At 38.5% G+C, this 72,089-nt stretch overlaps 1 long non-coding RNA gene and 1 pseudogene across 2 annotated transcripts; both read left to right on the forward strand.

Moving 5' to 3' along the window:
* The first annotated feature begins 29,899 nt into the window (after nt 1-29,899).
* LOC311606410 lies at nt 29,900-56,953 on the forward strand. Its single transcript, XR_014782341.1, has 5 exons — nt 29,900-29,997; nt 32,343-32,534; nt 35,476-35,679; nt 55,124-55,223; nt 55,631-56,953. It is a non-coding gene; the product is annotated as an uncharacterized lncRNA (long non-coding RNA).
* Nucleotides 56,954-62,541: 5,588 nt separating this feature from the next.
* Nucleotides 62,542-64,257, forward strand: LOC311608011 (ATP synthase subunit beta, mitochondrial-like; annotated as a pseudogene). The gene has a single exon. The product of its transcript is annotated as an ATP synthase subunit beta, mitochondrial-like (transcript).
* Nucleotides 64,258-72,089: the final 7,832 nt, after the last annotated feature.

Here is a 72,089-nt window from a genome sequence, read left to right on the forward strand (position 1 = left end):
CCAAATCCACCTTCCCACCATTGTGATTCCCCCAACCCCCCAAAAAAACCTCATGAGGTACAATTTGTGTTGAGGGAAAAGTTTAAACCTCTAACTGTTTAAGGAGACTTAGAAAAAAAAACGTTTAAAGGCATAATTCTGCAATTTGATCTTGAACAATTTTTATTTGATTAGTGGTTAGATTTTAAGATCGTAAGCTTCCATTGGCCTTAGCTTCACTGTGGTTGCCTGGCCAGCTCTCCAGTAAACTCTGCCCACAAGCACTCGCTGTCAGTAGCTGTAGGATAATATGTAGAATACTGACTTTGTTGAAATGTCAGACAATAAATTATCAGAACATTAAGTGGGAAGACAAGGAACAGCTGAAGTAGAACAAATGTTCCCGGGACCCCACCATCACCACAAAACTGAACTCACAGTCACCGAAAGCAACAGTGCTGTGGCAAGGTACATATGGCAGCTGAGATTAGTTATTATGAAGCAATACAGTCTTGGAATGACTATTATTTACAAGAGACACCAAAGGAAGGCAGACAGTTTTTGCCAGTTCTATCTGAAAATACCTATAGGTGTGCACAAATGGGCTTTATGCAGGAAATCTGGGTAACTGATTTTAACATGGCTAATGTCCCATGTTCCACCAAGAATGACAAACTGACAGAACACGTTTGGGGTCAGCAGCAGTAAACTATCACTAGCCCAGTCCTTCCTGTCTCTCTCTCCCCCTCTGTGCCTCACTCTTTCTATCCTCCACATAGAACATTATGTAGGCAGTGTGCTGGAACTTAGGAAATCCAGTTAACAGGCTGAAACCAACTTACAGGTAAACAAGTTTGGAACTGTTTTTATGAAAAAACACCAATAAAAGTTTGTGATTTAAAAAAAATATTTACTTTCCACTAATTTCATTTTCTCCCTACCTCATGAAGTTTTTATGCTTTCATATTTGTAAAAGACTAAATATTACATTAATTATAATGATAACATTTAGAAAGAAAATGTGTCGATTTAAATAAATAGTGACTCTGAACTCTTCTGGTACAAATAGTCACGCTGGAAAGGGAAAGGGCCAGATTCCTTTCCTTCTCTCTTATACTATTATGTTACGTTCAATTTGTGATTGCTTTTATGATACAATTATAAGTATCCTACTTAAACCATATTTTGTAATATCTTCCTCCCGTAGAATTTTCTCGAATGCTTGGAGTGTGTATAATTCTTCAGTCAGTAGCAATACCAAATGCATGGTGCTGAGCAATATTCACCCTGTTTATACCTAGCACAAAATTGTATTCGCAGTCGGTGCTTGATGAGTATTTAATAACAAATGAATGTCAAAGAGGATGAGAAACTAACGTTCGAGCAGAAAGAGATGGAGGCTTTGTGTCAGACAAGAATCAAATCTGATCAATTCTCAATTGATTTTTCCATAATAACTGTGAAGCCACTTTTGTATAACGCTCCATGCTATGCCAACAGCATGGTGACTGAGTCATAGTTTATTACAAATCTGACACATGTCATTCCTCCTCTTTTTACAGACTAAAAATGTCTTCACCTCCAACAAATCAGAATTAGAAAAGAAAACTCCCTGGAGATGGAATAAAATAATTCCTTACTATCATGTGTCTATAAATCTATTGTTTCTTCAGAAAATGTCAGCTTTAGGTATAATAGAAGCTTTTAATTATATATTAGAAGACTGCTTCTTGCTAGTATTTCAGTCAATAAGCATTTTCATATTTCTTATATTTTATAAATGATGTTTTAAGCAAATTATGATTGTTAGTATCAAAAATGTCAACTTCCTGATATTATAGTCTCAACTTCACAAACTAAGAAACTTTCATAAAATGTAAATGATATTGTAAAAAATTCCCTAAGTATCATGTTTAGTGATTTTTGGTTGGGAAAGCACAGGAAGATCAATACATTCAAAGGGCAACATAACCAAAACAAGCAGACATATTTATTTAAAAATCAAAATAATATTTAATATACACAATATATCATCTAAAATTGAATGTCAAAAAGAGCAATTTTGCAGACTCATTATGTCATCTTCTGATAGAAGAAAGTTAAAAGACATCTGGTTTTTTTTTATTTAAATAATTTTTTCAGATTACATCTCCTTTGTTTGTTATCCTCTCACTTGTATCTTCCCGTTTCCCCTCCTTCCATCGTATTCCCCTCCCCTAGGTCTATGACAGAAAGGGACCTCCTCCCCCACCATATGATCACAGCCTATCAGGTCTTATCCTGGTAGTCTGCTTACCCTTCCTCTGAGTGCCACTAGGCCTCCCCACCAAGGGGAAGTCGTCAAACAGGGAGCACCAGAGTTCACGTCAGTGTCAGTTCCCACTCTCCACACAACTATGGAGAATGCTGTTGGGGAACGATAAGCCATATGACCAATGTTCAGCCATCTTGTCCAAGACTGCACCTTTAAGTCTCTGTCTTTCCCAGAGCTTACCTTTCACCAGAAACTAGTTGACCCTGTTGTGAGTCAGCAGCTAAAGACAGATAGGGATGGAGCAACCCTGTTTTGAGTCAACAGTTAGACTAAAGACAGATAGGGATGGAGCGACCCTGTTGTGAGTCAACAGTTAGACTAAAGCTAGATGAAGGCAAAGCAAGATGCCCTGTGTGGCAGGACATTATGACCCTGCCTGGAATTCCCTATGTTTTGAGAAAAGACTGCAGCTGGGTTGCTATAGCAATATGCTTCCCTGCATTCTGAATTATAAAAGCTGCTACCTGACTGATAAAGTTGAGAGTTTGATCAATCAGACTTGCTCTCCTTCCTTGTGTCTTGCATTTCTCAACAGGGGACCTCCCTCCCGAGTTTTAGTTGAACCCCGCAGGTTGGGGCAGAATGCATTTTCCATTGGCTAGATACGAATGGGGGTTCTAGGTTTACCATACGCATTGCCCTTGGTGGGTTTGGACAGACCCCCCCCCCCGGGTCCAGATTCACCAATCTTGATGTTCCCCTTGTAGTCTTCTAGGACCCTCTCGGTCCTTCTATTTCCCCACTCTCCAATACCTCTCTCACCTAGAGTCCCAATAGGAGTTCCCAACATCTAAACCAATTTCCTGCTAAGTGAAGACTTTCAAGGGACATCCCTGTTGGGCTAGTGTCCAATTATAAGTGATTATATATCATGTGTATCTTTCTGGGTCTGTGTTAACTCACTCAGGATGATCATTTCTACTTCCATCCATTTGCCAGCAAATTTGAAGATTTCCTTGTTTTCAATAGCTGAGCAGTACTCCATAGTGTAAATATAGCAGAGTTTCCTTATCTATTCTTCAACTGCAGAACATCTAACTTGTTTCCAGGTTCTGGCTATTACAAATAAGTCTACAATGAACATGGCTGAGCATACTGAACCACACAACAAGGGAAATATATTTTTAACACAAGAGTTAATGTTAGCATGACCAAAACCAAGTTCACCAGATGCTTTTATATGTTGACACCAGCCAGAAGCTTTCTTTGCATTTTGGATGTTTACTCTCCAAAACAAAGTCAGACCTGGTTTTGCTCTGTATTATTCTTCCTCGCCTCTGTATGTTTTAGTTTTTAGTACCTAGAAACACTGAAACATTTAGTGTCAAAGGAACTTCTAGATCTAATTTGATTTTTGATTTGAAGTAAAACATAAAGATGTTATTCTATCCCTTCCACATGTTCATGCCATGAATAAAGTAATAAGAAACCAAATACAAAAACCTAAATTCTTGGTGAAAGTTAGAAATTAAAATATGGCCGTAGATTTATTTCTCTAGATAGAAATAACTACTGTGTTGAAAGTAGTAATTCAAATGAGCTCACCACTCAAATAGAAAAGTATCAAAACACAAAAACTGAAAATTACCTACTGAGAAAGTCTAAATACCCTTGAACTTGAAGACTGGCAGATTACAAAGGGCTTCTCTCAACAAAACACGGTTCTTAACTTCATCAACTGCAAGTGACCAAGCGCAGTGCTTTCTTTCTCCTTTGTTCTGACAAGATACCTGAGAAGAAGCAACTAAGTGAAGGAAATGCTTGTTTTGGTTCTATTTGATGGAGAAGGCATGGTGGCAGGAGAAGGTAACAGATGGTCACATTGTAGAAGCAGTCAGGAAGCAGAGAGAAATGAATAATGGAGCTTAGCTTGCTTTAATTTTTTTTCTTCTCAATTCAGAAGGCTCACTCATAGAACGGTGCTGGTGCTGCCCACTCTGTCTCCTAAGTGCCTCTAGATACTATCCAGTTGGAAATTAATAATAACCATCATACTGAGCCTTAAGCAATAAATCATGGTGGTAATATAAGATTCTAAGAACTTAAAAATATTTAACATCCATGATCATTTCAGATAGAGTCTGGCAAATAGCCTAGGAGTTTGAATAACATTGTGAGTCAGTTTCTAAATGCAACTTCCTAAAAGGGCTCAAACCCATAGGCCTAGTCAAGTGATCAGAGAACAGAGGCAAATGTTATATTAAAGGGCATGCCCTTATCTTTAAATCCAGGGATAGGTTTTGGCACAGAAACAGGCACACATTTACTGTACATTATAAAGTTGTACCATTGTGCAATGCAATAGACCAAGATAGATGACAATTTTTAAGCTCAATCTTAACCTGCTTAACTAATTAACAATTATATTTCTCTTAGAGTTATCAGGAGAGTACTTTTTGTTTATCATTGTTTATCATCCAGGTATTCTGTTTTGTTTTCTTTCTGTGTCCTATCCCACCCCACTCACACAAGTACATAAGTGTGCAAGAACTTGTACGGAAGTTCCCACGGGGAACTGGACTAGAGTTACAGGCAGCTATGAGTTGAACTACATCGGTGCTAGGAACTGAACTGAAGTAATCTACAGCAGAAATGAGATTTCAGTTAATCACTGAAGCATCTCTCCACCCCATGTTTATCTATTTTTGAATGATAGAAATGCTATATATACATATACATGTGTGTGCATGAGTGTGTGTGTATACACTAAGAAAAATAGTATTTCAGGGAAAAAGAAGTGAAAATATGAAATCACTCTTTACAATAAACCGATCTGACATATTACTCTTCTTGGTGAGAATGCTATGAATACTATTATCTTTTATTCATTAAACACTTTTATATTTTACATACAGATTTCTATTGTATACACATCTATACAATAAACTACCTATAGAATGAAGAACCATGACACAATCAGGAATTATATAAAAGTTACATTCTTAGTGTTTTGGCTATTTGTACTTGACCGCCTTGAAGAAAACATCTTTCCTATATTTATGTGTCTAAAATTCTGAATGTAAATCAATATCTATCATATCTCATCATTATCAACATAAAACGCCTCTTTCATTTAGCTTCTTGTCAACGGTCTAAAGAATGTCAAAGACTATTTAGGAATTTGCCTAATCCACAGAAATCAGAATACAATACAATCAAAGAAAAACATTTTTCTGCAGAAAAAAAAACAATATAAAGCCTTATACTAGACATTTAAACTGTCATAACTATAGAACAAACAAAACAAATAACAGCAACAGAAACAAACCACTGTACATTCAAGTGAAATGTCTATCAGCTATTGCTGTGCATGCCTGATAGTGTTTTCAATCAACATGAAAATAACATCTGATATTATATCTTTAGAAATGAAGATGAAGAGAAGATCTGATGGCACAGACAGAACTCAAAGGAGAAGCTTTGTTCTTATAATTATCTGTAGTTGGTGAGATGCTTTGGTTGCTAAAATCAACCTTACCTGGTATGTTAGGCCAAATAATGTCATGGCAAAAGGTCTTTGCAGATATTATAGAATTAAGGTTATTGTAAGATTAATATGTTATGTAAATGTTGTTTTTATTTCCTCAGATGATGGGTTAAGGTGAAACCCATACACAAGCTTTACTAATCAAGTGGGCTCAGCTCAGAGTGTTTCTATCTACATATATTAAGGCCTAGGCCTGGAAGCTTAGAGCCTCCATACAATATAATGATCTGTAAGCCAGGACCCTGAAAACTTCAGCTTCCAGGCTCTGTCAGCTAACCCAGGTCTATCTTGTTTTCAGCCTCCAAGACTGACTGCTGAATAAACCTACCCTTTTTAGTTTTTTCTGAACTCTGGCTCACTGGTTCAACTCAGATATTGTGGCTCAAAACTCCTCTCCAAATTGACTGATTCAAACTGGCTTTTCTCTGCTTCTAAACTTGCTTTGCTTGGAAAAACTGCCTCTGAACAGAACTGCCCTGAACTGCCTGCACCAGACTCAACTGAACTGCACCAAACTGTACTCTACGGACTGCAAAGACTCTGCTGTATTTCTGCACTGTACTCTACACTACTCTTTCTACTCTTAAGTAGCTTCTGTTTCCTGTCTGTTCTCTTGAGGGTTCTGCATACCTTACCTCTGGCACATTTGGTCAAATCTTTCTCTGATTTCTGTCCCTCAATTAGACATCATTGTTTGGGATTAAAGGTGTAACTAAAGTTGTGTGTGTATTCTAGTTAGAGGGATTAAAGGTGTATATTCAAGCCAATGAAATTGAAGGTGTATACTAAAGGCAAATCCCTATTCCAGTTGGACCACACAGATCTTGGTCTTTTGATGGAATGTGACTCCTTGCCATGGAGCCATGTTGCTGGTTTAAAATTTTTCTACAATATTGGACTATTCAAATGGGCCAAATATAATCACAAAGGTCTTTACACTTGAAAGAGAGAAAGAGGAGAAAAGGAAATCAGAGACAGAAATAGATTTGAAGATGCCACAGAGCTGGTTCTGAATATAGAAGAAGCAGCCACCATTTTAAAAAGCAGACAGCCTGGAAAGACAGGAAAACGAGAGATCGTATGATATTTCCCACAATCTCCAAGACAACACTTGTTTCCACTCATGCAGTTCTATTTCCAGAACTCTAAGATAATATGAAATCATGGGGTTTGCTGCAAATTTTCATAGCATCAATATGAAAGTCATACAATTGGGAACTTTTTAGAAGTATTAGATCTCATGAACTAACCAAAACTTACTCTATCTAAATCTTAAAGACGGGGAGCAGCAAGTAGCTTTAATAAGCCTGATATTTACTTAAAATGTAATGTAGATATTACATATTTGTCGGCGCCACACCATCCAGCGGAAATAAGACACCAACAACCAGACTTCTTCTCGAGATCTTTACTCAGGATTAAACTCAGTGGGAATGGCCCCGAAGAAAGGAAGGGCCAAGCTTAAGTACAACTCAAGGGCCAATCAGCTCATGCCAGGTGTCACCTCCTCATAGGTCCGCGTCAGAGCAGGACTGCTCATCATCAGATCACCTGTTACCCTTGCACAGCCTTTTGCCATATAAGGACTTGTTTATCTTAGAGAGCGCTCGCCGTCGGGATGGCGGAAGGCGGAAGCCTGTGCCATGTTAAGGCATGGCGCGGCACCTCGCAGCTCTCCACACATATTTTATCCATGTCACACTTAAGAGATTGAACATCAAACTGACAACAGTACTAATAAATCTATAACATTTATCTATTGTTCTACAACAAAGAGCCACAACTTAGCAGCATAAAAATGTTTTTCCAAATTTCTGTGGGAGTTCGAGTACATCTTGGCTTGATCTTCTCCTTTGAGGTTTTTCACAAGGCAGCACACAAGTTATCAGCTCTACATGGGCATCTGTCTGAGTATTAAGCATGGAAAGAGTGTATTTCAAAGCTCACTTGCATGAAGTTGGAGGATCTTTCAGTTTCTCGCTGGCTCTAGCAGACAGAACCAAAGTTCTTAGTAGACAGTGTACCAGAAATTCATCTTGACATGTAGCCTCCCCAAAGACAAGTTGTTTCATCAACACTGGTGAGAAGAATTTTTCATTTGTCCTGAAATTTTTTTCATATTACCCTTAGTATTAGACCTTTGAATCAGGACACCATATTTTAACAATCAGGGCTGACACTATGTCTTTGACATATATTTAATCACTTTTTCTCCTGGTATAAAGCTTCATGATGAAAAGCACATTGGAGAGGAAAGAATTTATTTCTTTATAGTTTATATGTTTATAGTCTGTCATCCTGGAAAGCCACTATAGAAACTCAAACAGGGAAAGAACCTTGAGTGTGCTACCTTCTTCAGAAGCCAGGGAGAAGTGCTTCTCACTGATTTGCTCTTTGTGGTTTATTCAGGTGCTTTCATATAGCACCCAGTACCATTAGCCCACGGATGGCACCCTTCCCAGTGAGATGAGCCCTCTGACATCAATCATCACCACAGGCTTTGCCACAGGCAAGTAGGGCTGCTACATTTTCTTGTGTTTTCTGTTTCATGTAGCTTGTGTAAAGTTGACATAAAACAAGTCAGCACAATATAAAATCTAGCAATTGTGAAAAAACACTACAAATATTCTATTGCAATCATTATAAATGAAGCAATTCTCATGTAAGAAGACCATATCAATATGAATATGAAATTATTTATCATGAAGACAAACTCCAAAAATCTCCAGGGAAATCACATTCACAAGTGCATTAAATGTTGCAAATATCAGAGCCAGTTTGATTTGCATTTCTTTAATGACTAAGGATATTGAGCGTTTCCTTAAGTGCTTCTCAGCCATTTGATATTCCTCTGTTGAGAATTCTCTCTTTAACTCTGAACTCCTTTTCTTAACAGAGTTATTTGATTTGGTGGTGTTTAATTTCTTGAGTTCTTTATACATTTTGGATATTACCCTTTTGACAGATGTAGGGTTGGTGAAGATCTTTTCCCAGTTTCTGTCACTTTGTTCTTTTGACAGTGTCCTTTGTCTTACAGAAGCTTTTTAGTTCTATGAGGTTGCATGTATTAATTGTTGACCTTAGCCATTAGTCATCAGATGAATGCATATCAAAACAACTCTGAGATTCCATCTTATACCCATCGGAATGGCTAAGATAAAAAATTCAAGTGACAGCACATACTAGAAAGGATGGGGAGAAAGGAGAACACTCCTTCATTGCTGGTGGAAGTGCAAACTTGTACAACCACTGTGGAAATCAATCTAGTGCTTTCCCAGAAAATTGTTTATAGGGCTACCTCAAGACCTAACTATTCCACTCCTTGGCATATACTCAAAGCATGCTCCACCACACAACAAAGACATTAGCTCAACTATGTTCGTAGGAGCCTTGTTAGTAATAGCCACAATCTGGAAACAACCTAGATGTCCTCAGTCAAAGAATGAATAAAGACACTTTGTTACATTACATTTACACTATAGAATACTACTCAGCTATTAAAAACAAGAAATCTTTGAAATTTGTAGTCAAATAGATGGAACTAGAAATGATCATCCTGAGTGAGATAACCCAGACCCAGAAAGACACACATGGTATATACTCATCTATAATTGGATATTTGGTCAACATGGATGTCCTTTGAGAGTCTTTACTCAGTGGGGGAATGGGTCAGATGCAGGGACTCACTATTGGACTCCAGGTGAGAGTAGTATGGAAAAAATGGAAGATAGAAGGACCCAGAAGGTCCAGAAACCCTACAAGAAGACCACCAAGGGTGGTGGATCTGGACCCAGGGGTGCCTGCGCAAACTCCTGTACCAACCAAGGATAATGCATGCAGTAAACCTATTCCCCCTCTTCAGGTTGTGTGGCAAGCAGGGACTGCCTCTGACATGAACTCTGATGGCCCCTATTTGACCACTTCCTTTTGGTGGGGAGGCCTGGTTGCACTGAGAGGAAGAGGAAACAGGCTATCCAGTTGAAAAGGGATAGACTTTTGTCATATGGTGGGGAGGAAGTTCCCTTCTCTCACAGGTCTAGGGAAAGGGAATAGGGTGAAAGAGAGAGGAAGGGGGGACAGGAAGATACAAGTGAGGGAATAATAATCTGGATGTAATCTGAATAAGTTATTTTTAAATTAAATTAAAATTTTAAAAAAGTTGCAGATATCATTCCTGATTGAATAATCCTTTCCTTAAAGCATAAATATTCCATTAAGTCATCAAAGCTAAAATGTGTTAAATCAATACATTCGATCTTAAGAACTTAATGTTCTCATGTTTATATCATAAAAATGATTTTCAAGGCCTTGGTGGCCCTTGCACTTAACCAAACACTGGAGAGACAGAGGCAGGCAAATTTCTGTGAGTTCAATATCAGCTTGTTCTCCATATAATCTTCAGCTAACCAAGGCTACATTGTGTGACCATACCTCAAAAACAAATTATAAAATTTCAAAAATATAAGGTCTGGAGAGAAGGCTAAGCTGTTAAGGGCTGGGCTAACAATAAAAAAAGTTCTAAAATAAGCATCGTAGAACAAATAATTTTTTAGATTAAAAATATAGAGATCTAAATTGTCCTCTTTTGTGATTTAGGGAATAAATAAAATATACACAGTTCACACAAGTAATTGTGTTTTAAATTCAGAGAATAGAGGAGAAGAGGGAGAAAGGAAGAAGAAAATTAAGAGTTACCTCTCTGGGGAGAAGTGGCCAGTGTGCCTTATAAACTACGGTTTCATATGTAGGATGCTTAAAGTCGAGGAGAACCCATCAAATATCTTTTATTCTTATTATACCTATTATCTTATTATAGCTCTCTAACTCCTATTATAACTCCAGAAATACATAACCAAAAGTATGCAAACATGTGAACATTCCTGTTTAGAAAAATGGTTAATGACATTAGAGTCTTGGAACAGAGATATAAAATGGATTATTATCTATATACATATTAGATCAAAATAACCAATCTAACTACAACAATAAATGATAACACTACATAAATAAAGTCTGTATAGAGAACTCTTGGGATCTATTTGAAAATTATCAGGAAAATTAATTTTAGGAAAATCTTTTAATGGTAGCAGGCAATTTAGCTACTACAGGACAATACATGTCAAGAATAACTCACATAATTAGAACTTCTGACTTGCATTGAATATTTCATGTTAAATGAAATGCATACCTAGAGGCAAAACTTTGTTAGTTTACCTCCTGTTGGTTTAATTTAGATAGGAGAGGAAAAAAAAAACCGAAGAGATAGTTAAAATGATTCCAAAAGTTTGCAATTAAGCAAGAAAGTTAGAAAAATGAGGTACTGGAAAGGAAGTACATCTATTCTATTTATATTTTCTGTAATATTGCCACTCTTCTCAATGACAAGAAGTGTAGAGCAAGCCAGTCTTCTACAAACAGAAATAAAAATAAACCGTATAAGATATTCATTCCAACCTGCCAATATGAAAGCCATGGGCAATGCATGCTATTCTTCCAGGAAAACAGGCCATCAAACACCGCCAGGTGTAGTGCACAACAAAAAGACTAGAAAATCAAAAGACCGATGGCTCAAGATTTCTCATCCCAGAGGACAATTAGAAGGAAGACTTTTTCTGTCCCTGCTTGCTAGTCTTCTGAAGCCCTTTACGGTTATCCATAGGTTTAGACCTCCTTTGCTAATGTGAGTCTTGGTACTCACTATGTGGAAAGGCCATTTCTAATTTCTGACACCCGACACCCGTCATGTATAGCAACAGTTGTATTATGTGTTATCTCCCTGATCCAGATTGAAGAAACCCCTGCGTGAATATTGTCTTTCTGTTAGCAACAGAGGAGACAAAACATAGCTTATCACAGCAAGCTTGCACACTACCTTTAGAAAGCAGGATCGATCACCTCCAAAGCTCCTCAGGCAGCCAAATCTGGTGCGAATAGGAGAGGACTGTGGAATCTTCCAACATAGCCAAGATGTGGGACAATGTGAAAACTGAGATGCATCACAGAACACAAATTGACACAAACAGTGACAGTCTTGGACTTCGTTTAGAGGAACACAGGGAAGTCTGGGATTCCTATGATTTCTGTCTCTCCAGAAAGTCTTCCCTTCTGTCAAAGTGCAAGGTATTCTCCGGCAGCATTGATCAGCTCCCCTGGCCTCTTTGACATTATGTCTCTGATGGTTAATGCTAGTTACAGACCCAGCAGGATCTTGAATTGCCTATGAGAAAAGCTTACAGATATTCATGTGGGGATTGACATGACTAGGTTAGTCTCTGGCCGTGATTGTAAGACATATTCTTGGTTATGTTAATTGAGGTTGGAAAACAAACTCTAACTGATGGGAAGCACCATTCTATGTCTTGAGTCATGGAAAGCACAAAAAGGAGAAAAAGAGCTGCTTGCAAGTGTTCATCCTTCTCTTCCTCCTGACTACAGAAGCACGATGTACTCTCCAATTCTGAGACTGAATCTGCCTTCCATCCTTTAAGTTTGTCTCTTGTTGGATAACAACATAGGAGCAAGTAGCAGGAAACGTAGTAACAACAGCATGTGTGGCTACCAACACAGCTTTGTCAAGAAAGTAATACGGTTGTCACAGAAATATTATTTAAAAAATAGAAAACAACACAATAAATAATAAAATTGTTCCATTCTACCACCAATCTTATATCCCAAGGATAATCATGGTGGGAGATTTTTAAATATTTCTGGGTGTACAACAGACATCACAAAGGAGTATGCTCATTCCAGGATATGAACTTGTGAACAACTCAACCAAACTAAGCAGATGAATTTACATTGCACTTTTAGTAGTATTGTTTTAAGAGGTTTATTATGCTTGTTATGTTTGTATTTTCATTTAGTTTCAGGCATTTAAAATTTTTCTTACATCAGTTATTCATTGATTTGTTCATCATTCAGTTTTAAATTGTGCACAAAGCACTACCTGGAGCAAAACTGAAGGGGAAGGAAACTTAAGGAATAGTGAAAGAAGTCAGAATATTTCTTCTCTGAGGTTGATGTGGTATTATACATTAGAGATCACAAATAATCTACCTATGTCCTTCCAAAATGATAAATAAATTCAGCAATGTGACCAAATACATAATCTTGCACAATTCAATAGTTTTTCTGTACATTACTAACAAGGATAGCATACATAAATTTATATAAAAATTGACATTTAATAACATGTATTAAATATTAACAATTAAATAAAATAATACTCATTAAATAAAATGCATGGTAAAATCAAATGGGAACAATAGTCTATGTTTCAAATATATTTCTGTTTGTGCATATACCCACCCTAGGAGGAAAAGGTATAATTATTCTCAGCAGCACATGGAAGTTTGTGTAAATACCTTGGAACAGAAAACAAAGCTTTACAAATTAAAAAAAATTTGAGATTTATTCACATTATGTTGCCTTTAACTTTGGTGTGAGCCAATTGATGTTCTCAGCTATCACAACAGGAGTTCCATTGATTATAGGCACAGAATGGCTGCTGGAAGTATTCAGTTAACACAAAGTATATTCTGCAAATTTAGTCCACAGTAACACCCTTGTAAACATTTGCTGTAGAGTTATATAGTACTAGCTACTAGATGTCCATAGTCACTCCAGCTGATTATAACAATACTTTTTGTTAGAGGAACTTGTTTCATTATAAAATATGTTAGAACGTTATTATGGCTAAAACCATGCTACTAAATGAAGCATAAAATCTGGTGAAAAATTCAATAGTCTTCCATCTTACATAGCAGTCTTATCTATGTATATGGGCATCCACTCTTGCCTATGTGAACCTCATGAATGTTTAATCAGTTAGTAAAAGTATACATTAAAATGTGAAACAATTCACTTGGATTGTTTTAATACATAAATAGAATATTCTGGTCTGAGATTTATTAAACTAATACATCATATGACCAAGTAAAAGTTGCATTTTTTTTATTACAAGTTTATAAAATTACTCTAGCTATTACATAGGACTTTTTCTTCATTTTTAAAAACTTAAATTTTGTGAATTTGAACAGGTGATGGGGAATATTCAAAATGTAACATGCTGCCCCATTTTGTAAAGGGGGTAGAGATACTTAGATATTATAAAATATATATGATAAGCAAAATCATGCCCCACAAAGAATAGCTTGTGATGCAATCAGTCATACTCTTCCAGTCTCCCTCTTTGAATATTACTTAATTAATTAATTATTAATTAATAAGTCCCAGGTTTCACATGTTAAGGTTGATTTTCTCACATTAATGGACATTATACAACAAAACCTTAATCTAGGTGGGTCCATATATGAATCTATAATAAAAGTGTATATAGATGACTATACATCTGAATTAATGTATTTATAGGAAAAAATAACATGCCATCCATTCCAGGTAGTGATATAGCATGCTGAATTTCTTACATGTTTTTAGACAGAGTCTTATACACCGCAACAGCAAAGTTGAGAACAGTCCTTCAAAGCAATGACATTGTTTTTGTCTGAGTTGGACTGTCCCTGTTCATTTGTCCTGATCTGAGCAGAGATTTGGGTGTGACTTAGACCCAGAATCTCCCCCAAGATTAGCTAATCTTGGATTGGCAGTAAATGCTTCATGCATCAGATAATTCCAAACCTTTTTCTTAAAAATGGTTTATTACTTACATGAATGCTTTATAACTTTTAATAATAATTTTAGAAATGGTATCTTGGCCCTCCTTGGGATACAGCATTCTCCACGTTCCTTATTCTCCAAAAGACCAGAAATAGATTAACATCTATGAAACAATGGAAAATAGTAGACAATAACTTTGTTCTGGCTTCCAGGCATTTGGGATGACAGAGAGAATTGACATTATTCTGACCTCACACTTTTTTATAGTCAAAATATTGGAAGAAATATTTACCTCTTTGACAAACTTATCAGAAGAAAATATTATTTTTAGCAGACAGTATCTTGAGGCCTCATCAACAAGATATTAAAAGACAATTTGGCTACAGGTGTGAGAGGAGGACCAATTTCTATGTGTCTTCTCACATTCTTATCATGGTCGGCTTCCAAGCTTCCATTCAAGAACTGAATGCTTAGATTTTGCTTAGCTGAAAATTAGAAACTCAAGAAGGAAGATCATTCCATGAATATGTGCAAAATTAGACATTTCATGGGTTAAAGAATTTCACATTTATTTTCATTTTAAGATCGCATGGTTCTTCAATTTTTAGCTCGTATTTTTATTTTATTTTATGTAAATCATGGCTAAAGGACATGCATAAATGAACAAGTACTTTTAATCAGATGCAACATTATTTTAAGACTATATGTAGTTTATTATAAGAAAAAAAAGCTGTCTCTAAATAGCTTGCTGACAAAAACCCAGCTTTAGAATATCTTAGATACTTTTAAAGTGCCTTAGTAAATACTTCTCATTTACATTTTCTAAATCTTGATTATTGTAGTAGAGTTCATGTTGAAGCAGGTACATTAACATGTCAATTAATTTCCCTAAGTTATATATGTAAACATATCCCTCCAAAATTAAATATTGGGTTGCAATGTTGCATGAAAACAAGAAGAATGTAATGGAGGGTTAAGAAGAGACTGGGTGGTTAGGAGGCCCTGATGCTCTTGCAGGGGGCCTGGGTTTTGTTTCTATCAACCTTAGGGAGGCTTACAGCCTGCCTAAAACTTCAGTTCCTCCGTTTCAGCACTATCTTCTGGATTCTGTTGGCAGCAGGCACTAAAAGAGTGCACATATGTACGCTGATAAAACAGTCATACACATGAAATAAACTTGAATAGAATATGCTGAGCATTGGTTTCTGAATTTTAAAAATTGATATTATTTTTGGTTTTGTAACAGTAGAGTTTTACTCAATCAATCAGATCAAAAGTAAAGCTTCTTTCTACTTAATATAAATTAAGCCAGGTCAAGAAATATATGTGTGTTAATTTTTCTTTTTTAGGTAAAACTCTCATAAACTTAGAGAAGCGACAGCATAATGAAGACGGATATTCTATTTATCATCTACACAGTATGATTACAAATATGGATTAGTAAAAGGCATGAATGTGTACCAATGCATTTATCTGTGCATATAAATCCCACAAAGGATTCAAATATTTTTAGTTTGAATATGTTGGTATCATGTAAAAACTATTGTTCTAAAAATCACAGTAAAATTTATTAATAAATAAATATAGATTATAATTTTTTAAAAATTGGTAAAAACATGTTGTTCTTTTCTTCCACACTCTAAAATCCAAGTGACCTTTTGATATAATTTTGTATATTCATCACTGAATTCATATAATTAAATTCAAGTAATATCAAGTCTCCTGGGCATTTAATATTTCCTTTTTGAAACAATTGGACACCAAAATACAGAAAAACTGAACAATATAGAAAAGAAATAGTCACAAAAATATGACAACTATGCTATAGCCTTGTAAGAAGTTTATAAGAATTGCTGAACTTTTTTCTAAGTTTAGTTTCTCTGTTATTTATTGCATCAAATAGTTTGCTACAATGTTACAATGAACATTTTGATAAAGAGACATTGGTTTTGCACAGCTACAAAATCTTTTCATATGGAAATTTCAAGAAAAAAATTTGAGAAAACTTACATATTTGAAAACTCTTATTTTTGTCATTTTAACTTATTTACTTTAAAACTTTTGTTGTTTCATATATCATATATGAAATTATATATACATATAAATGTACACACACATAATATTTTGATCAAATACACATTTTTCCTACCCTTTCTCCATCATCTCTTTTTCTCTCCCGTTAAAATGGTCTTCTCTTTTTAGCCATCTGAGTCCACTTATGTGCATGGGTATAGCTTCATCTATTGGAGCAAGGGCTGTCTCTCAATGTCTGTATCCTTGAAAAAAAAAAAAGAAAATTAATTCTCTCTCTCTTTGCAACAATCATTTACCAGTATGTCCCCAGCAAGGAGAGGGATATTGTGAGTTTCTCTCCCATCCATGTTGTAATTTTGCCTAGCTTCATCTTGTACAAGTCTTATTAATGAAGTCATAGCCACTGTGAGTCATGTGTGGAATGGCAATGTCATATCTATTTTTCTAATTAATTTGTTTATTCATTTTACATTCAAATCTTAACCCTATCCTCTCCTCTTTGGTCCCTTCCCTCTCTCCTCTCCATATTCCCCTCCCCCACCACTAAGAAAGGGGGATCCCTCCCCTACCAACCAATCCCAGCACATCAAGTTGCATCTTCTTCCACAGTGGCCTAGCAAGAGAGCCCATCAAAGGAGAGATAATCAAAAATCAAACAACAGAGTCCATGTCAGACATTCCTCACTCCCCATATGAACCCACATGCAGACCAAGCTTTCCACTGGTTATATATGTATAGGAGGCCTAAGTCCTCATCCTTGGTTGATGCTGCAGTCTCTGAAAGCTACCCTGGGCCTTGGTTAGTTGGCTCTGTTGGTCTTCTTGAAGAACTCCTAGGTCTTTCTATCCTTCCCTTTACTCCTCCACAAGGCTCCCCATGGTCAATCTAATGTGTTGGTTGGGTGGAGCCTCTCAGAGGACAGCTATGCTAGGCTACCATCTGCAAGCATAGCAGACTGTTATTAATAGTGTCAGGGCTTGAATCTCCCATGGGGGTGGGTCTCAAGTTGGGCCAGGCATTAATTGGGTACTACTTCAATCTCTGCTCTATCTTCATTCCTACACATCTTGTAGGCCAGGTAAATTCTGGGTCAAAGTTTTTGTGGGTGGGTTGGTGTTCCCCTCCCTCCACTAGGAGTCCTGTTGGGAGAGAGTCAATGACCCCCACTACTAGGACTCTCATCTAGAGTCACTCTCATATCCTCCCATGATCCTACCCTGTCATGGGTCTCCAGCTTGTCTTAGAGATGCCCATACCCACAGTTTCTCTTCTCTCTGAAAGCTCTCCATCTTCCCTCTTTCCTATAGCTTTTCACACACTGGGTCCCTACGCTCATTTCCCTCCATATTCCCTTTCTGGTCCTGTTCCCTCTCTGACTTCTGCCATTTATTCTATTTCCTCTATGACAGATATTCAAGCATCCTCTCTTGGGCCCTCCTTGTTACTTAGCTTCTTTGAGTTTTTTAATAGTAGTGTGGTTATTCTGCACTATGTAGCTAATCTCTACTTGTAAGTGCTGCAAATGTCCACTTTCTCTGACTCAGAATAATCTTTGCACACTCTCTTCAAAGATAGTCCCTGAAACTTGTGGGGAATAGGTGTGATATGGATATTTTATTTAAAACATTTTGACCAGTTATAGACTCTGTATTAATCACCACCTACTGCAAAAAAAAAAACTTTGTTTATGATAGCTGATAGATATAATGCTATACTGTTATGAAGATAGTAACTTAGGAGGTAAATTGTTATTATATCCACTTAGCAGAATATTAGTATTAGGTTCTCTTTGTAGGTAAATGACTCAGACAGCCATAAAGTTTTAGCCCATAAAACCAAGTCCTTGCTGGACCTGGGTAGGTAGGGCCTATGAGTATGTCTCCCAGTTTGACCTTGACCTGAAGGGGCTTTGTGAATGGATCACGTGGGCTGACATTCTAGGTTGGCTCAAATAGAAAACATGCAGACATAGTTCTAGCTAGGCCTGGCTAAGGAGGATGAATCTCCTGGCTGGTTCTGGGCCTGAAGGGGTGATATATCAGGAGAATATACATCAAACTTAGCAAGGGACCCAGAGAAAAATTTCCTATATGGGTCCAGGCATGGGTGCGAGTAGCATATACACTCTCCCAAGATCCCTATCTATTCCCCAAAGGTTTAAATAGCTATTGTTCTCCGAAATAAATGAGCTGTCTTACTGAAACATGTTTCCTCAGAGTCTGTTCTCATCTGTGCTCACTGACCAGCTGAGGTCTCTATTCCCTGGCTATTCTTGCCTTGCTTCCCCTCCCAGAATCCACCCATTGAGTTTTTTTTATTTTATTAATTTATTCCGATTACAACTCAATTGTTATCCCATCACTTGTATCCTCCCATTCCTCCTTCCCACCCGCTTTCACTCTATTTCCCTCCCCTAGGTCTGTGACCCAGGGGGACCTCCTCCCCTACTATATGGTCATAGTTTCATCTTGGTAGGCTGCTTATTCTTTCTTTGAGTGCCTTCAGGCCTTCCCACCCATAGGAGGTGGTCAAATATGAGGCACCAGAGTTCATGTCAGAGTCAGTCCCTGCTCTCCACATAACTGTGGAGAGTGTCCTGACCATTGGCTAGATTAGAGTAGGGGTTCGATGTTTACTACTTGTATTGTCCTTGGTTAGTGCAATAGTTTGAGCAGACCCACCTGGGCTCCAATCCACCTGTCTCTAGGTAAGACAAATATAGAAGATGGGAAAATAGAAGGACCCAGAGGGTCCTAGAAACCTACACCCATTGAGATTAAGAGCATTAACACCTTTTAAGGGTAGGGATGCTGGGCCAGCAATCACAGACCTGTACCATTTGTTTAGGAAAACTCCTTTTTTCTATTGTAGGTATTTTTTTCCTTTTTTCCCAAAATCAGGTGGCTGTAGACGTGTGGGCTTGTATCTCAGTCCCCTATTCTATTCTGTTGTCAACATATCAATTTTTATTCCAATATTCTATAGTATAACTTCAAATGGTGATACATCTAGCAATGTTCTTATTGTGCACGTCTGTTTTATCTACTCTCAGTTTTGGGGGTTTCCATATAAATTTTACCACTACTGTTTCAACTTCTTTAAAAAAATCATTCACACTTTTATGAGTACTGCATTGGATTTTTAGACTTCTTTTGATTGGGTGGACATTTTTGTCATACTAATTCTATAAATTCATGAACATAAAAGATATTTCTATTTCTTAGGGTCTTCTCCAGTTTCTTTAGTATCCTAATGTTTTCACTGTACAAGTCTTTCACTTCCTCTTTTATATTTACCATGAATAATTTGGGTTTCTTGAGGCTATTATTAAAAAGATTAGTTATCTGAATTACTTCTTGGCATTTTTTTTTGTTGGTCTATAGAAAGGCTGCTGACTTTTATGTGTCAATTCTGCAGTCCCCTACACTGATAAATGTGTTTCTCAGCTGTTGAAGTTCCCTGGTGAAATCTTTCAGGTGTTTTATATATAGAATCATACCCTCCACTATCTTAAGTCCAGTAATCTTTTGTTAACTTTTTGATGGTGTTAACTTTGGATTAATCGATTACCTGTACTGTCACTTCTGCTTCCCAACCTCTAAAAGGGAACTATAGATTTCCCAATTCATTAAAGTTTAAAATCCACAGCCTTTAATTGTATCTGGACTTCTGCGTCACCCTAAATGCCACCTTGCTTGCTTTCCCTTAGTACTTACTCTCCTACTTTGCACAGATATCACTGAAAACTTACTGTCTTATAGAAACTTTCAATCCACCATCTTCTTCACTATTTTCTGAATTCTTCCAATTCAGGGAAGATATCCAGAAGATTTTGACATTTTCTCCATAGAGCATGGGAAAGATCAAGCTCTTTGCTTTCATTCAATGATGCAGGTTAAGAGAGAACACTGGAAACAGCCTGAGTGCTCCCAACTGGGAAACACTAACCTGTCAGACAAATTTCTTTATCTTCCTCCTCTTTTTTATCATCACTGTAAAAAAGTAAAAATGTAGCTCTTTCCATTATAAAAATAAAATAAATAATTTTAACACTGTGGCAAAGAGCAAGGGAGGAGGACTCTATTAATATATCATTCAACAAACATTTGATGCCTAAACCTGCATATTTCATCAAAAATGTTTCAGTCAAGGAATTTTCTTGTTGTTATCAAATAAGGAAAAGTATAGTGGACAGGTTTTATCTATAAATGAGATGTTTATATCCAGCATACTATTTTTCCTCTGAAATTGATAAAGTTATCACATTGAAATAACCAGTGCTCTATTCCTCTTCTGTCATAGTTTTTTCCAAAAAATCATGTGTATGTGTGTGCTGATGTTTATATACAAATGCACTTTGAAGTTCTAGGTTAATTTTAGCCTCCTGAATTGGGTGCTGGGAACTTGATTACTTGGCAAGAGCAATGTATTCCTCCAGCTCCTCATAATTCATAGCCTTAACAAATTTATTCCACTTTCAACTGTCTTCTCATATTATGTATTATCTATATTTGGGAAATTATTTGCCACCCTGGCCATAAGAGACTATAGCAGAGTGTATTGTAAAAATCATAGAGAAGTACAAAAAACACAGGATTATCTTGGCAACTGGAGAGGGAAAATGTGCCACAAAATCACACCATGCAACAAACTTCATGCAATAAAATTGGGGTGTGGTGGAAAAGGGTTCCTCTAACCAGGAGTGAAAAAATAAAGGGGATAGGCTGTGAGGGAGTGGACTCCATAGAGGGTATGGTGCATGTGCATAGAGGAAATATTCAACCATAAAGACAGTGGAAACAAGTCCCATTGGCTGTTAGCGATGACAAGGCCACTGGCACTGAGTCACTGAAGGAAGGGTGGTTCTCATTTGACCAACATTCTGCCCTTTTGTTTATTATAAAAGATAGATAAATATGTAGGAGTGACTGGTGGGGTTAGAGTGAGGCACCTGTACTCTGTAGACTGCTTCCTGCTGTCTGGGATATCTTCAACTTTGGGGTACAATTGATTCTCACCATTGGGACATATTCAATACTCGTATGTCTCTGGATCTGCAGAAAGGGATTAATAGTCCTATAACAATTACTGATTGTTTGATTATAAATTTTTGCAATTTATCATTGAAGAAAAAGAAACATAGAGAAGAAATTGATAAAAACAAGGCGCAATTAGTAAAAGCAGGAAAACAGGAATAAAGGGGGTCAGAAAGGTCAGTACTCAATTCCAATTCCATAAGGTTTCTCAAATGCCCAGGGAAAGATCTATTCCAGAGGAAGAGGTCTAAGCCACTCAGAGTCCTTTTGTCAGTAGTGGGGAATGCCTCTACCTATGATGGTGTTCATGGAGACCAGGAGGTACCTAGCATGTTTGACTGTGGATATGTGGATAAAGTCAAATTGCCAGTCTGTTCTGGGAGAAAGCCTTTGGTCTGCTGAGTAGGAAAAGAGGGGCTGTGATAAGTGGAGTTGAGGGTCCACCATTTGACAGATTTTACAAGAGGCAATATTATCTCTTACGAAAGAAAAACCTCCAGGGTGGGATACAGATGGGCCCTAAAGAAATGAGACGAGGCTTGACTGTTAGGATGAAAGGGCTAGAACAGATAGGACAGAGTTTTTCTAATATTGAGATTGTTAGTGAAGATGTGGGTTGTAATGAAGGATGTACTACAGCAAATAAGATGGAGCTGAAGGGCCATAGCTCAAGCCACCTCATTGGCAAGATGATTTCTTTAGAGATGCTGGACATCATTTCAGTCTGGTGGGACTGACAGTAGAAAATTCCTATAGCTGTGAGAAGACAGGAGGCCTTTAGCATGGCTATGATTTGGTATGAGTTGGTAATTGAGCCTCCTTTTGATGTAAGTATTCCATGCTCTTTCTAGATGGCAGTGTGGAACAGGAGGATGTGAAAGGCATATTTAGAGCCTGTGTAGAAGGTTAAGGGTTGTCCATGGGTCAAGTAAAATGCAGTGGCAGGAGCTATTAATTCTGCCTGGTGACTAGTGGTTTGGGGAAGGACTAACTATGCTTCAACTACCTCCTATCTGACACTATGGATTAGCTCTCTTTTTGTGTTCCATCATATAAAAGCAGCTGCCATCTGTGCACATGATGTAGAAGGCCTAAGGCAATATGTCTTTCTGTACATGCAAAGAGTAGGGGAATATTCCGCTAAGATTTCAATGCAAGAATGAGATGGCTGTTGGTCTGTGTTTGATTGGGGAAGATTTGAGATGTTGAGGGTGGGCATGATTGGAAAGTAAGTGTGGCATTTTTTACTAGTTTGGAGACAGAGAACCTGGGATGGAGGTAAAACTTATAAGCCTTTATAAATTAGGAGGTGAGACAGGTTGTGGGAGGAGGAGATATTGGTAGATGACCCAAAAGTTAATTTTTGAATTTAGGAATAGGAAACTTTACAGTTGCTAAAGTGCATATATAAGGCCGAATTTTTTGACAGGTATGTGTTATGTGCAAAGGCAACTTCCAGATGGTGGACCCAAGGACTCTGAGTACAAAGAAAGGTTAGATCTGGGAGGTATAATGCCACGGCCTGAAGGAAGGCTTGTGGAGCTTCTGAAAGGGCTTGGTAATGCGTACGAGAAAGGGTTCATGTGAGGGCAAGGGCACAGTAGAAAAAAAAAGGAGGGATCCAAAAGTGTAAGAAGCCAGCTATTCCTAGAAACAATGAAATCTCTTCTTTGATAGAAGGGATCAAGAAGGACTGGACTGTGGCCTTGTAGCTTGGGGTAATGGTTAATCCCGACTTGCATGCTAGACAGTTCAACCTTAGTAAGACTCTATAGCCCCAGCTGAACAAGAAATTTAGAAGAAGAGAGACATCAGTTTAGCTAATTTGTAAGGACAGATTGCAAAGGAAATCATCTATGTGTTGTATAAGTTTAGACTTGGGGAGAAACAAGAAGAGTAGATCAAATGCTAAGTCCTGGGTAAATAGGTGTGGGCTGTCCTGAGCCGGTGGGATAGGACATTCCAGGTGGGTTGTATAGATAGGTGGGTTTCAGGATCAGTCCTACTGAAGGCAAAGATGTTTTATGAAAGGGTATTGAGGGAGATAGAGAAGAATATGTCTTTGAGATTCAGGACTGAAAACTGGGAGGTCCATGAGAAGGTAATGGAAAGGAGAGAGTGTGTTAGGTACCACAGCATGGAGGGGAACCACTGAAAAGTTGACAAGCTGGAGAGACAAGTTAAATCAGGTGGTACACAACATTGGACATTTTAAACTGCAAATATAGAGGTGCTAAAGGGGGAATTATGGGTGAAGTAATTTTTTTCTTTAGGAGGTCAAAGATGATAGGTTGATGTCTCTTGAGGCTCTGAAGTTTAGGGCATGCACTGGTTAGGGTCCTACCTGTAATTGGAAAAGAAGGGTAGAATGATGTTTGATATCAGAGGGATTTGGGTATCCCAGATTTGAGGATATACCTAGTACACTGGCAAAGGAAATGGTATGTTGGAAACAATAGGTTGGGTAGCTAAGAGGATGAGGAGAGGGACTGCAGGCAAGCTTACGGTTGGGTGAATTGGGGGAGGGGGTAAATCAAAGAAAATAGATGATCTCACTTTGTCTAGAAAATCTCTTCTCAATAATGGGAAATAAAAACAACATTTACAAACTTACCAGTTAAGAATGTAGGCAAACACAAACAGAAAAAAAGACAGTTTCCTTCTCCATGTCTTTCTAAGTGGATAGCCACGGGTTATCTTCCCTGCTCGAATAATCTAATTAATAAAATTCTTCATAATTATGCCCAGCCCTTTGTGCTTTAGTCGATCCCAGAAGAAACCAGGTTAACAATCAAGTTTAGCCATCACAGACAGCACGGGCTAGTTGGAACATAAGTCAGTCAAATAGAAATACACCCAGTGGATGGATGTCCCTGGAAAGAAAAAGGCATGATGTGGGGTGCCCCTGGAAAGGCTGAAGTCTGGCATGTTGGGATTACTAACTGAGTTCCATCTATTGTGAAGGACTCCCTTTCTCAGCAAGGTTCTGTCTTCCAGATCCTCTAAGGAGCATCACGTAGCTCTCAGGGAAGATTACAGGCCTAACCCTTTCCTGATATGAAACCTGTTCAGCCAGCACCTGGGCATTCCTGGAAGTACTTCTCCCTATGCTAAGGAAATCATAACCATCAACAAATGACCTTTAATCATACCAGGAATGTCTTTTCCCATCCTCCATCCCATGATAGGACCTCACGCTACTACATGCAAATGAGGCTTGTAAATTAAGTATCCTGGCACCTCTAGCCTGAATGAATCAGACACATTCACCCACAAACCTCTCCCCACTGCCCAAGGTTTATAAATAAAGGCTGGCTGGCTGGCTTGTGCACAGGTGTTCAACATTCCTCCAAAATGACCATCTGAGACTCAATTTGTTCTCAGGGAGAACTGCCACTGGATGCCTGGTGGTCAGGAAGAGATGGTGGAACTGCCTTTTCAGCTGCTGGGGCCTGCTCCATTCCTACCGCTAGCTTGCCAGTAAAGCACCCATCCAGGCCTGCATCTTACCGGACATGTGTCTGCCTGCTTCATCTGCTGTGCTTAACACAGCATCTAGAAAAAGGGTTGTAACATCTTTGCTATCATCATGGCCGTGTGGAGCTCCTGAGTTTCCATTGTCACATGGTATCCGCCATCTCATTCTAAATGAGCTAAACTGTAACACCCCCTTTCCCCCCCCCCCACCTCAGCCCTGGTAGAACAGGGAGCCTAGCCTAGTGCCTGGGCATCAGGCCTCATCCTGAGCATTCTAGGTCACCCTGAGCAAGAAACAAGGACCTTGGCTCCTTTGATCTCAAGGTCTGTCTGTTCTTGTCCAGAAGCAAGAAATGTCTGGACCAATCCATAGGATGCTGAATGACAGCTGGGAATGGAGAAGACAGACTTGACTGGCTGTAAAGACAAAAGATCAATGTGGAGACCAAAAAATAGAAATAGGGAAGGGGGTAACTGGGGAGAGATGGAGGGGGAGACTGGGATGAGAGAACGGATGGGCCTATGATCAGAATGTAAAGTGAATAATCAAAGAAAAAAATAGACACTGACACCTGTAGAAAAGAAAGTCGTATGGCCAAGAGTCAGCGTCTATCTTGAGGGAAACAGGAGGGGAAAAAAATCAAATAAGGCCACAGTCATGCTTTTTGAAAAATATTATTTTGTCATGTCTCTTAAGAACACAGTAGTCATGGTAAGAGTCGCTGACAGTGAGGAAGTGCCATATGGCTTGTTGAAAAACAGCCCTTACCATTCTGTACTCTGTATATCTTTGTATGCCCTTTTATTTTTGCTTTTTGAACTTAGAATATTAGCGGCAGTCCCTTTTTACAACATCTGCCTTGTTACAAGTTTTTTTTTTTTTTTTTTTTTTTTTTTTAGTTCATAAAGTGCATCAGTACTGGTGTGCCAATTCCAAGTTCCTCAGAAAGATTAGTCCGCCTCTGTTCATTCTCTTGGAAACCTAGTGAATCACCATGAGAACAAGTCTTGCAGAATGATAACAACCACAGAACCGAGAAGTGAGACCTCAGTTGAGTCCTTTATGAACCAGCAACTCCCCAGCTGAATGGACTGCCTAGAGCAGCCAAAGTGCAGCTGAGCCCAGACTATATTAATGTCCAAGAGACTTAGGAACTAAAACGTAAAATAAATTGTTATGTTTTGAGACACTAAATTTGATGGTTTTCTTGTTTTTAATGTGGCAAAAGCTAACTGATGCAGAAATAATTGGTTTCTAGAATTGAGGTGCTGCCATAACAAAAATCTAAAATAAGTGCCATTGGCAGCGTGCTTGAATCAGAGGATAAAAAAAAAAATGGCAAACAAGATCTTCACAAATGCTAAGAGAAATTAAGCAAATTGCTATTGGACGTTGGGGAAATGGCGGCGGCGGTGGTGGTGGTGGTGGTGTGTTTTAGAATAACGCAATTAGCAAACATGATACCTAAAGAATATTAAAGACAGCCAATTTATATAATAACCTTTTTGACTTAAGAGACCTATCCAGAATTTTGAAATGTCAGATGGTTGGTCCTGGCTACGTATAGGTATGAGAAAAAAAAGAAATGTTATAAATAAAGAATTGGCCAGTTTGCAAATAGAATTTTGAGAGAATACAGAAGATGAAGAATCTTTGGGGTGATAAAATAAAGTTGTTTCTCATCTTTAGTGTTACTAGTCAGAAAAAAATTGTCTACATAAGAGATGAGAACTGAAGAAAATGATCATTTTAGATTACACCTATAAATTTTTTTTTGCTTAAAGATAAAAAAGAATAAGTAATATGCATAATAAATTCTTCCAGTTTTGAAAAAAACAGCTTGTCTGTTTCTTCAGGGTTTGGACATTGAAAAGCTAAAAAATATATGAATAACGAATTTTAGATAGATATCATGACAAAGAGTAATCATGAGGTGACACAAAGTAAGCCTAATTCCACAATGATTTGAAGAAATTTGTAAATAGAAAATTGACATCAACTTAAACCTAAATAATTTCACTCAGATAGACAAAAGGCTTTTGATATCATTACATACTGAGCTCACGAAATAGACTCAGATGGTCTCTTTTTTCTTTTAATTAATCAATTAAGGTTCTGGTAGGAAATTCCCCTCCTTCCTCTCTTTCCAGGCCCCATTCCAACTTCTCCTCCTCTCCCCCGAGTCCGTCTCTCCACATCACCTTCTCTTGTGGTGCCTGAGCCACCACAGTGCCAAGTCAAGGGCGAGGGACTGCGGATTTAACACACACACACACACACACACACACACACACACACACACACACACACACTCTAAAACAGCAGGTCCTTCACCCTAAGAGAGCAGCAGCAGCAGCAGCAGCAGCAGCAGCAGCAGCAGCAGCAGCAGCTGCAGCAGCTTTTAATCATCGTCCAAAGAGCCTTTTTATAGGCAGCAAAGAGGTAATGCCACTCACAGGTGAAATCCCTCAGGAGGTGATTGCGCACATGAGGGAAAGTCCTATGGCAGGGAGGAGTGAATTCTCAGAGTGGTAAACATGACTAGCTAACCAACACAAACACAGACACGGAAGCTGCTAAAAACAGAACATGCAACAGCAAGACAGACAGGCAGCCCAGTCAGGCCTGGTTCCCACAGGTCCCCCCCCTTTATATAAAATACAAATGAGCTCCTGTCTTACATTGCCAGGACATTAGTTTCCTATCTTACCCGTCATTGGAAAAGCTTTGTGAGCCAAAACCCTCCTGCCTTAAGTCAATAGGTACCTCCATGGTCTTACCCGTCATTGGATACTCATTTATCAAGGCTCAGCCAAATCTGAGCAGCGGGGTTATCCCCTGTCAAAGGCATGAGGATCTGTTTGGTATGGAACTGTTGAGATGCCTGTTGCTTTCTCATGCTGCAGAGGCTCCAGAACAGAAAACCTCCTAAGCCACATAGCAGGATGCCTAGTGCTATAGTGTTGCTTCAGTTTTTTTGGCAAGCTTCCCAACATCTGTAGGCCCTTTATGAAGGCATCCCCCATAATGGATGGAACTCTAGTCTCCTGTAATAAGGCTGTTCACTGATTAAGATTTTGGATAGCCAGGTGTATCATAGAATTTAGGGAATCCTGAGTAACCAATGCACTGGCTCCTTCCACATCTCCAAAAATCCTTCCTGCCAATTGCATAAGGCGATCAACAAGTTCCTGGAAGGGCTCCGAGGGTCCCTGGACCACTTTAGACAGCTGCTCTCCTGCCCTCTTATTAGGCAAGGACTTCCAAGCTCTCATGGCACAAGTTGCAATCTGCACATACACAGCTGGGTCATATTGTATCTGAGCATTAAGAAGTTCAGTATACGAACCCATGCCTGCAAGCATTTCCACGTTCCCCTGAGGAACCCCAGCTGCCGCATTATATGTGGTGGTCTGAATACACTGTTCTTGATAGTCACTGGGACAGAGCAAATAATCACCCCCACTGAGGACTGCTCTACACATTTGTTGCCAATCACTAGGTGTGAAGGATTAAAAAATGACAATAGTAAAAGGAGCATGTGGACCATAAGCCATAACTACCTCCTTAAGCTGTTTTATGTCTTTAGACTGGAGGGCTTCATGCTGTCTCTGCATTTGCCCTGGGTTAGTTGGGTGAGGCACTTCGGCTACTGAAAAGTCTACTCCCCAAGAGGGAGAAAAAGGCTCTGCAAAAGATAATTGACTTTGATAATCAGGGTTATACACCGGGGGCTGCTCTATTCTAGTTTCTTTTTCTTTGATCTTACACTCCCTCAACTTCTTCTTGATGGCCCATATTTCAGAGGTTAAAGTTGCCTCTTCCTCCTCAGAATTAGAAGAAGATATATCAGAGGCAAACTCACACAGAAAAAAGATTTTACAGATTGCTCCTCCTGCATTTCGTTTAGGGCAAGTGCCATATTCCTAGCTGCTCTCTTATTTTCTCATCTTTGTTTCTAAGCACATCTCTAATGAGACACCATAATGAAAAGGTAGTGATAGGAACACTGTTTGATCCTTTTGTGAAATCCTCTGGAGGTCAGAGTTCACCTGATCCCAATCTTGGATATTAACTCTCCTGATACCATAAACCAAAGACTACTCAGTTCTGTTGTTTTTGTAAATTATTTAACAGTCTTATGCTTAATCCCAGTGCCTTAATCCTCTAACAATCTCATTAGTTGATCTACCAGAACTATGGAAGAACTTGTGGCACCCATTTCTAATGTGCCTGTTTCCTACATCCTTGAGGCACTGGCCAACTTCCCCGGGCGATCAGTCAGCTTCTTCTCTTCTTTCCCGGATCTTGGTGAGACCTCCCCTCGTGGCGCCTGCGCCCACACACACACTAAAACAGCGGGTCGCTCATCCTGAGAGCAGAAGCAGTGGCAGCAGCTTTTATTCAGAGTCCAAACTCACAGGTGAAATCCTTCAAGAGATGATTGTGCACATGAGGGAAAGTCCGGAGGAAGGGAGGGGTGAATTCTCAGAGTGGTAATCACGACTAGCTAACCAACATAAGCACAGACATGGAAGCTGCTAAAAACAGGACATGCAACAGCAGGACAGGCAGGCAGCCCAGTCGGGCCTGGTTCCCACATTCCCTCCCTTTCTTCTCAGAGAAGGGAATACTTACCATGGGTATCATGGCATATCAAATAAGACTGGGCCTATCTTCTACAGGGTCTAGAAAAGGCTGTCCGGTTAGGGGAAAGGGATCCAAAGGCAGGAAACTGAGTTTGATGCAGCTCCTGCTTCTACTGATAGCTGTCCAACTTGAGGACCCAGCTGTACGTATGATACATATATGTGGGGGCCTAGAACTCTCCATTGGATGCTCTCTGGTTCCTGAGACTTTTTGGTCTTGGCTGTTCATCACTCTACATCACAGAGAACCACTCCAGCTAATGCTTCAAGGTTCCATGTTCTGGGTTCCAGAGACTGTGGGTGCAGTAACTTTTGTTGAATTGCTGGTTTCCTAGTTACCTGGTCTGCTGGCATCCTGTCAACTACACAAGTGGAATCATTCCAAGGAACTGAGTCTGAAAAGGTATCTTTCTCCTGTTTCCATTAACCTCTTTTCTCCCCTATCTAGGGTAGGCCGGTAGGAAGGGGGGTATAAACATTAAAGAACCCAAAATAAAGTAGGTTTGAAAAAGTTCAAAGCCTACAAATAGAGATTTGTACTCTCAGTCTGTACTATGGTGTTTATCAGTTGGTAAAAAACCATGCCCCACAAGAGATGGTTTCTTTTCTAGTGGACAAAAATCACCAATTCTCTCACAAATCTGTTATCAGAGGAAAACATTGCACACTACATAGTCTGTTTCACATCTCACACTTGGGATCAAAGCAAAAACATATTTACATCTACTACATATATTATTTTGTGTATGGATGAAATATTCTATAAATATCTGTTAGGCCCATTTGTTTCAGAATGCCTGTAAGCTTCATTACTTTGTTCTATTGACTTTCTGTCTGGATGACATGCCCATTGGTGAGAATGGGGTGCTGAAGTTTTCTACTGTTAAAGTGTGTGGTTTGATCTGATTTAAGCTTTAATGATGACTCTTATACAAATGTGGCACTCTCATATTGGGGGTATAGATGTTCAGAATTGATACATCCTCATGGTGGATTTTTTTTATAAGTAGGCAGTGCCTTTTACAATATCTCTTGATTAATTTTGGTTGAAAGTATTTTGTTAGCTATTATAATGTCTATTTTTGTTGCTAAGGTGTTTCTTGTATGCAAGATATTTCTGCATCCATTCTTTTATATTGTGTCTTTTTATTGGAGAATTGAATCTAGTGATATCAAGAGATATTAATTACCAAAAAGTGTGTGTGTGTGTGTGTGTGTGTGTGTGTGTGTGTGTGTGTGTGTTTTGATTTTGCTGGTATGAAATAATTTATTTCCTGTGTTTTCTTGGGTATAAATATTTTCTTTGTGTTGAAGTTTTCCTTCTAGTATACTGTTATAGCTGGATCTGTGGAAAGATATTTAAATTTGGATTTGTCATGGAATCTAATGTATTGTTTTCTCCCTCTATATTGATCAAACGCTATGCTGGGTGTAGTAGTCTGGATGGGCAACTGTGTTCTCTTAGCAGCTGCATAACATCTCCCAGGCCTTTCTGGATTTTAATGTTGAAAAATCAGGTATAATACTAAGCAGTCTTCCTTTATATATTACTTGGCTTTTTTTCCTTGAGGTTTTTAATATTCCTTCTGTGTTCTATATGTTTAACATTTTGAGTATTATGTAGTGAGAGAATTTTCATTTTTGGTCCAATCTATTTGGTGTTCTATAAGCTTCTTGTACATTTATAGACATCTCTATCTTTAAGCTAGAGAACTTTTCTTTTATGTTCATAGGAGTGTTTTATAATAACCAGAAACTGGAAACAGCTTAAGTGTCCTTCAACCAATGAATGGATAAAGAAAATGCAGTACTCTTACACAGTGGAATAATACTCAGCTATTAAAAAAGAAAACATCATGAAATTTTCAGGCAAATGGATGGACCACTTGCATTTTGTTGGTGATGCTTGAATTTGTATTTTCTGTTCTGTTACCTAGATTTTCCATTTCTATGATGTCCTAAGTTTGTGTTTTCTTTATTGCTTCTATTTCTATTTTTAAGTCTTGAACTGTTTTATTACTTCACATGTTTGATTGTATTTTCCTGTATTCCTTGAAGGAATTTATTCATTTTTTTTTCTTTCAAGGCCTTTAACATTTTCATAAGATTGTCATTAAGGTAATTTTCTTGTGCCTCAGCTGTGTTAGAATATCCTGGGCTTGTAGTGTGATATCTGGGTGCTAGTGGCGCTATATTGCTCTGGCTCTTGTTGATTGTGTTTTTATGCTTGCCTTTAGCCATCTAGTTGTCTCTGCAATTTTCAGGCAGCCAGTAATATAGGCTGAGTTGTGAGCCAGAAAATGGAGCACCAGGTAGCTAGTGCAGTTTATCTCTGTTCAGAGTCTTTTAGGTGGACCAATGGGAAAGGAAGAAATCTTAACCTGGTCCACAGACCTCTGAGAATGCATTTAGGGCTGTGGTCCAGGAGATGGAACACTCAGGGGACAGGGCTTTGCACACTGCCCCTGGGCATGAGTGACAAATAGCCTTCACAGAGGATGGGTGGTTCAGAAGTGTTCAAAGTGCTTTGGAGAAAACTGTCAAGGTTGGAAGTGGTAGAAGCAGAGTTCAGAGCAGAGGAATAGGGAAATAGCTGTGAATAACAAAAGAACTGTTCCTTGAAGCACACTCTTCTCTTACTTGACTAGTGTGTTCTATTCTAGTCAGAGAAGCTGCACATATTCTTACAAAACTTTAAAAATCTCTATGAATCAGGCACCATAATGCATCTCCATTTCCCCTTTTCAGAAAGATATGAGTATTGAAGTCACCTCATTCCTGACAGAACAGACAACATTTTCTCTTATGAATCTCTGGAACATAAAACAAGAAAGGAAGAAAAATGAAAAACCAACCCACTCTGGCTAGCTTTGTCTAAACTTCACAAGGATGACTGAATTCTAGAAATGCTACCCACGAGATAATATTCATAATCCTCAGGTAAGAAAGACAACAGAGAAGATAAAAAAAAATTAATTTCAGCTATTAGTAGATTATAGTACATTATAAAGTTGACCCCACTTATATTTTCATCCTCATATATGTTCTTTTTGTAGTGACTTTATAGTTTTCTCAGAAAGATGAACCTTAGCCCCATGTTTTGACTGTACTTATGACGTCCAGTATTTAGCTGAATGAAGAAAATGTAGTAAGTTCTCAGTTGCATGCTTAGACATGAAGCAAATTCATTTGCCACTGGTTCTCTAGGAGCCTTGTTCAGTGACCAGGCTATTGTCAACCCGTAGCTGCTGAGAGAGGGTTTCTAAGGGAAGTTTTCCTAAGAAACTACCTGTTATTCAGTGCATAGTCCTATCTCTGTGCACATACAGAAAACATTGAGTTCATTTAGTGTCTTTAATAATAAAACATGGTAGAATAGTAGTAGAAAAAAAGGGGGCAACTGGAGGAGAAGTAATGGAGCTGAGTTTTACCAAAACACGTTATATGCATGTATGCGATGATTTTCAAACAATTTAAAATTCCAGCCTGTTCTGGAAGATAAAATCCTTCGTAGAATGAGGTTGAGACAATACAGACAAAGTCATTCTCAACCAGGCATCCATCTGCAAATACCTTCTTAATTCAGAGTAGCAGAGAAAAAATTGTGTTTGTTTTTTGATTGTTAATATATATATTATCAGTTGAAATTAACAACTGGTATTTAATCTACTTTGTGTTGAGCTGGTTTGTGACACTGAAAGCTAACTGGACATTTTCCTTAATTTTCTTCAATTTATATTATGAAGACAGAAAGTTGTGGTGTGCGAGTACCTTCCTTTCATATCAAGCCCTTAAAACAGTGGAAGGTATATGAACAACTTCAACCATATCGGCTATTGTGACTCTCAGGAGTGTTTTTAAGGGAATAAATATTTATTATTCCTTTGTGCAAAATCTGTTCTAATTTTGTCATTGATATGCATTTTACATTTATTGTTTTAATACTCACCATCAACTGGAAGTATTTTGACTTATTTTTTATAATTCAGTAATGAAGAGGTTGAATACCTGTAAAAAGATTAATCAACAAGAAAGAGGTCAACTAAGGTTTGAATATCTGTGTGTGGTTAGTCAATGGCTTCTTTGGTGTTTTGAATAATGATACACATGTACTTCTCCCCTAAGATAGTGTTGTTATCCAACCCTTTAACATGAACTCATGTTAGATGCTGTGTATGTGGCATCTTTAGGCTTCGGCATTGAACAGCATTTCCTTGACTCACAGATGCAGACTCTACAGGTCCCCACATGACATACAAAGCTTACTTATGTTTGTCGCAGAGGATTTTGCAGTTGGATTGCACATAGCAGTGTCTGATTTGGGGTTTGAGAATCATTGGCTGAATGATGAAACAGTAACAAAAGCTTTCATAGTGTAAAATTTGCTCTAATCTCATGGAGGTTGACAGAAGGAGAGGTGATTGTCAATAGCAAGTAAAGATAGGCTTCTTGTCACCTGTGTGCAATTACAGTCTCAAATTCAAGCTATTCTTCCTGAGAAATACACTGTGACAGGTTTTATGTGAATAAGAGATCTCCTGCTTTTGATTGCTCATTAAAGAGACCTCACATGGCATTGATGAAGATTTACAGATGTCTTTCTTCTGCTCATACAAAGAATAGAGAACTAGCCTTCATTGTTTACACACTCTGAATACCTCATACACTTATAATTTTAAGACTGTATAGTGCTTGTGAGAAATTGTGTTTTCAAATCAAAAGAACTGGACATTGAAGTTGGATCAAACTTTTCAGGGTTCATTGCTCTCAACATGCTGGATTCTGACATCCTCCGTCCTTCATGTGAAGCACCAAGTGCATCAGTGACTATTGCTCATCAGATCAGGACAGCTTTGAAGAAAGCTCTCAATCCCATTCGTCCAGCATTTCAGACCGTCCCACAAAAGATTTCTATTAAGCCTGGAATTCCTCAACATTTAGAAACTGGACCACAAATGCTATTCCTATATTGTTTAACCTTTTCCCCAATTTAATTTCAGCTTCTACAAAGGTATTATTTGTCCCAAATCAGCCAGAAGAAACATTAAGAGAACTACACCTCGTTTCCTTTAAGGGGGGTTGGGTAGGATTTTGGTTTTCTTCTTGGGATGTAGATGTTTATTGTCATTGGGAGTAGGTTATAAGTTATTATTGGTCTTATTCAGAGAGAAAACAAGGTTGGACTCAAGGATATCTCTGTTTTACCTTATCTTTCTTAGGATTGGAGATAGTGGTTGAAAAGAAAGGGGGAATATAGAAATATACAGGGATGATAGGACAAAAAGTAGATTATTGAATGTACGCCTCAGCTTAAGGCCTTAATTGTTGCTCATTAGGTTATTTTTAATTCATTGGTATAGAATTTTGTACATAGATGCAAAATAACTTTAATTTTGATACATTGGTATAGAATTAAAATTTAAAATTATTTTCACACACACTATATATATTTATACTCTAATATGAGGTATTGTACTAATACAACTCAAGTAGAATACAAGATTTACCTCCAGGAGGGGAGTAAGGGGAAAATGGGAGGGAGGGAAGAGTGGGAGGATACAAGGGATGGGATAACCATTGAGATGTAACAAGAATAAATTAATAAAGGAGAAAAAATGAAAAAAAAAAAGATTTACCTCCAGTACTTTGAAAGTGCTATTGCTAGCAGTTTAAGATAGTAAATTATCCAAATTAATTGTTAGTTGATCAAATCATGGTCATGTAAATTACTAGTCTATTTTTATCACAAGAATATACATCTTAGGTATAACAAATAGATATGATTCTATAGATAGATAAGGTAAAATTGTTAGATAAGGTCTTCAAAAACCTCAGAGTCCTACAGAATATGGCATCTAAAGATGTTTTTTATTGTTTTAAGGATTCTTTGACAATAAGACAGGTTTACTCCCGAGAACACACAGCCTACCTCAAAGAAGATGATAAGCATTAAAGAAACTCCTTGCGGAGATGGCTTTAAGTGTGGCAAATAAGCCACTGGGCAAAATGTCCTATTTATGCTACAGACAGAATTCTGCCTAAAACTGGGCAAGCTTGGATGCAAGCCAAAATCTTCCAAGACAGGGTAAGCAAGTCCTCAATAGTTCCTGCCTCAAAAATATGTCTGTCAGATATACCGGGTCAGAAGGCTGAAGATGATGCTCCAATATTAGAAAGAGCTTTGGGTGACTGATCAGGCAGCAAACTGTCTCTGTAATTTTTTCATTTTGGAAGCTGCTAACCTGTACTTCTGGTCTACTCAGGTAATTAATTTTTATTCCTTCTCAAGTTCCTGATAGGGTTGAAGACCAGATAGGTTAGTTTTACAATTAAGTTTAGTTACTTAGGGGTTAAGATGTGTTTGGTTTTAGGTATATGTTTTAAGTTGATAGAGATAAGATATGATAAATATTGATTTGCATTCAGAATTTTAGACTCACTAAGATTGGAAATATGTTTTCTTCAAGGTTACCAAACATAGATAGCCAAAACATTATAAATGAGCATTAATATCACTCCTGATTATTTTGTAGTTATTTTTGCTGTTTGTGGTTTATTTTATATATGTGTAATAATATAAATGTATATGTAAAAATAAAAATTTTTATAATTACATACGAACCATTAAGAATCACAAAAATCAAACATATGTTCTCTTACAAAATTATTACTTATTCTACGTGTTTTAAACCAACAAAAAAATAATGGTGTGAAAAAAAAACTCAATAAGAAGCAGAGAGAGTAGAAAGGAATGGGGTACTCAGGGAATGCTGGGTCAGACACAGTGGCTTTGTGGAGGAGGATTGGCCTTTCTTCCTTAGGTTATGGACACTGCCCAACTGTCCAGCTAAGAAAATATTCCACCTCTTATTTATCTGCTCATTCATTCACTATCCTCCCTCCCCCAAAGATGCTGTTATTTCTTGTTTGCCCCTCAGCTCTGGACCTAGCACATACTTATAGCTCAGCCTAAACTGTAGAGAGATTGGTTTTTTATATGAATTATTTTATCATCTAAGCCTATCGGTAACCATGCTTTGGGCCATTGAAATTTCCCCTTCATATAACAAGATATAGACCAATAAATACCTGTTATTTGGGTTATTACCACTACAAACTGTGTGATCATTATAAACTTGTCTATAAATAAATAAATAAATAAATAAATAAATAAATAAATAAATAAATAAATAAAAGCAAAAGATACCTTTACTGAGCAGGTCTAGCATGTTTGAACTTTGCTCATTGCAAAGGGAGTTTGGTCTTCAACTGGCTCCTATGAGCTCCCAAGAATTTCAACTATGTTATTTTATAGGTGTGTTTTGGGTTTATTTATGTTTTACCTTCATAGCTTTGGCTTGCCTAGGCCATGCTATGAATGCCCTGTATAGCCATGAGCTCATGTCTTTCCTTCCCTTGTGCCTATCTGCTGGAAATACAGCACACACCACCCTGCCAGATGTTTCTGATGATGGTGTAATTTATGTTGAGGAAAACAACCACATGGTATCCATGTATCCACTGGCAATGTTGGCCTTTGAATGACTAACATCCAATCTATGAATGCTCTAAGTTTTGAGACGAATCTATAAAAATGTTTGGATTCTAGAACTCGAGTGAGTTTCCTTTTTGACAACACTCTGTATGTGTTGCATAGACTGTTGCTGGAACAAACTCAGTGTTATATACGGGCCTCTGCTTTAAGATTCAATTAGAAACTTGTACTTCATTTTATTTTATTTCATTTAGATATCTTCCCTACTAGCCTTTCACTTTTGGTGATTTTAATCTGTTTTCCTTCTTTATAGTAAGTAAGGTGTAACTGCAATTATAGTAAATTTTTGAGTCTGGAAAATCTGTACAATCATTGTCTCATCTTTAAAACCTTAGGCAATAATGTTATTGGTCTCAAAAACTCTATATTTATTTTTGAGATTAGTATATATTGAAATTAGTATATAGTATATAATTACATTTCTCTGTTCCCTTTCCTCCAGTTTCTCAAAATTTTACAACTCATAGTACTAGTATGGAAAAGTAAGATAAAATAGCAGTCACGTCTATGAATGATCACTGGTTTCCAGGTGAAGTAGTAAGGTGACATTTCTAGGGAAAGCCAAACTCCTCCAAAACAGGGCAATTAAGTCCTCAATAGTTCCAGCCTCAAAAATATGTCTATCAGATATACTAGGCCAGAAGACTGAAGATGATGGTCCAACATTATAGAGAGTTTTGGGTGACTGATCAGGCAGCAAACTGTCTCTGTCATGTTTTCATTTTGGAAGCTGCTAACCTACACTTTCTGTCTAGTCAGGTAATTAATTTTTATTCTTTCTCAAGTTCCTGATGGGCTGGAAGACCAGCTAGTTTAGTTTTACAATTAAGCTTAGTTGTTTAGGGTTTATGATGTTTTTAGTTTTAGATAGAGGTTTTTAAGTTGATAGAGATAAGATACAATAGATATTGAATTGCACTCAGAATTTTAGACTCACCAACATAGGAAATATGTTTTCTCCAAGGCTGCCAAATAGAAATAGCCAAAACACTATGACTGTAACATTTATATAATTCCTGTGGTTCTGTATATAATTTATTGCATTTATAATATTATTTGTAATAGTATAAATGTACATGTAAAAAAGAAAATAATAATAAATTGTCTAAAATGCCACTTCTTTGAGCTCTCAAAATAGATACAGAGTATCTACTGTAGAGTAGGGGAGAGTCCAGGGTGTACCCCTGCATGTAGATGCCCCTTTATTATAGTTGAGTTATATCAGAATAAGTACTATATTGAAAACGACATGAGAATACATACAATCTACCTAACCTAATAAACGCCATAGCTTTAGGAGCATATCACACTCGAGACAGTTGCTTTTTCTCTTGATTCTGTGCTTCTCTGGAAGCTTAGGTTTCTGATGCTGCTCAGCACCTTTCAACATCATCCTAACACATCAAAATTCAAAATCAAGGTATGGCTTCCCTTGACTGCTGATAGAATGCTGTGCTCAGTTGTTCTGTCCCTTGGACAGGAAATCTAGGGCATTTAAAACATATCATTGTAAAGGCAAAGTTTGTATATTAAGCCATCACATATTGGTAATGGTCTACATCTACCTAGTTAGAAACTGTAATTCTATGTAAAGGCTGTGTCTCTCTTAAAAAGTATAGAATTTCTGGAGATACGTCTAATTCCAACATTGCCTCTGTTAAATTGTACCTACGTGGTTATAGGAAAACAAGTTTTCTAGACCATAAACTGAAGATCAGACATAGCAATTATTTCATCATGAATCTAGAAGAATTGCATATTTGGCACATTTATCTCAAACAAAAACTAAACATGTTACTTTCCACAGAATTATTTAACTATTAGCAACAGTATATTTTTATTGCACTTAAAGTATTTTTGAGTTTTTACACCAACAATTTTGAAGTATGGTAGAAGGCCTTTGTGTCCAGAATGAGATCATTGGAATATGTTATTGATAGGCAGAGTTTAGATAGAAAAGAATATGGCAGAAAATGCCCGTTCATAATTCATATTTCAGGCCGAGTCAGTGACCTGTTTACATACTGAAATAGGTCTGAAGAACAAGATTGAGGCTTATTGGAAATGAAGACTTGATACAGACAGAAAGATGAAGTAAAGAATTCATTGAACGACCAAGAAAAATCCTCTTCAAGAAAAATAAAATATAATACTTGTCCAAGACCAAAGAGTGTTTGAGAAGAAAAAATAGATGATATGTAGGTTGAATGACAAGAGAGCAAGAATTTGAAGGATGATCATAAAGTTGTCACTAATTACCAATAGACACGAAATGCAGTTAAATGGAAGCTGATCATAGCAATCATAAATTTAATGCACTTCCTTTGGAAGACTAAGTTAATATTCTTGTTAATAACTTAATTAATTCTGAGTTAATATTGTTGAATACTTACAAAGAAGTTGCTCAGTAATTGTTAGCCAACTCTTTGCAATTAGGAAAGTTAAAAATGGGGGAGTCTTGGAAATCAGGTAGAAAACCCCAGACCCATTCTGCCTAATTATCTATAATCTAACAAACCTCAGTTCCATCTTGGAACTATGTGGTACCCTGAGAGCATGGCTTCAGGAAGAAACCTCCAGATACAGTCTTTCATCTCACCTACCGAGAAGTCCAGGAACATGCTAATGTTCTGCATCCCTGAATTCAGATAGGAACCTCATGATGAACTCTACTAAACCTATCTCTACCTAAGAATGGTGTGGTACCCCTGCATCCCTTTCCAACAGTACACCAGTGACGCCTACTATTAGCCCAACTGCCTATTGGACCAGGTTAGCCCTCACGGATTTCTAAAAAGGAGCTTATAATCCTACAGAAATTTGTTCTAGTGTTCTGGTTTTGTTTTGTTCTTTTGGTTTTTCGAGACAGGGTCTCTCTGTGTAGCCTTGGCTGTCCTGGACTTGCTTTGTAGACCAGGCTGGCCTCGAACTCACAGCGATCTGCCTGCCTCTGCCTCCCGAGTGCTGGGATTAAAGGTGTGCGCCACTAGTGTTCTGAAGTTGTACCTATCCCCAGCTGAGATGTGAACCCTTCTAGCAACCCATTATCACATGAAGAAAGAATAACTTCACATTGAACATCAAGCTTCCTTCCATCCATAGACAACCTGAAAAGTTGACACAACAGCAAGCAAAAGAAGAAATATCCATACTAAGAAACACTACCAACAATCTGTCTCTAGATGCCTAGGTCCTATCACAATAAAATAAATAGGAATAACCAAGACAGTATGTCTCCCCAGAAATAGCATGCTTATCATAATAGTCCCTGACAAAAACAAATTAACTGATGTACAGACAATGTTTTCAAAATAGCAGTTGCGAATATGTTCAAGGAGCTCAAGGAAGATTCAAGAAAGATATGCATAAGTGCTTGAATGAATACTACAAAACACAAACAGTAACAGTTGAAGAATATACTGAAAACAATATGAGAAAAACTTAATAAAAAATGTAAGCTCCTAAGGAAAGTTAAACTAAAATAAATATCAACATGAAAAATTCAAGTTAAAAAAAAAAAAGCTCAGGGGAAAATCCTCACCAATGAACTGGATCAAGCAGAAGACAAAATATCATGTCTCAAAAACAAGGAATTAGACTACTCAGGAAGAAAATGTTACATATTTGAAAAATAAAAATAAGTAATTCTAGGAATTTCAGTAATTTAGAAGTGCCTTAAGTTTGGTTAGCTTTATTTCCCATTCTCTAGCATGCATATATTTCATCAGTAAGTCTAAAGCAATTGCTAGCTCTTAGTTGTTTAGATCAATTATCTTTGTGTCATTAATATAGAGAACCACTGTAATATCTCATAGAAGAGGCAAACAAGTCAAGATCCCTTCAAATTAAGTTATAACACAGGGTTAGAGAATCAGTATACCCTTGAGATATAACTCTTAAGGTACAATGAAGGCCCTGCCAAGTAAAAACAAATTGTTTCTAGTGGTCCTTGTGGGCAGGTGTAGAGAAAAAAAATGCATTTGCCAGGTCAGTTGCTGCATATCAGCTACTATGAGATGCCTGTTCAAGCATCTGGCTCTACATTTGAAGTCACAGTCACTACTTGATTAAGTTTTCAGTACTCAACTGTGACTCTCCATGATCAATCTGTCTTCTAAACATTCAAAATGGGAGAGTTAAAGAAAGATGTGGTAGCAAGCACCACCACTGCATCTTTCAACTCCTTAATGATGGCATAAATATCTGCAATCCTTCCAGTAATGTAATATTTTCTTGGCTCACTATTTTCACTGATAAGGGCAATGCATGATTTAATTTTGCCTGTCCAATAATAGTAGCCCTCATTGCATAAATCAGGAATCCAAGGAGGGAATTTTGATAATCTCTAAGGATATCTATCCCAATCATATATCTTGAGACTTAGAGAATAACCACAAGATAAGTTATGAAATATTTAAGGCTGATGATATTTTATATTGATATCTAGGGGGTAATATTATTAATTTTAAGATTTCTCCTTATGATCCATCAAAATCACTTTATTTATTTATTTCATATGTGACTTTGTGTACTTGAATAGCATTTAAGTGTTAGATTTGTGCCAAGTTGACAAGAGATGATTCCTTCGGTTGGTTTTAATTTCAGCTTGGTACAAATTACCATCAACTAAATAGTGAGCTTAAACTTAAGATATGTCTTAATTGCCTCAATTAATGGGGTGGGGGCTGCATTTCCCCTTGGACTTTGGGCAGCACTTTCTGGTAGCATTCCACATACAGAGGCGGGGGGAACAACAGAGGGGAAAGATGACTCACCTTTTGCTTTCTTGATCTCCTCTCTTGATGCCAACTCAGTTTACTATGTTGCTGCTGCTGCTGCTGTTGATTCTTTTCCTGATACCAGGGTATTCTCAGGCTTCTAGTGGCAGCTAAGCATCATTGGTTCTCAAGGAACCTCCCAGTATTTAAGCATCAGATAGGGACAGTTGAAGTCCTTAGCCTCTTGGACTTGGTTAGATTCTTGGCCTCTCAGAGGTGATTATGCTGTTCTTGCTATTTTAACATAAGCTGACTTAACACACACACACACACACAAACACACACACACACACACACACACACACACACACACACACACACATACACACCATTCTATCTCCCTGGAGAAGCCTGACTGTTAGCAAACTTATTATATATCCATGCTGATTTTTAAAAAATGTGTGCACTAACTCCTTAAAATGGGACCAGACAGTAAGATAAATTGAAGCATTTATTAATTATTAGCAAGTAATAAAGATATAGTTAGGCATTTTGTGTCTCACACATTATTATTAAACTTAGGCACCCATACTTTTGTTCTTAAGACAATTTCACTCTATTAAATAATTAAATTTCATTTTACTTGATTTGACAAAGAATAAGAATGTTTACTTTTTTGGTGTCATTTTAATTGAACTTGGTATGATACCTGAAGAAGTTAAGCCAATTATAAAGATGGACAAAAATCTTTATGAATCCTAAATGAATTGTTAGAATAAGAAGGTGTTGTCGAGCCATTTCATGATGTCTGGTAGTGAGGAGGCTTCTGTTTACCCAAAGTAGAGGCCAAGAGGCAAAGGGAAAAATGTCATCTTTCAGAGGTCACCTCTCTCACCACACTGTGACATTCTCCAGGACACTGAGAGTATCTCTAAGCAGCTGTGGAGCTCTTCACTACAAATGCTGATTTCTTATGGAGTTGCCTATAATCTTATCACGCTAATTTAAAAATGATCATTTGTGCCACCAATCTTAATCATCTATTCTGTTTTATGAAGGCTGGTTTAACCTACAAAGCTTTATCTTGCTACATGTCACAGACCTCCCACAAGCCTACCATTTCCTCTCTGGACTTGATATAGGTATGTTGTTATACAGTGTCCCTAATAAAGAGAATAAAACTAAGTTACAAGAATGTGTAAGTATTCCAGAAGAACACCATAGGCAAAAAGGAACCCAGACAACTGAAGGAATGCTATTTTCCCATTTCTAATAATCCCTAGTGCTTAGTTTTTACTCCTGACTTGTCAAGTTCTAAATTGAACGTGTGCTTAGCTTGTGATGAGCGGTCTCATCTTCCTCTGAAGATGAAGCACATTGTTGAAGGGCAATGCCTGGCCTGTTATCTCTCTAGGGTTCCCCTCTAAAATTCCTCTAACATTTAAAGATCAGAAAATAGCAAGATTATTAAATTATTTCTTCTCTGCAGAGAGATCCTCTTGGCAAAGTCACTAAACAGAGTTGTAATATTCAGCTTATAATACACTTTCCCTCTTTTCTAATTAGGTGTCTGTGTACAGGTTAAAAAGAAAAAAGAGGGCGAAAACTATTGCTAATATCCCCCTCAGAATGTGCAATTTTACATAGAAGCACATTTTCATGTGAAGAGAGCCCAGACAAATGCCCATTGTGAACAATCCAGGGTGGAATTGTTTAGATTCTTAAAACAAGCGCTTTTTATTTTAATCCAGGGAAATTAAAAAATAAAACAAAACAAAACATTTTCAGTATCAATTCATATTAAAGTATATACATATGTGTAAGAGTTTGGTAAACTCCATCAATTCATTTAATTTACCTCTAGTATTTTCTTTGCCACAACTGCCTTTCCCAAAAATAACATTTACTACACTCACATTCCTTGGAAATTAGCTGTTGTAATTTTTCCTGAAAAACATACTGATAGCTGGGATGTAGCTCAATAATAGTATTCACAGGTACCTCGCTTCAATTCTCAGAACAACAAGCCAATAAAGAAAAATGTAAAATACATAAAATATACCCTTAGGTAACCTGAGCTTATATAGTTGACCCTGACTTTTAAATATAGAGATGTCAATATTCTTGTTAGTGTTTTGACATAATTTTAGCAATTATATTTTAATTTTGACAAAATATTATGCAGGCAAATAATACAAAAAACAAAGTATTATTAGTGTGAAATTTACCAGAGATTATCTAACAGTAGCCTTTGATATAATGATTTATCAGACTGTTTAGGACACAAACCTCTTGAGAAATATGGATTACAAGAAAATATGAAAACATTACATTCTTAGAGAATTGTAAATAATTCATTACTAACCTGATCTATGCTCATAATACTTTAATTAACTGCCATAATAATGATTTTACACTGTGACCATTAATAGTGAGGATAATGGCTGCTAAACATTGTTTGGAATAAGACAAAGTGCTAGAGAGGTGGCTAAGCAGTTCTGAGTGCTTTCTGTTCTTCCGTAACAACTGGAGTCCGTTCTCAGCATCCACATGGCACTGTCTATGACTCTAGTCTCAGGGAATCTAATGCCCTTTTCTCTCTTCTATAAGCACTACATTCATGTGGTGAACAAGCAGACATTGATGAAAAATACCTATCCTAAAGATAAATAAATACAAATTTTGAAAATCTAACACTATAAATATAAAGTTAAAAGAAACAAATGCAAGAAAATTTTTTGTGCAGCAATCTAAATAAAGATATTTGATGAAAATTACCTGAATTTATTGTCTGTCTTACAGCTGAAGAAAACATTTCACTGTCAAACTTAAAGACTTATTTCATCTTTAAAAGGGGAAAAAAAAGGTCTTAATTGGAGACATACATTTAACCAAACAAAATCTTGCTATTATTTCAATATCAAAGTTTGCTAAGGAAGAATCTTGACAATTTTCTGAAGTTAATGGACGTACTGTTATAAAAATGTTGTAAAAAGTAAGCAGGTGGGTTGAATTGACTAATAATGAATACTTTTATCTTTAGTTCCTACCAAATACTTTTTAACCTGTCAATATAAGCTAAGGTAGAAATAATATCAAAAATTAAAACCAGGTGTTCTAGCATGTACCTATAACACAAGAGGCAGGGACAAGATTACAGCAAGGTTGAGGCCAGCCTAGTTTCTATTGTGAATGAATCTAATCTCTCGAGGGCTATAGTGTGAGATCCTGTCAAAGAAAAAAAAAAAACATCAAAGGACTGTGAGATTTTTCAGGAAGCCAAACCATTACTTATAGTATGATAAACCAGGATTCTGTCAGATGGCACACACATATGATTTATGACACTTCTGGAGACAGCAATCACAGTGAATGGGACTGCTCAGACATGTCAGGTTTTCATCACGTCATAGCACAAATTTAATTTTCCCTTCTGGTCATGGAGCTAGTCCGCAACTGCATGTTCTTTATACTAAAGCAATAAAATCCTCAAAATAGCAGCAAAGATCAGGAAAAGGCAGTTTATTTAGAGAAATACTATGCCATGAAGAAAGTTACCATTTCCAATTTAGAGATAACTGAGAAGACAATATTGTCCTGGCTGATGCACTTTGTTCTCTGTACATTTAGGGAGGCCAGTGCTTGGAGTGGCTTGTGTATTTGTTTATTTCTGCTGGATTTCACTGTCTAAAATAGAAGAGTTCATGTTCTGTTTCTTTCTAGCTATATTCAGAAGAAAAACAAAACAACAACACAAAGCAACAAAAAACAAAACAAACAAACAAACAAAACATATTGCAAGGATTGCCTTGTGCTATGGGCACTACCTGCTGCACACTGTCAGCCACTAAAGTTTTCATTTTCATTTTTACAAAACTCTGAATTAATAGGATGGTAAGAAAGGAAAGATTGTGCCAGGAAAGTAAGTTAATGAAAATATTTCTATTTATTAGCTGAAAATATTAGAAAAAACAGGCACACTTTTCTCTGAAAAAACAGCATATGCCTAACTAAAACCATAGCATATGCATTCATAGCCTTTGTCAGAAACAATGTCAAATGAATCTGAGAATTGTTATCTTATTATATTTCAAGCAAATTATTTTGGGGGTCCAGAGATTTCTCTTATCCATTCATTAGCATATAAAATCATCTTTACACACTGCCTATTCGGTCTGAAAGTACAAATGTGGCAAACATTCCTATTGACACTCATCACTTATACCTGATAATAACCAACAAGGCAAGGTAGAAGCATGTGGTATGCTTATTGTTTTGTATTAAGTAATAACAATTAACTCTGTCTGTGACTCTAAACAAATATATATATACATATATATATATATAATTATCAAAGATGAACATTGTAAACAACATATATTTATCAACTTTTATTCTGGACATATTGGTTAAACCTCATAATAAATTTATTAGCTAGTTATAATACCCACTTTATATAACCCACAATTGGAATTCAAAACCTAAGTATAAAGCAGAGAACATAGCTATTAAGAACTGAGATGGACTCTTGATCAGAGTTCCGTGTAGTATATAGCAGTGGACTTCTCCAGAAAAGCCAGTGCTAAGGCTAGGTTGGGAGACCCTGCAGGTGTACACAGGGAAATAAACCACAAAGAGGAGAGAATGAAAACTCAGCTCGATGGTCTTTGTCAATCTGGATTCAGACTTCTAGAGAGTTTGATGCAGGAGGCTTATTGTCAGTATATTTACACACAGTATGATTTCAAAAGTTTCCTGGTATAATACTATCCCCAGTGCACAAAATAGTATAATTACATAGAAACTCAATTCAGGGTACATGTCATTTCTTCCAGGAAGATTGGTTCTAGAGATAGGCTACGGTACTAGCTTAAGGGCCTAAGGAAGTATGGTGATGACTTGGTCTCCATCATCCAGATAGTGTAGAACTCATTTGGTCAGTTAGCCCTGGCCCTGGCTGTGGGAGCTTGCGGGAGCCTCTTGTTATACAGTTAATGCAATGGTCATTAGACTATTAGCTATCTCCAGTCCTGGTTGTGGGAGCTTGAGGGAGTCTCTGGCTATACAGGTAATATAAGGATCATTTAGATGACTAGCCATCTCCAGTTGTAGTTGAGGCAGTTTGATATGCCCTGGCCCCACCAGATAACAAAGATTTCCAAGCTGTTTATCATCTCTAATTCCAAACTTTCTGGATGGAAGAACAAGTTTTTGTCCATTCCTTTTTAGAGGACAGTTCCGTGTACTTAATAGTCCTCATTTTCCTGGAGATCTGTGGGCTCTATAACTTTTATGCTGTGCTCCCAACACTAAGTGACACACTCCAATTTTATTGAATAAAATTCAATACACAAAACTTCTAAATGTCTGTGCCCATGAATAATTAGGCCAATAGAAAGGATGTGCTTAGTAACTGGCTGTTCGTATCACCTCTGTGAGCCTGAGGGACAGGAAAACAACAGCTGGCCTTACTTGTAGTCATTCATAACAATTTTGGAAGATAATAGAAAAATACTTTTTTGGACTAAGTCAGACAAATGATTACATATCAGATATAAAACTTCAATCAACACTAGGTAAAAATCTACCCAAAATCCACAGGCTGCTAAAGCTCTGGGATTGCTTTCAAGATGCCTTAGAAATGACTTATCTCATCATATGATTGGTTAGACATGCCTACAAGCAGCTGTGATCCAAAACAGCTTCAAAGCTAGTATTAGAGACTCTCATGTGCCGTTCTGAAGACTGTGGGTCTGTGGTATTCTCTGACTTTCATTTTTTTCAGCCCCATACAAATGGCCTCAACTTAAATCTGTGTATCATCTCAGACATCATTAGGAGCTCCCATGTTCTTAAATGCCGACAGGCATACTGAACGACACTACGAGCCATGGGAGAGTTACATGATATATGCCATAGATTGTGGTCTGTGACTGAAAAATGCATTTTAAATATTTACGTAAACATCCATAAGATGTGTATTATAATGATAATTAAAAGGCAAATATGTTTTTAATTCATATTGTTAGTAAATGTTAACCTTTCAGTTATCAAAAGCATTGTCCTATCATGAAAAAATGTGATTTGAAGAAATCATTTTCAGCATTTCCATTGAATGTCTAAGTGAAAAAGAAAGAATTGAGTTGTACAGATTTTATAATTTTCTTCATTGTAATTCATTAAAATTTAGGCAGATATAACATATGCTTTGAATAATAACTATTTGAGGGATAATATTTTGGGCTTCAAACCAATGTAAATAAAAATCTACAAGGAATGACATAAAACCTCACTTTGAAGCAGAAGGAATCATAGATGATGGACATGAAGAATTTTAAATTACCCAGCATCTTTTACAAATGACATGTCTGCAAATCTAACAGTCACTATCACCCCTAACAGATGATAACTTCCTTATTTAGCTTTTTATTTGTCTCTGTCAAGCTGATCCATGGGCTTAGTCCCTAAGTCATCCAAACAAGCCTTGGCATTGATCACTGAAATTTATGATATTTTGAAGATCATACCTGATTAATGGCACAGCTATACTCCCTGTAGCTCTGCAACCTCATTCTTTCACAGCCAGAGCCAGTAACCTGATGAAAATGTGTGGGAGGAATTTTAGATAAAGTGGAGACTGGCGTAAATCCTGGGGTCTTCATGTTCTTGCAATTAGATAAGCTCCTCATCTCTACAGAGTACCAAATAATGCTTAAGATACATTCTGTCTAGATGTTGGCTTCCTAGCAACACATTAACTTAATTACACAACCCAAAGACAACTTGTCAAATGCTTTAAAGTCATCAGATTCCTACTAGCCTAACAGTATCTATATATGATACTGTCTCATCAGTTAAGCCTTACTGACCAATTTCCTGATTGTCTTCTCTCTACCTATGCCAGCATTCTTGAGCCACAATTTACTTTGTTGTTTGGTGTTGCTGTTGGCGGTGGTGGTAATGAAAAACATGTGTGTGTGTGAGTGTGTTCTGGAACAGTGAAAGCTTAGTAACCAAGTGATAAGTTGAGTGACTTTCAATAATTATGCGAATTTGCCCAGCCAAAGATTTTCTTTTCATATAAGCAATTCATGTATACTAACTACAGTGATTCAAGTATAGTCACCAGAAGTTATAAACTGGCTCCTCTCTCCCTCCCTCCCTTCCCTCTTCTTTCTTTGGGTTTCATCTTTGGAATCTGTCCGCCTTTCACGGTTTTTCTTGTTGTGTCAGTTATGTTGGTGGTAGGTGAATTCATGCCCAGTTCACCCAGGTGGTCTTTTCTCCCTAAACAATCTAGCTTTGGGCTAAGCTTTGCTCAATCTCTAAAACTTGAAAAGATCACAAACCAGGGTGGTATAGCCCTGGGCAAACAAATGTAAAAACAAAACATTGACTGCGGAGCAAAGTAAAATCAATTAAGTGAATATGAATAAAAATGTGTGAGGTTTTGTCCACCTTTCCTGAGATCTGTGTCCTCACTTGGGTGTAATTAACATCTCTCTTCCTTGAATTGTCGCTTCGCATAGTTGACTGCACCTCACAGGCATCTCATAAGTGGTCTGTGCTCACCTGTCTTTTCCCTACATTCCAAAAAGATTAAGCTCACCATCATTGCTCAGTGTCCAGACCTTTTAGATTTCTCTCCATGTTCCCCCCTCATGTTATAAATTCCATTACATGAATTGCATTATTTAGCCTGTAAAACTTCCCAGAACATAAAAGGAATGCCTTCAGCACATTTTAAAGACCCTTAGTTTTATCACTCAGAAACATTTAAAATCCTTCGGAGGCTTACATTCCTAAAGACCTAAATGGCAATCCCCAGCATGTCTCCTGTGGAGCGGCCATGCCTACTCTTTGTTCTAAGGTATCCTTTTCTTCAAAGAGGTTTGTGTTTCCAATATGAGCTTCAATTTCTGGTTTCTTTTAGATTATCATAAATGGGCTATCAGACATTTGAAGATAAAACCTGAAACCAAAAAGGGAAACAATGAACAGTTAAGATGGCATCTACATAAACAGCACATGCCATTAGATGGAAAACATTTCTGAATGATTGCTTATCTCCATCATATTGGCACAGGGTTTAACTTTACACATGAATGGAGGTTAGATAGAATCTGAGAGTTTTCCTATTGGCTGTTAGAGCAGAGGTAAAACTGTGTATGTCTTATTTTATTCTTCTGTAAAGGGGTGTGTGTGTGTGTGTGTGTGTATGTGTGTGTGTGCGTGTGTGTTGAAATGAAAATTCTCTACTTTCTATAAATAGCAAGAGTTCTAAAGAGTCTGCATTTTGTTGATTACTGCAAATTCCACCTCTAAGGGCAGAGGTGGAAACAAACTGTTTATTAAGTGGTTTATAACTGATACTTAAAAAAAGCACACACACAAAAAAAGGCAAAATAATCACCACGGGAAATAAGAAATCAATGGAAACTAAATGAAGAAAAATACTAAATTATTTGGGAAATCTACATATCCCCCTACACAATTCATCTCCACTTGGTAGCTAAACAATTTACGCCCCCTCCCCCATTTCCTTTTTCTATTCTTATTTATTTATTCATTCACTTTACATCTTGATCATAGCTCCTCCCTCCTCTCCTTGAAGAAGTCTGACTCTTTCCCTCTTGTCTCTGCCTCACCTCATCTCCACACACTCCAGTCTCCTCACTCCTTAGATAAAGGGAAGCCCTCCTCCAACAAAAGCACACCAACACATCAAGTCTCATTAGGCCTGAGTAAGAATCTTCTTCCCATGTGGCCTGGCCAGGCAATCAGGCCAAGGAGAAGTGGGTATAAAAGCAGGCAACAGAGTCCATATCAGAGACAGCCCACTCTCCCTTTTCTAGGGAACCCATATGAAGACCAAGTTGCCTGTTGGCTATGTATGTGTAAGGGACCTAGGTCCAATCTGTGCATGGTCCTTGCTTGGTGCATCACTCTCCATAAGCCCCCGTATCCCCCAGGCCTAGGATATTTGGCTCTGTATGTATTCTTGTGAAGCTCCTATTGCATCTGTCTAACTCTTTCTATCCTCCCCTCACCCTCCACTCTTCCACTGCAGTGTGCTCCTCCCATTGTTCGGCTGTGAGTCTCAGCATGTTTTGAGCCACTACTGGGTGGAGCCATTCAGGGGACAGCTATGCTAGGCTCCCATCTGCAAGCATAGCAAAGTATCATTAATACTGTGTGGGGCTGACTCTCTCCCATGGGGTGAATCTCACGTTGGACCAGGCAGTAGTTGGACATTCCCTCAGTCTATGCTCTATCTTTATCCCTGAACATCTTATAGGCAGGGTATATGTTGGGTCAAAATTTTTGTGGGTGGGTTGGTGTTCCCCTTCCTGCCCTTCCGACCCCCCCACCCCCACTAAGAGTCCTGTCTAGTTAGAGGATAGCCTCTTTAGTCTCCATGACCTCTGCTCCCAGGAGCCTAGCCTTCCCTAGGCCTTCAGGTACTCTCAGAGATGCACCCACACAGGGTTTCTCTTCTCTCCGCAAGCCCTCTTTCCTCCTGCCCCACTATCCCTACATTTGATCTCCACCTTCATTTCCTTTCCCCACTCTGTCTCCTACCTTGTTCACATACTACAACCACTTCCACTTTCTATTCTATTACCACGTCTGAATGAGATTATTCATCCTTCCTTGGGCCTTCCTTGTTACTCATCTTTCTTGTTTCTGTGAATAGTAGTATCGTTATCCTGTACTATATGGGTACTATCTTCTTATAGGTGAGCACATACCATGTGTGTGTTTCTGGGTCTGGGTTACATCATTCAAGATGCTCTTTTCTAGTTACATCCACTTGCCTGCAAACTTCATGATGTCATTGTTTTTAATAGCTGAGTAGTATTCCATTCTGTAAATGTACCATAGCTTTTTTTTATTATTATTAATTCTTTGTTTGAGAGAAAGGTAGGTTGTTTTCCATTTCTGGCTATTATGAATAAAGCTGCTATGAACATAGATGAGCAAATGTCCTTTTTGTGTGGTAGAACATCTTTTGCCTATATGCCCAGGAGTAGTATAACTGGATCTTGAGGTAAAACTATTTCCAATTTTCTGATTAAAAAAAACCACATAGATTTTTACCAGCAATAGAGGAGTATTCCCCTTTCTTCACATCCTTGCCAGCATATGTTGTCACTTGAGTTTTGATCTTAGCCACTCCGATAGGTGTAAAATGGAATCTCAGAGTCTTTCTAATTTGCATTTGCCTGATGACTAATAACATTGAGCATTTCTTTAAGTGCTTCTCAGCCATTTGAGATTCCTCTGTTGAGAATTCATTGTTTAGCTTTGTACTCTCCCTAACTTTTTATTATTTGTTTGTTGGTGTTTAATTTACAAGTCCTTAATATTTTTTGAATATTATCCCACTGTTAGATGTAGGGTTGGCTAAGACTTTTGCCAGTCTGTAGGCTATTGTTTCGTTCTGTTAACAGTATCTTTTGCCTTACAGAAACTTTTCATGAGGTCCCATTTATTAATTGTTTATCTTAGTGCCTGTGTTGTTGGTGTTCTCTTCAGGAAACTGTCTCATGTACCTATGAATTCAAGGCTGATGCCCACATTCTCTTCTAATAGATTTAGTGTATCTGGTTTTGTGTTAAGGTCTTTGACCCACTTGGACTTGAGTTTTATGCAGGGTGATAAATATGGATCTAATTGCATTTCTCTACATGCAGACATCCAGTTAGCCAATGGACAAGACATTTTTCACAGTTGAGTGGAGAGTGGGGTATGACTTTCACATGAACTCTGGAGCCCCATATTTGATCACGACCCCTGGATGGGGAGACCTGGTGGCACTTAGAGGAAGGATAGCAGGCTACCAAGAAGAGACTTGATACCCTATGAGCATATACAGGAGGAAGAGGTCCCCCTCAATCACAGACATAGGGGAGGGGAGTAAGGGGAAAATGGGAGGGAGGGAGGAATGGGAGGATACAAGGGATGGAATAACCATTGAGATGTAATATGAATAAATTAATAAAAATAGCCATTTGTTGAAGTCACTATCTTTTTTTGATTGTATGGTTTTGGCTTATTTATCAAAATTCATCTGTCTATCTATAGGTGTGTGTCTTTACTTCTGGGTCACCGATTTGATTCTATTGATTAACCTGTCTGTTTTTATGCCAATATCGTGTGGATTTTATTGATATTGCATTGTAGTACAGCTTGAAATCAGGGATGCTGATACCTCCAGAAGTTCCTTTATTGCACAGGATTGTTTTCACTATTCTGTTTTTGTTGTTGTTGTTGTTGTTTGTTTTTTGTTTTCCATATGAAGTTCAGAATTGCTCTTTCAAGGTCTTTGCTCTCTCAATTGCTCTTTCCCAAGGTAATTGGGAAAGAAATAAAGAAAAAATTAAAGAGTTTCTGGAATTTAATAAAAATCAATGTCCAACATACCAAAACTTAAGGATACAATGAAAGCAGTGCTAAGAGAAAAGTTTATAGCCCTATGCACCTTCCTTTAAAAAATTTGGAAAGAGCACAGACTAGCAACTTAACAGCACATTTGAAATCTCTAGATTTCTCTAGAACAAAAAGAAGCAAACACACCCAAAAGGAGTTGATGGCAGGAAATGAACTCAGGAATGAAATCAATAACTTAGAAATAAAACAAAGAATACAAAGAATCAACAAAACTAAAAGATGCCAGAAAACTGTAAAATATAAATCAAATGGATGCTTTTTTTAATATATTCCATTTGCCTAAATTAAACCACGATCAAGTTAACTATCCAAATAGCCCTATAATCCCTAAGGAAAAAGAAGCAATCATTAAAAGTCTCCCAACCAAAAATAAATCCAGGACCAGATGATTTCAGTGCAGAATTCTACCAGACTTTTAATGAATAACTAGTACCAATAGTCCGTAAATTATTCCACAAATTGGAAACTGTAGGAATATTGCCAAGCTCATTCTATGAAGCTACAGCCATTTTGATACCTAAACCACACAAAGACTCAATCAAAAAGAAAATTTCAGACCAAAATCCTCCATGAGTATTGATGCAAAAATACTCAATAAAATACTTACAAACTGAACCCAAAAACACATCAAAAACATCATCCACCATGATTAAAATGGCTTCATCGCAGGGAATCAGGGATGGTTCAACATATACAAATCTATCAATATAATCTACCACATAAACACATAATCATCTCATTAGATGCTGAAAAACTCTTTTAGAAAATCCAACACCCCTTTATGGTAAAAGTTTTGGAGAGATCAAGGATATAAGGCCCATACCTAAACATAATTAAAAGCTATATACAGCAATCTGATAGGCATCATCAAGTTAAATGAAAGAAAATTAAAGCAAATCCACTAAAATCAGGAAGACAAGGCTGTCTACTCTCTACATATTTTACATGGTACAAATTGGAAAAGAAGTCAAAGTATTGCTATTTACAGATAATATGATACTGTTACATAAATGACCCGCCAAAAAAATCTACCAGAGAACTCCTACCACTGAAGAACACCTTCAGCAAAGTTGTTGGATAAAAAATTAACTCAAAAGAATCAGTAGCCCTCCTACATATAAATGATAAGTGGGCTGAGAAAGAAATTAGGGAAACTACATCCTTCACAATAGCCATAAATATAAAATATGCTTGTGTAACTCTAACAAAGCAAGTGAAAGACCTGCATGACAAGAACTTCAAGTCTCTGAAGAAATACATTGAAGAAGATCAGAAGATGGAAAAATCTCTCATGCTCACGGACGGTAGCATTAACATAGTAAAAAATGGCCAATTTACCGAAAACAATCTACAGATTCAATGCAATTCTCATCACAATTCCAACATCGCCCCTGGTTTTAAAGTGAAACTGATACTAACTTTCAAGGCTGCTATGCCCAGGACTCTGATAATGTGATTTGCTGACACAAATCCTTCCTGCTTCTCATCATGGCATCCTTGCTCCACTGCTGTTCCCTCTGTATGCCCCTCTTCCAAATGACCAATTCAGTTATTTCCACAGTAGCCCCTAAATGAGTATCTTAATCTTTGTATTAGAGGGAGAAAATGTACACATATATATTGCTCAAGATATATTCATAGAATTAAACTTCTTTAGATATGTTAAAAAGAATTATTGGCATGCCACTGTTTGTTGTTTGTTTGTTTGTTTGTTTGTTAAGGTGAAGGTCTTATTTATACAACTAAACTATTGAGATTTTGTGAATGAAGCTTTCCTGTCATTTGACATTATCTTTTGACAGATGTCCTGGTCTTATGGCTTTAAAAACCTTTCTTCTACCTCTACTACAATGCACCATGAATATGAAGCATAGGAACTGACTTGTGGACATATTAGTTGAGGTTAGCTGACACATTCTCTTTGTTATGTATTTTGGGGATTTGTAGATTTCCATACTAGTTTTCATCCGCTGTAAAAAAAAACATCTTTTATGAGAAATGAAAGCTATATTTATATGTGGTATAAAAATAAATATTTAAGTGTAGTTAGACAGTCTACTGGTTTAGGGAAGTAACATCAGTGGCTCCTAGCAGGTCCATGGACCTATTAACCATGGGTAGTTGAGTAGGTTTGTAGCACCAGTAATGAATGCCCTCCTATGTACTTAGTCCTCAGTCTGATTAGACTGTGACTCCAACATAAAAGTAGCAATATTTCACTCTCAGAGCTATCTGGCAGCCTAGTGTACCATAGGCTTTACAACTGAATAGGACTATTGATTGTTTTTCTTCCCTGACATCTTGCATAGTACCTTTAGAGTCTATGAGAATTATTCCTAAGGAAGAAGGCTTCCAAGTCTGTTCTAGATCAATTCCTCGAAGCCTGTATTCAAAATACATGGTGTCTCCAGCAACAGGGTCATAACTTTCAAGATCTTGAAGGTAAGTAGAACAATGTAAATACTCTATATTGTTTCCAAAGTCTCTTCATTGCCATGCTAACTGCTAACGTGAATGGGGGAGATCTCCAAAAGCTTTGCCCTTCATGTGGAGCTATAGTCCACTAATAGCTGTTAAGAGTCAGTCTTCTCCACAGTGAGCTCTGTTATAGGTTATCAAACCCTCTGTGAACAGCCTCAAAACTATATACATAAGAATAACACTAAATGCTCTTGGTAGGTTGTATGTACATGTATATTTGTATGTGTATTAGAAAAATAATTGACGAAGCAGCAGTCATGAAGAGTGGGTAGGGACAAAGGATCAATTAGTGGAGGAAGAAAGAAGGGAAGGGAATGGTATGAGTACAGTACTCATATAGCTAATTTTTTTTTAGTAATTTATTAAAAATAACTCAGGATAAACAACACAAATCAAACTCAGCAAGATATGAAGAAAAAAGACAATCCATTCAGAGGATATTTACACAGGTGTTGGAAAAACAGGAAGAGCTGTTGGGTACCTAAAGGAATGTAGGCAGTCATTCAGAGACAGTGGAATGCTCAGCCTTTGTCAAAGCTAGGACAGAAACTGTATTGTTATGTTTGCAGTGAGCACAGATCTCAGGGATGAAATATTTACTTTCACATCTTCACTCTGCATGCTTAAAGGCTTGTAAATGATCAATCCCAACAGACTGTAAGCACTAGAAAATAATTGTAGGATGAGGTACTCTTGGAAACTACATGACATAAAAATCCGTAACATGTCGTTGGCTCTAGAACATGTCATTATTTCTGACGGGTTATCTCTGCTGATGAAATAAGCTAACTGAAGGCAGATTAAAAGTATAAAAAGGCAGGTTCAGGGGATCAGGCCAGATGAAGTCACATCTGTTGGGGACAATAGGCCACATGGCCAATGTTCATCCATCTTGTCAGACAGAGCCTGCACCTTTAAGTCTCTGTTTTTCCTGAAGCTTGCCTTTCACCAGAAACTAGCTGACCCCATTGTGGGTCAGCAGTTAGACTAAAGACAGATAGGGATGGAGCGACCCTGTTGTGAGTCAGCAGTTAGACTAAAGACAGATAGGGATGGAGCGACCCTGTTGTGAGTCAGCAGTTAGACTAAAGACAGATAGGGATGGAGCGACCCTGTTGTGAGTCAGCAGTTAGACTAAAGCTAGATGAGGACAGAGCAAGATACCCTGTGTGACAGGACATTTTGACCCTGCCTGGAATTCCCTATGTTTCGAGAAAAGCCTGCAATTGGGTTGCTATAGCAATGTGCTTCCCTGCCTTCTGACTTATAAAAGCTGCTGCTTGACTAATAAAGTTTGAGAGCTTGATCAGTGTTTAAGACTTGCTCTTCTTCTTTGTGTCTTGTGTTTTATCATACAGGTAAGTCTCCTCTCGAGCTCTAGTCGAACCCCGACAGGCCGCGGCACACACCCAGCTGTGGTGGGTGGGATTTTTAAGGATTGCAGGTGAAGGAAGATGATATGTATATTATCTACTGAGTGGATCCAGGAGAGGCGGTTAGGGCATTTCCAGGAATGCTAAGAATGTGCAGAGGCTTTCCCTTCAAGGGGGCAGGGTTGGAGAAACCTGGGTGATTTAACAGGCCATGTTGTAGAGGGGGAGGGCAACTGGAGATGCCAACTGAGCATCCATACCTCTTTGGGTATATGGGAGCCATGTTCACATCTGGCTGCTGAAAAGGGGCAGAGTGGAGTATTCAAATCAAGAGTAGGTTGCTTAGTGCACAGTGGGAAGTTTAGGTGAAGATGTATCTGATTTGCAGTTACCCTGGAGACCTCATGGATCCCTTTGTCAAGAAGGCAGAGGAGGCAGGGAATAAAAAGGAAAAAATATACAAATGAAAATGAGGGGTCTTATTATTAGGTTGAGCCATAGGAACAGGGGAGATTGCCACCAACTGAGAAGGGACGCCCTGGTTTGGTCAGCTTGGCCCCTCACTGGGGTTTTCTGGAAAACTGGACAGTGTAGTGTCCCAGTTGTTGTGGCATCTGTGAGAGGTAGGTACCCTCTTGAGTCTAGAAAGGTGGTACCAGCACCTTGTATCTTAGGAGTTTGGCAGCTGAAGGGATGGTAAGAATCACTGTGTAGGGTCCTTTTCACTGAGGTTCTAAAGACCTGGAAGATAACTGATGGGTACTTGGTGCCTCAGAGAGAGTGGGGTGGACTCAGGAATGGTTGGTCCTCTGGGGTGGGAGCAGGCAGATAGCTGTCACCATGCAATCAAAGAAGGGAACCGTGGGAGGGATAGATAGGGTAGATACCTAGCCAGCAGAGGAGTCTGAGCAGGGAAGCGATGGTTAAGGACGAATGGCCTCCCCTACAGGAGTTCGAAGGGACTTCAGCCCATATGGGAACATGAGGGAGCTCTGAGGTGGGTCAAGGCCATAGGAAGGAGAGAGGGTGAAGGTAATATGACCTCCAGAGAGAGCTTGGTGAGTTGTTTAATCAGTTCACTGGCTCTTTTAACCTTCCCTGAGGACTGTGGGCAGTACAGGATGTGAAGCTTCCAGGAGATGTTGAGAGCTTTAGACACAAGCTCAAGTAAGCCTGGGGGGGAAGGCTGGACCACTGTCTTTTTGGATGGTCAAACAGAGGAACTGTATGTTCAAGGAGTAATTGAGCCACCATGTCTGTTGTTTCCCTGGAGGTGGGGAATGCCTTGATCCAATCTGTAAAAGTGTCAACAAGGGTTAGAAGATAGTGGAGAGTGGAGAGTCCCTTGTGGGTTGGACTTAGCTCATGTCTGACAGGAGACATAGACCTATGAAATGTGAGGTTGGAGGTGAGTGGGATCAAAAATTGGCTCTAGAAATTGGAATAGGGCCTTGGGGCCAATGTGCAGGCCCTCGTGGATATCTGAAATAATGGAAGGTGCCTACTTTGAGGGAAGAATAAGATGGCTATTCGGGTAAAGCCATCCATCTTCTGTCTGCATGACCCCTATGTCAAGAAGCTTGTTCTTTTCCACCAGCTGGCACTGAGGCTTGTAGGATGACCTCAGGAAAAGGATGTGTCCGTGAGTCTGGCATTGCTGGAAGCCAAACCCCATGCTACTGAATCAGCTCTGGCATTACCCAGAGCCACTGGGTCTGTGGAGGTCTATTGCCCCAGGCAGTGAATTATGGCCACCTCTGAAGGGAGTTGGGAGAGCCTCCAAAAGTTTGGCTATAAGGGGCCCATTGATGATGGGAATGCCCTTGGTGGTAAGAAAACTTCTTTCCTTCCAAAGTGCATGATGGGTATGAGCTATTAAGAAAGCATATTTAGAATCAGTGTAGATGTTATCCCTCTGGTCTTTAGCTATTTGGAGATCCCCAGTTAAAGCAATTAGTTTGGCCTTCTGTGAGGAGGTCCCCACTGGAAGGGGATTTGCTTAAACCCTTTTAGTGGAGGTGACAACAGCATAAGCTACTTGGTGATGTCCCGATCTGTCTATGTGAGAGCTTCCACATAGGGAGGGGAGGAGGGTTGCAGGGTTTAGGGCAGGACTAGAGGTTACAGAAATAAGAGGCAACAAAGCTTGTACCCATGAGGGCCAGAAGAGGGGGAGGGAAGAATGACTCTGAAGGTCTAAGAGGGATGGGTGGAATATACCGTGTCAGGTTGGAACAGGGTGATTGTGAGAGCTTCCTGCGTGCTGCTAGGGCTCTCAGACGTGGCTACCATCCACCTATGGTGAGATCCAGCTGTTTTAACAAGAAAACTACCGCACGATGGGAGGATCCCAAGAGGTGAGCTAAAATACCTGAGGCCACTATTTTCTCATCTGTCAAGACGTGGTAGGGGCCCATGGAATCCAAGAGTGCCTGGGCAGGGTCTGTTAAGAGAGCATCCCGGACTAAAAAGAAAGTAGTTAGGTGGGTGATGGGCCCCGTGGGTGTCTCTCTGGCTGCTTGGTACACTGACCAAGCTGTAATGACACAATTGGGGATCTGGGATCTAAAGAATCCCACTAGGTCCCAAAATGAAAGAATCTAGTGGTTGTAGATCCTTCAGAGCATGCACTGGGCGAGGGTCTTAGACCCCGGGCTGAGTTGGCAGCCTAAGTAAACAATAGGAGGACAGCAGAGCTGAGCTGTAGAAGGAGAGACCAGGGAGCCAAGATAGTTTAGGAGTGAAGCAGTTTTTCTGAGAAGGACAGGGAAGGGCCTCCAAGTAAGATATCATCTACATCATAAAGTGCGTTAGGATGAAGGTCTAGGGAGGAAAGATCCCAGGCCAGTGCCTGCCACCCCCCCCCAAAAAATGTGGGCTATCTGGAAAGCCCTGGGAGAACTGTCCAAATAAGCCCTTCTGCATTATGACTGTCAGGGTTCTCCCAGGTGTAGGTACAGAGGAAATGTGAGTCAGGCTGAAGGGGAACAGTAAAACACACATCCTCCAGATCCAGGACAGTAAAGTGGGAGGTCGTAGGGGGAATATTAGAAAGAAAGGTGTAAGGCTTAGTAATAACCACAGGGTGGGTAGGAATAACTGCCCTCACTAGGGAGGCGGAAGTCTTGTACTAAGAGATAGGCCCCTGAGGGATTATGAACTGGGAAAACAGGAGTGAGTTAGGAGAGATTAAGAGTCCCTGAGAGAGAAGATGAGTGATTATAGGTTTCAGTCCACGACAGTGCATGGCAGAGATGGGAAACTGGGGAAGGGCCTGGGATCTTTAAGTTGGATAAGGTGGGTAGCAATCACCAGTGTGAAGATAGCTTATACTTTGGGGTCAACTGGTAAGGTTAGGAATAGAGCAGTTTGGAGCGGGGAATCTGTGAGGCAAGTAGGGAAAGGAGAAGATGGGAGCCAGAAGTTATAGGGGCAAGAGAGGTGGGGTAGCCCTAAAGTGGCTGAGGATATCGCTGCCAAGTAGAGAAACCGGGCGGTCAAGCGTGACCAGAAAAGAGTGTGAAAAAAATTGTCCTGGAAGAATGCATGGGAGTGGTGGGATCTTGGGTGGAAAGGAGAAAGTCCTGTCCATCCCTGTGACAGAAGTTGGCATAGGAATCATGGGGCCCGAATAGGAGGTTACAACAGAGAAGGTAGCACCTGTGTCCATTAGGAACGAGAAGGACTTAACCACAACGTTCACTGCTGCCCTGGGCTTGGCAAGGGTGATGGAGGTCACTGAGTCTAGGATCTGTCGGCCCTCCACCAGGCTGAGAAGTTCGAAGGCTGAAATGTCTGTGGTGCCTGCATTGATTGGACTGAGACTCCATAACTACTCTGTGCTGACCGGACTGAGCCTCCGTAACTAAGCAGAGAGGGTGAGACCACGTGAGGGCACTTTGATTTCCAGTGACCAAGTTGGCGTCATAAAGGGGTAGGCTTGCTGGGCTACCCAGGGTTTGGGAAGGTGCAGGCGCAGTGCCCAACTTGGCCACATTTGAAACAGATTCCTGGAGGAGTTGACTTAAATTGCGCTCCGATGGAATGGAGCCTTGAGAACATCCCTTGTTCCCTCTGTTGGGGTGCCATTGGCCTCAGAGCAGCTGCGAGGGCCAGGGCCTAGAGCTTAGCTTTCTGTTGTTGTCCAGCCTGTAGGGAAGACTCGACTGCCTCCTCTTGGGAGTAAAATACCTTACTTAAATGCCATGTTTACCAACTACTGTATGGGGATTTGGGAACTATACTCAAACTTTTAAAAAAATTTTCCTTTCTTTTTTTTTCCCCCCTCAAATATCTGGGCACGATTGAAAAATAAAATGAGTAGCAAGGACCGTGGCTCCTGCTGCAGAAGCTGAGCCTAGGCGGGTATATTGGATCATGGCCTCTTGTAATTGATTTTTTAAAATGGCTGGATTTTCATTTTCTTGCTGAGTAATTTCTCACACCTTATCAAAGTTAACCTTATTTGAGACTACTTCCATACCCTGAAGGAGGCAGCGGACCATGATGTCCCACCTCTGGCTGCCATCCTACCCCACCTGGTAATTCCAGTTGGGTTCTGTAGCTGAGACTGCAGTACTACCCACTGGGACTGTATTGTCCAATAGGAGGGTCTGATCTGCATACTGCCTGCAAGCTGCCTGAACCCATTCGCCTTCCTGGAGAGTGAGGGTAGAAGCCTGTATAACATAGAGGTCATGCCAGGCCTATGACAAAGGTAGCAGAACTCTTTAATATAGGCAGAAGGATTGGCAGATGGAGCCTAGTCGCTTTCCAGTAGTCCTGTAATCAGGCGCGCCAATCAAAGAAAGGAACATGAATTCAGACAGCTCCCTCCCTAGGTTCCCGCTAGTTCCCTGAGAGGACAAAGAAGAGCAGATGCCTGTTTGGACAAAGTTTGTGATGCCACATGAGAGAATTCAGGCTTGATTGGCCGGTGTGAAGACAGAGATCAGGTGGTGAGATCTTGGGTAGTAGGAGAGGAAGTGGGAGGAGTGACAGAGGAAGGGGGCGGGTAATAGGGGTGGGGCTGTTCCTTGGCCTGTATTCCTCAGGATGGGAGGTGCATAGGATGGGGTTGGGGAAGAGGTGGAGGAGCTAGTGACTGAGGCTACTTGGGTATGGCAGATGACTCAGGATCCAGGTCTCTAGATAAAAGAGCACTTGGGGGTGCTACAAGCCTGGCCAGTTGAACACTGGCTATAGAGGGAAGGGCAGGAGCACAGTCCCCCTCCCCCCCGCCCCGGCCAAAAAAAACCACACGACTATAAGGAAACTCAGTCCATTTGCTCATATGCTGGCAGAAAATTTCAAGATCACTGAGAATGTTAAAATCTAGCGTCCCGGGTCTCCAACTGGACTTCGCCATGTTGAGTCTTGTGGGGCATGTGGTCTCGGCCTTGGTGTCCGGGGCCTTATGGGAACCCTTCCGCATTGTTGCTACCTGAGGCGCAGCTCTTACTGCAAGCCACTCCTGCCGCCTTGCCACTGACTAAGCGGTTCAGATGTCCCTGTCCCAGGCCCGAAGGCAGGCTCTGCCACTGGGAGGATTGAATTGTGGCGGTCATCCGTGCCTGTGTCATGGTAGACGTCCAGTTCGATTAGGGGCTACCGCCAATCCTAAATGCCCTGGAAGTACACGGCAGGGACAACAGACTGGTTTTGAAGGTAGCGCAGCATATGGGAGAGAGCACCGTGAAGCACCGCCGTGAATGGTACTGAAGGCTTGGTTAGAGGCCAGAAAGTCCTGTAATCAGGCGCGCCAATCAAAATTCCTGTTGGTCAGGAGACCTTGGGCAGGATCATGGAGAACCTATTGACGAGAGAGGTCCTATCAAAACCAAATAGTTTCCTCCTATTCACGCCGATGCTTCCGAGTTCATGGAGATGAGTGTTGAGCAGGAAATTCTGGTGACCGGCATAAAGATTGTGATTCTGCTGGCCTCTTAAAGTACGCCAAGGGTGGCAAAACTAGACTCTTCAGTGTTGCTGGTGTGGGAAAGACTGTGCTGAACATGGAGTTAATCAACAACGTTGGGTAAAGCCCGTAGCGGTTACTCTGTATTTGCTGGTGTTGGCAAGGGGACCCATGAGGACAATGGTTTATACCATGAAATGATTGAGTCTGGTGTTATCAACCTACAAGATGCCACCTCTAAGGTAGCCTTGGCCTACGGGCATATGAATGAGCCCCCGGTGCTTGTGCCTGGGTAGCTTTGACTGGTTCTGACCATTGCAGAGTACTTCAGAGACCAAGAAGGCCAGGATGTCCTGCTGTTCATCGACAACATCTTCCACTTCACTCAGGCTGCCTCAGAGGTGTTTGCCTTGCTGGGCAGAATCCCTTCTGCTGTAGGCTCCCAGCTGACCCTAGTCACTGACATGGGCATAATGCAGACAGAATCACCACCACCAAGAAGGGGTCTATCACCTCTGTTCAGACCATCTATGTGCCTGCTGATGACCTGACTGATCCTGCCCCTGCAACTATCTTTGCCCATTTAGATGCTACTACTGTGCTGATGCCAGCTATGGCTGAGTTGGGTATCTATCCAGCTGTGGATGCTCTGGACTCCACCTCTTGAATTATGGATCCCAATATTGTTGGCAGTGAGCACTATGATGTTGCCCAAGGGGTGCAGAAGATTCTGCAGGACTACAGATCTCTCCAAGACATCACTGCCATCTTGGGTTTGGATGAACTTTTAGAGGAGGATAAATTGACTGTGTCCTAGGCAAGGAAGATGGAGAGCTTCTTGTCCCAGCCACTCCAGGTTGCTGAGGTCTTCGCGGGTCACATGGGAAGGTCCTTGAAGGAGACAATTAAAGGGTTCAAGGAGGTTTTTGCAGGTGACTATGACCATCTCCCAGGGTAAGCCTTCTGTATGGAGGGACTGATTGAAGAAGCTGTGGCAAACGCCAACAAACTGGCAGAAGAGCACGCCTCATAAGAGGTCCATTTGGCAAACTTAGCACTCTGTATTGTCCTCTCCTTACCCCATGCTGAAAGCTCAGTTTCCTGTGTAGGCTACACAAGAGCCTTGATTTAAGAAGTGATGTTCTCTCTGAGGAGTACTTAAAGTTTTCAAATAAAGTGTACATCCCTGGTTTAAAAAAAAATAGCGTGCCCTCTGGTGGCCACTTAGATTGATTATCTAAAAGGTACAGAGCAGAGTAAGACCTGGCATTTAGGTCATAAATTCTGAGAGGATCCCAGTTTAGGTAGATTTTGAAGCAGACACTCTACAAGTGTCTGGGGATCAACTTTAGACCCAAAAGCACCAATCTTCCTAGTCATTGCCAAATCCCAAGAGTATGGAAATGACATCTCAATTCGACACTCTGCTATTGATAGGTTTTGGTGAGGTTAATCCATGAACAGAAGTCTCTGAAATGGCAGATGAACTCAAAACCAAGGCAGTGCTTTCTTCCAGAGGACTAGCTCTCATGTGGCCAAGTCTTCACAGAGCTGAGTCCAGGGAGGCCCTGGGCCACCCAGAAGGGACACCTGGTATCTCTTGGCAGCAGTGAAGGACAGGGCACTTACCAAATCAAAAATTGCCAGGCTTTGGGGTGAGTAGGTGGAGGTGTGGAAGCTGTCCCCACTTGGCCAGGCCACAAGGCTTTGGGACTCAACTTCTCCCAGGTTCGGCAGCAAGATGATGGGTTATATCCACCAACAAAATAAGCCAAATGAAGCCAGTTGAAAAGTATTAAAAAGCAGGTTTAGTTGGGAACGGAAGCTCCTGGGCAAGTACAGCAGCGGGCGAGGATTTTAAGGATTGCTGGTGAAGGAATACGGGTGTACGTCATCTGCTGGGTGGCTCCAGGGGAGGGGATAAGAGGGTTCCCAGGAATGCTGAGGATGTGCAGAGGCTTTCCTTCAAGGGGGCAGGGTTGGAGAAAGCTGTGGGATTTAACAGACCATGTAGGGGAGAGAGAAGGCAACTTGAGATGCCAATTGAACAATTTCCTGAGTGAACTCCCCTATCATAATAGACTTGGAGCAAATGGTTCTGTTGAATAAATGATAATCCAAAAAAACTTTTTTTACTCATCATTAATTAACAAGAAATTTAAGTCAATGAATTTGGTTTTGAAGTTTTACTTCTAAATAGAAAATTGGAAGACTTGCCGAACAAACAATGGAATAGTAATTTAAACTGATTTTTCAGTCTTATTTCCATGATTGAATTAAACATTTTGAAAAGGATTACACATGAAGATTTGAAATAACGGATGACAGGATGGACTTTTGAAATGTGGTTCATACTTACTTCCTTTCTAAATCTATAATCCTATACAATGAGCAAAGATATTTGCAAAGAAGATAATAAATTCAGTCTGTATCAATTATTCATCCATCTCAATTGGGAGTGAAGCTAGCAAATTTATTCAGTGAATGAGTGTTCTTTATTCTCATGATAGCAGGATGTACAGAATTGATGGGGGTAGGGAACCTATTTTTCACTCCACACAACAGGTCAGTAATATATATATATATTATATATTATATATATATTATATATATATACACATACATTAAGATTTTAGAATATTTGTTGAAAATGATGACCCAAATCGACAGTTGTTTTTCTGGCAGCTAAGAAGGACTGTATTTGAACTTCATTTCACAGTTTCTGGTTTTCCCAGCCTTTGGGCTAGCATAAGTCATATTTGTTATTATGCTTCAAAAGATCTGTTGGATGGTCTCTTACAAAAACGGAAGCTATCACACGTTACTGAGTTTAAGCACGTGTGTGCCTGCACACACACATACACGCATGCATACCCATATACATGCACACTCACATACACATCTGATTTTTTTTAATGTTCCATGCAACATATGATATATTTGCATAAGGAAGGTTTCACGTGTCAGCATCCAGTGCATTTGAATCTATCGGTAGTTAACATCTTCGGGGACCTGAAGTTGATTTTCAAACTTACTTTTGAGGTTATATGTGGATAGTAAAGGATGTTCTAAATAAATGTCTGCTTTGTAAACTCTTACAGCAACTGAATTTTCCATAGAAGGTAAATCATTTAAGTAAAGGATAAAAAGAATAGATAAAATTAGGAAGAGTGTCAGTGTTGTTCTGGTTTCTTTTTTTTTTTTTTCAATAAAGAAGAAGTTAACTTTATATAGCTCAGTATTTTTTTCAGTATCTTCAAGTGCTTTGTCTCACTGTTATCTATTTTTCTTTGTACTGATCTAAATATAAATGACATGGTAACATAACTACTTATTCATGTACCTCCACTTACAAATCCATGGGAAACAAGAACCATGTTCCAGTTGCTTGCAGAAATGGGCTCATGGCTAAACTCTTGAATAAATACATTCTTTTTCCTTCTTGAGTCAAGTGGCTAAGTGTTGTGTTACCTATAAAAGTGTACATTATGGTAGTCAAATGTTGACTGGGATTGAGATTACCATAAAAATATAACTAAAACTCTTTTTACAATTATTTGGACAATATATTTTTATTGATACTAGAAAATTCTAAATCTAAATATAGAGGCAATTTATCTTTAAGCAAACATTTGAGATTGAATAAATTGTTTTTGTTAATGGAAAAGTAATTAAAATCAGTACATACAAATATTAAAATAACCAAATTATTTGAGTAAAACATTTACAAGTAATATGCCTAAAAATGTTGAATGAAGTAAAATTAATTACCTCAGAAAGAGAGACAATATAAAAGTAAGAAAAATGCAAGTTATTATAATTATACATAGTAAGCATAGTAATTGTACAAAATGCCTAATGATATAATTTTTGTAGGTAATATCAGTGTGAGTCTTCAGATGATTTGAAATATGGAATTTTTACAAGTTAATATGAACACAGTGCTTGCTATGTTGGCTTGCTTTGGGTGAGACTGTTCCTAGTAATATTTTCTTACATAGTACTGTGATTTAGGATAAAATCTTCATGACTCCCTCTCTTTGACTTTTGTCCAGGAAATTCAATTCTACTTTTACTTCCAATGGGTAACATAACCTGATACCTTTCACAAGCAGAGAAACTTCTATTTGTAGGATACATTAGTTCATGTATTCTAATTTCAATCACTGATGGTCTGTCATGGTATTATGTTTCTCTATCAATATAGTGAATTAATTTTAATCAGGAACTGTGTTCTTTATCTCAATTTAACAGAGACTTGGTCATTATTGAGCACTAAATAAGTATTATCAAATAGCCATATGGAAACTCTCTTTGTAGAAGCTAAGTTAAATAAAGTTTTTTTTTTCATTTTACTCTGATCTGTACCAATCTTTTATTTACTTCTCCAGGTTGTTCACGAGAAAGCAAAAGTTTAAATGCATTTGCTTTTCTAATTTCAAAACTTTATATAGTAGGAAAAACTAGATTATATTTAGTGGAAAATTATATTTTTAAATATTATTAAAATAAATTTATTAAAATATATCCTCCTTTTCTGCAAGTTTTTTGTTGTTTAATCTACTTTTGATTTTATTGGAAAATAAATTTTTATCACATGTCTGTCAGCATCTGAGACAACTGCCTACATCTCTAATGACAGTCTAAGGTCAAGCTTTACTATTTTTGCTACACTTATATATTTATTATGTGTGTGTGTGCATGCACAAGCATGTGTGTGTTTACATACATGTGTCATGCATGGCACATGTGGAGGAGGTCAGAGGACAGTTTTCAAGAGTCAGTTCCCTCCTTCAGGGTTCTGGATTAAACTCAGGCTGTCAGGCTTGGCAGCAGACACCTTTGCCTGCTGAGCCATCTTAGTGGCCTCACTTTCACTGTTCTGAGAACTGGTTTTCCTTAGACTAAATTCTCCTACTTCAGTAGGTCCAATGAGGTACAAGTGCAGAAACTGTTGGCAAATATGAGTGTTGTAAAATAAATAAATAATATAATGAAATATGAGTGTTGGGATGCTTGACATCGAAACTATAAGGATCTTCAATCCCGTAAATTCTGAGAAGGTCAGTAGCAGCTTCTACTTGTTAAATGTTGAATATGGATGAGGGTTAAGTCCGTGATGGAGTGATATCATCCCAACAGGACACTGACAGGGAAGGGCCAAGGGCCAACCAAGGAACCTTAACATACAGTAGACAGCTGTGGGACAGAGCAGACTATCAAAAGAATTTCAAAGAACAGGGTGCTGCATGTCACAGCAGATGGTTGAAGAAAAGCAAATATTTTCAGCCACTTTGTCATTTGTATACAGTAGAACTACTGATTTTTTTTGGGGGGGGTTGATTTTGTATCCAGCCACTTTGCTGAAGGTATTAATCAGCTGTAGGAGTTCCTTGGTAGAATTTTTTGGGTCACTTATGCATACTATCATATCATCCATGAATACTGATAGTTTGCCATCTTCCTTTCCAGTTTGTTTCCCTTTGATCTCGTTTAGTTGTCTTAATGCACTATCTAGAACTTCAAATTCTATATTGAAGGGATACAGAGAGTGTGAACAGCCTTGTCTTGTCCCTGATTTCACTGGAATTGATTAAGTTTCTCTCCGTTTAGTTTGATCTTGGCTATAGGCTTACTGTATATTGCCTTTATTATGTTTAATAATGTGCCTTGTAACCTTGTTCTCTCTAAGACTTTAAATATGAATGAGTGTTGGATTTTCTCAAATGCTTTTTCAGCATCTAAGGAGATGACCATGTGGTTTTGTCTTTCAGTTTGCCTATATGATGCCTTACATTGTTGGATTTCCATATATTGAACTACTCTTGTATGCCTGTGATGAAACCTACTGGTCATGGTGAATGATATCTTTGATGTGTTCTTGGATTTAGTTTGCAAGTATTTTATTGAGTATTTTTACATCAATGTTCATGAGAGAAATTGGTCTAAAGTTTCTCTTTCTTTAATGAGTCTTTCTGTGGTTTAGGTATCAAGGTGACGGTGGCTTCATAGAATGAGTTTGGTAATGTTACTTCTGCTTCTATTTTGTGGAATAGTTTGAAAAGAATTGATATTAGTTTTTTTTTTTTGAAAGTCTGGTAGAATTCTGTGTCAAATCCATCTGACCCTGTGCTTTTTCTGTTTAAAATGCTTTTGACTGCTTCAATTTCCTTAGGACATATAGGACTATTTTTTTTAACCAGATCTTGATTCAAGTTTGGTAATTGGTAGCTTTCAAGAAAATTGTCCATTTATTCAGATTTTCAAATATCATGGCATATAGGCTCTTCAAGAAGAACCTACTGAGTCTTTGGATTTCTTCAGTGTCTGTTGTTGCATCTACATTTTCATTTATGATTTTGCTGATTTGAATATTCTCCTTTTGCCTTTTAGTTAATTTGGTTACAAGTTTGTCTATCTTGTTGATTTTCTCCAAGAACCAGATCATGGTTAGCACTGCTTTCATTGTGTCCCATAAATTTAGGTATGTTGATCCTTCATTTTCATTGAATTCAAGGAAGTTTTTAATTTCTCTTTTTCCCTCCATTTCATCGAGGTCATTGAGTACGGAGTTGTTCAGTTTCACTTTGTGACCAAGTGTATGGTTGGTTTTGGAGAAGGTTGTATGAGTTGCTGAGAAGAAGAAGTGTTCTTTGGAGTTTGGGTGAAGAGTTCTGTATTTCATTTAGGTCTATTTGTACAAGTTTTAAAACTAATTTCTGAGATTGGAATTTACTTACAACATCTCTCCTTTTTCTTTCCTCCTTCCAAAAAATCCCATTTGCTTCTCCCCACTGTCTTTCAAACTCATGGCCTTCTTTTTACTCATTGTCATTGCAGATACGTGTGTGTGTGTGTACACACGCATGTGCATGAATATATGTGTGCATGCGTGTATATTCCTAAATATAACCTTTTCAGCCTTTAAGCCTATTAATGTAGTAGTGGCATGCACTACTTTGGGAGTAACCAATGGCTCTCTAATTTGACTGTTCAACAAGAGGGAAACAATGCCTGGAAACAGCTAACCACTCAGTACTGGAGATGTAGTGGTTATTAGAGACTCTATCATCATAATTTACTAAATAAGCATAATAATAATCTCTAAGAAGCTACAAACATTGGTACTTTACCCACAGATAAATACATTTTATACTCCTTATCAAGGAAACTTCTTTTTTTAACAGATGGAGACCATTACAGATAACAATGAACCATAAAAGTAACTTTGTAGTATCAGAATGTGATCCAACTGTATATTTACTCTATTCTAAATAATGGTGAAGAGGAGTCAATAAATAGCTTCATATTCCCTTAAAAATGATAAGTAAAGTAAAAAGGAATATAGTACATTTGAAGAAATAAAATATCTGTTAATACTTATATTTATTAGTTACTTTTGAAGTGTGAAAATCTAACTTTAAGTTTGTAAAATAGTTCAAAACTATAAAATTGCTTTCTTTAGGAATGATGTAGCCCACACAGGATAACACTTTGTAACTCCATCTTCAGTATAGCTTCCTCATAATCTGGTTATTTTCCCCGACAGGCTCAGTGGAGGAGGAATGAGTATAAAATTTTTGGTGCCTTTTCCCTGACAGGACTGGCAGCTATTACTAAGAATCAGTACATAAAAGCACATTGGTATCATGAAGGTTACTAAAATTACATTAAAAAAACTTTGAAATTCAATCCCACCAAAATAGCACCTTGAATGAGAGTACGCTCTCTACCTAAAAACGTACCCAAGCATCTTCTTATTTGAGATCATATTCATATTTTCCTAAATGCTACTAGTTTCCAAAATCCAAATTCTTCAGTGTCTTTTTAGAAACAATGGTTAATTTATGTGGCATTTCAGTTTGACAATGCTACTGATATTGAATTTTAACTAGAAACTGTTCATATTTTATAGATCCAAAATCCTTCCAATTAAGCCATAAGAAGGGAGTGCTCTTAGTAGAGCATCTTGATTGAAGTTGCTACCTAGCTAGTTACAGATGGTTGGGCACTAGATATTATTTCCATGAAATTTTTATTTGTTTGTTTATTGAGAATTTATGCTACAAATTCTTCAGACTATATCATATGGATCCATATTTTCTCTCTGAAGTGAACAGTAAGAACAATTTAAACAAGAAGGAAAGATTAAATGAATGTGGTAAATATACACACAGTTCTGAAAACTTACATCTAAGTAACAAAGAGAGTATTTGTTGCTTTCATATATAATAGCATGTTTCCTTGTAGATAAGTTTAAATCACTAATTAATATATATCCATAACAGTTTTGTGATTGACTCCTGAGAACCGTGCAGATGAAGTGGTCTACATATCACAAAGGGGATCTATAAAATGGGAGTGAAGAAGACAGAATAACATTGGCTATATCTCAAAAAAAAACCAACTGAATATTGTGGTTCATTCTTTGGCTTGATCTTTTTTAACTCAATTTTGGTCTTACTTATAAAACACTACATTTAAGATCTGATGCCCCAGCTATAAAATCAGGTTCATCACTACTGCCAAGATTTAATGAGCTACAATTTACTGCTATTAGGAAGTGTGAGAAGGCATTTACCCATCCTTATTTTATGAATCTGTGAGAAAGAGGAAAGAAACAATCTAGAGTTGATGAAATTGCATAAATATACACTGTGACACTGTTTTTTTTTTCAGAAAGTTGGACAAGTAATGTAGAATCCACTACAACAGCAAAATAGGTGTGTGTGTGTGTGTGTGTGTGTGTGTGTGTGTGTGTGTGTGTGCGCGTGTGTTGGTTTGTCAGTGTGTGTTGTCAATTTCACAGACATCTGAAGAATTGCTTTGATCAGATTGGACTGTAAGTCAGTACCTTAATTGGTGATCGATTTCAGAAAATCTACTCCACTGTGCGTAGTGCCATCTCTAGGAAGGTGGGTCTCCTTTATATAGGGAAAATATCTGAATAAGAAAAGGGAGCAAGCCATTAAGAGCATTCTTCCATGGTCCCTACTT

The sequence above is a fragment of the Acomys minous genome (genome assembly GCF_964271855.1).
Source record: "Acomys minous genome assembly, chromosome: 10".
NCBI classification, from domain to species: domain Eukaryota; kingdom Metazoa; phylum Chordata; class Mammalia; order Rodentia; family Muridae; genus Acomys; species Acomys minous.